Raw genomic sequence first — 59,246 nt, forward strand, 5'->3', positions numbered from 1 at the left:
AGTTGGTTACACATAGTGTCCTTTTTAAAGTAAGTTTGGATGAAAGCAAATATTTCAAAATCTGAATCTGTTTTCTCAATGATGATGCCCAGCATGGTTAGATTGCATAATTACACTACTGGTCAAAGGTTTTAGAATACCTACCCAGTCAAGGGTTTTTCTTTTTTTAAACTGTTTTCTACATTGTACAATTAGAGTGAAGACATCAAAACTATTAAATAACACATACGGAATCATATAGTACCGCAAAAATGTTAAACATGAAAATATATTTTATATTTGAGATTCTTCAAATAGCCACCCTTTGCCTTGATGACAGCTTTGCACACTCTTGGCATGGTCTCGACCAGCTTCACCTGAAATGCTTTTCCAACAGCCTTGAAGGTGTTCCCACATATGCTGAGCAGTTGTTGGCTGATTTTCCTTCACTCTGTGGTCCGACTCATCCCAAACCATCTCAATTTGGTTGAGGTCGGGTGATTGGGGAGGCCAGGTCAACTGATGCAGCACTCCATCACTCTCCTTCTAGGTCAAATAGTCCTTACACAGCCTGGAGGTGTGTTGAGTCATTGTCCTGTTTATAAAACAAATTATAGTGCCACTAAGCCCAAACCAGATGGGATGGCGTATCGCTGCAGAATGCTGTGGTAGCCATGCTGGTTAAGTGTGCCTTGAATTCTAAATAAATCACAGACAGCATCAGCAGCAAAGCACCCCCACAGCATAACTCCACCTCCTCCATGCTTTACGGTGGGAAATCATCCGTTCACCTACACCGCGTCTCACAAAGACACGGTGGTTGGAACCAAAAATCTCCAATTTGGACTCCAGACCAAAGGGCAAATTTCCACCGGTCTATTGTCCATTGCTTGTGTTTCTTGGCCCAAGCAAGTCTCTTCATATTGGTGTCCTGTAGTAATGGTTTCTTTGCAGCAGTTTCCTTGAATAAGGCAATGAAGGCCTGATTCACACAGTCTCTTCTGAACAGTTGTTGTTAAGATGTGTCTGTTACTTGAACTATGTGAAGCATTTATTTTGGCTAGAATGTCTGAGGCTGGTAACTCTAATGAACTTATCCTCTGCAACAGAGGTAATTCTGGGTCTTCCATTCCTGTGGCGGTCCTCATGAGAGCCAGTTTCATCATAGCGCTTGATGATTTTTGCGACTGCATTTGAAGAAATTTTAACATTTCTTGAAATGTTCTGTATTGTCTGACCTTCATGTCTTAAAGTAATGATGGACTGTATTTTCTATTCGCTTATTTGAGCTGATCTTGCCCTAATATGGACTTGGTCTTTTACCAAATAGGGCTATCTTCTGTATACCCCCCCCCCCCCCCCCCCCCACCCCACCTTACAACTCAACCGATTGCCTCAAACGCATTAAGAAGGAAAGAAATTCCACAAATGAGCTCAACAAGGCACACGTGTTAATTGAAATGCATTCCAGGTGACTACCTCATGAATCTGGTTGCGAGAATGACAAAAGTGTGCAAAATTGTCATCAAGGCAAGGGGTGGCTATTTGAAGAATCTCAAATATAAAATATATTCGATTTTTTTTGTTTGTTACTACATGATTCCATATGTGTTATTTCATAGTTTCAATGTCTTCACTATCATTCTACAATGTAAAAGAAAAACCCTTGAATGAATAGGTGTTTTGAGCGGTAGTGTATATTGGTCAGGAGACCCCCTGGAGTGTGTAAGAATTAGCTGGAATTGGTGGTGTTTGAACAATAGGGTGAACTCTTCAGACTGCATCAAGTAGATCACTAAACTAAGAAACTCTTACAGTTGGCTGAAGCCAGGAATGGATTGGCCATCTGGCATTTCGTGAGAATGCCAGATGGACTTGTCCATCTTTAGCCCAATCGGCTTGTCTAACTTGGGTTTTTTACATAAAATCTGGCTAATAATGAAATTCATGAAATTGACTTGTTACTAACATCAGAAAACATTCATATTGCTGATAAACACGTAGATAATTCCTTTGATGATGCAGTAGTAGATATACATGGTTATAGCATATAGAGGAAAGATAGGAATGCAAATGGAGAAGGTGTTGCTTTATATGGCCAGAGTCATATTCCTGTTAGGCTGAGAAAGGATCTGATGTCAGATGATGTGGAAGTAATATGACTACAGGTTCATCGGCCTCACCTAAAGCCTATTTTTGTAGGAAGTTTCTATAGATCACCAGGGTGCTAAAAGTCCATATTTGGACTATATGTGTGAAATGTTCATTGGTGTATGTGATATCAACAGAAAGGTATATTTTCTAAGGGAACTAAATATTGACTGGTGGTCATCAAGCTGTCCACTCAAAAATAAGCTTCAAGCTGTAACCAATGCCTGCAATGTGGTTCAGATTTTCCTTCAACCTAACAGGGTACTTACTAATCCCTCAGAGGTCTGCTCTAAAGCAGTATCCACACCCATCAGATGTAGTTATCATAATAATAGCCATATGTAGAAAAAACAACATTACAAAGAGTGGGACAAAAATTGCATATAATAGATCATACAAGAGGTTTTGAAATTATTCTGATGTCGAAGATGTGAAAAATATTTGCTGGTCTGATGTGTGTAATGAGGATGTGTGTAATGAGGATCAACATGATGACGCACTGGAAGCATTTATAAAATTGCTTCTTCCGGTTACTGATATGCATGCACACATCTTGAAACTGACTGTTAGAACTGCCAAAACCCCATCGATAGATGATTAATTGATGACTAACACAAAAAATTGTGTTAGACCGAATACAGTGTTATTTTACACAAACTAACAATGGACTTTCAGCATACTTATAGGGAAGGGCACTCAACATGCTTGGCACTGACACAAATTGCAAAAATTATTGACTGAAATAAATTTACAATAAGAAGCCTGTGGAAGCTGTGTTCTTTAACTTCAGTGTGGCTTTTGACGTCATTGATCATAACCGATTTGTCAGGATTTGGCCAGGGTTGTTCCGGTTTTGGTCACTAGATGCCCCCATTGTGCTTTTTGACCCTTTTGTTTTCCCTTGTTCCCAGTTATTATTTGCACCTGTGCCTCGTTTCCCTTGATTGTATTTAAACCCTTAGTCTTCCTCAGTTCTTTGCTCTGTGTTTGAACGTTAGCACCCAGCCCCAGTGATGCTGTGAACATGTGTTGCACCAGTTGGACTCTCTTGTGGTACTCTGTTTTTGTTCTTGTTTATTTATTTTTGATTATCTTTTGAGGCTTTTTTCTGCTGTACCTACCACCTTGTGGATTTACCTTTTTGACTTGGAGGATTACCTTTGTTCTCTTGGGATTACTTTTGAGGTTATGGATTTATATTTTTGCCTGAAGAACTTTCCTTTTTACTTTATTAAAACACCGTCTCAAGTACTGCTGTGTCTGCCTCATCTTCTGGGTTCTGCCAACTATTCGTGGCTCAGTTTGCTAAGTGACTGATTCTCACACCGGAGACCCGGGTTCGTAACCGGGTCCTGACACTATTGCTGAAAAAAACGTAGGTGTTATGGATTTACAGTGGGGCAAAAAAGTATTTAGTCAGCCACCAATTGTGCAAGTTCTCCCACTTAAAAAGATGAGAGGCCTGTAATTTTCATCATAGGTACACTTCAACTATGACAGACAAAATGAGAAAAAAAATCCAGAAAATCATATTGTATGATTTTTAATGAATTTATTTGCAAATTATGGTGGAAAATAAGTATTTGGTCAATAACAAAAGTTCATCTCAATACTTTGTTATATACCCTTTGTTGGCAATGACAGAGGTCAAACATTTTCTGTAAGTCTTCACAAGGTTTTCACACACTGTTGCTGGTATTTTGGCCCATTCCTCCATGCAGATCTCCTCTAGAGCAGTGATGTTTTGGGGCTGTTGCTGGGCAACACGGACTTTCAACTCCCTCCAAAGATTTTCTATGGGGTGGAGATCTGGAGACTGGCTAGGCCACTCCAGGACCTTGAAATGCTTCTTATGAAGCCACTCCTTCGTTGCCCGGGCTGTGTGTTTGGGATCCAGCCTTGTTTCATCTTCAATGCCCTTGCTGATGGAAGGAGGTTTTCACTCAAAATCTCACAAACATGGCCCCATTCATTCTTTCCTTTACACGGATCAGTCGTCCTGGTCCCTTTGCAGAAAAACAGCCCCAAAGCATGTTTCCACCCCCTTGCTTCACAGCAGGTATGATGTTCTTTGGACGCAACTCAGCATTCTTTGTCCTCCAAACACGACGAGTTGAGTTTTTACCAAAAAGTTATATTTTGGTTTCATCTGACCATATGACATTCTCCCAATCTTTTTCTGGATCATCCAAATGCTTTCTAACAAACTTCAGACGGGCCTGGACATGTACTGGCTTAAGCAGGGGGACACGTCTGGCACTGCAGGATTTGAGTCCCTGGCGGCGTAGTGTGTTACTGATGGTAGGCTTTGTTATTTTGGTCCCAGCTCTCTGCAGGTCATTCACTAGGTCCCCCCGTGTGGTTCTGGGATTTTTGCTCACCGTTCTTGTGATAATTTTGACCCCACGGGGTGAGATCTTGCGTGGGAGCCCCAGATCGAGGGAGATTATCAGTGGTCTTGTATGTCTTCCATTTCCTAATAATTGCTCCTACAGTTGATTTCTTCAAACCAAGCTTCTTACCTATTGCAGATTCAATCTTCCCAGCCTGGTGCAGGTCTACAATTTTGTTTCTGGTGTCCTTTGACAGCTCTTTGGTCTTGGCCATAGTGGAGTTTGGAGTGTGACTGTTTGAGGTTGTGGACAGGTGTCTTTTATACTGATAACAAGTTCAAACAGGTGCCATTAATACAGGTGGAGGACAGAGGATCCTCTTAAAGAAGTTGTTACAGGTCTGTGAGAGCCAGAAATCTTGCTTGTTTGTAGGTGACCAAATACTTATTTTCCACCATGATTTGCAAATAAATTAAAAATCCTACAATGTGATTTTCTGGATTTGTTTTCTCATTTTGTCTGTCATAGTTGAAGTGTACCTATGAGGAAAATTACAGGCCTCTCATATTTTTAAGTGGGAGACCTTGCACAATTGGTGGCTGACTAAATACTTTTTTGCCCCACTGCATGTTATTAACATTCACAGACAAGTTGAGGCAATCCCACCTTGTATTTTAATCTATTGCACCTAAATCAACCATTTATCGGATCATCAAGAACTTCAAGGAGAGCGGTTCAATTGTTGTGAAGAAGGCTTCAGGGCGCCCAAGAAAGTCCAGCAAGCGCCAGGACCATCTCCTAAAGAGCATTCATCTGTGGGATCGGGGCACCACCAGTACAGAGCTTGCTCAGGAATGGCAGCAGGCAGGTGTGAGTGCATCTGCACGCACAGTGAGGCTAAGACTTTTGGAGGATGGCCTGGTGTCAAGAAGGGCAGCAAAGAAGCCACTTCTCTTCAGGAAAAACATCAGGGACAGACTGATATTCTGCAAAAGGTATAGGTATTGGACTGCTGAGGACTGGGGTAAAGTCATTTTCTCTGATGAATCCCCTTTTCGATTGTTTGGGGCATCCGGAACAAAGATTCTCCAGAGAAGACAAGGTGAGCGCTACCATCAGTCCTGTGTCATGCCAACAGCAAAGCATCCTGAGACCATTCATGTTTGGGGTTGCTTCTCAGCCAAGGGAGTCCGCTCGCTCACAGTTTTGCCTAAGAACACAGTCATGAATAAAAAATGGTACCAACACATCCTCCGAGAGAATCTCCTCCTAACCATCCAGGAACAGTTTGGTGACAAACAATGTATTTTCTAGCATGATGGAGCACCTTGCCATAAGGCAAAAGTGATAACTAAGTAGCTCGGGGAACAAAACACCGATATTTTGAGTCCATGGCCAGGAAACCCCCCAGACCTTAATCCCATTGAGAACTTGTGGTCAATCCTCAAGAGGCAGGTGGAAAAACAAAAACCCACAAATTCTGACAAACTCCAAGCATTGATTATGCAAGAATGGGCTGCCAGCTAAACTGAGTATTTATGGATATAAAGAAGGACATTATCGAACAAAAGAACCATTTGTGATGTATCTGGGACCTTTTGGAGTGCCATTTTGGGATGGTTTGTCCTCTTGGTTTTGCCTGCCATATCAGTTCTGTTATACTTTAGAGTGTTTTATATCCAAATCTACCAATTATATGCATATCCTAGCTTCTGGGCCTGAGTAACAGGCAGTTTATTTTGGGCACGCTTTTCATCTGGAAGTGAAAATACTGCCCCCTACCCAAGAGAGGTTAATAAAATGTAATCTAATAGGACATTGTAATGGAACTATCAGTAGGACAAGACGATGATGGAACCATGTACCTCCTTCCCCTGGTTGTGATCCTCGGTGTTGTGACTGCTGTTCTAATGATAGTCATCCTGGTCCTCAAGATCAGACGAGACACAAAAACACACAAACACATGTACATGGAGTACATGGAGTGTCACGTTGGTAACAATGAATTGGGAGACAGGCGCAGGAATGCGTAATAGGTTTTTGTATTCAGCCCAAATGACCTGATCTCTGTATTCCACCCATACAAATATATGTAGGGTCCCTCAGTCGAGCAGTGAATTTCAAACACAGATTCAACCATAGAGGCAAGGGATGTTTTCCCATGCCTCACAAAGAAGGGCACCGATGGGTAAAAAAAAAAAGCTGTACTTTAATATCCCTTTGGCCATGGTGAAGTTATTAATTACACTTTAGATGGTGTATCAAAACACCCAGTCACGGCAAAGATAAAGGCATCCTTCCTATCTCAGTTGCTTGAGAGGATAGGAAACTGCCGAGGGATTTCACCATGAGTTACGGATTTGAATGGCTGGGATAGGAGAAAACTGAGGATGGATCAACAACATAGTTACTCCACAATACTAACCTAAATGACAGAAGGAAATAATATATTCTAAAACATGCATCCTCTTTGCAATAAGGCACTAAAATAAAACTTCAAAACATGTGGCAAAGAAATTCACTTTGGGACTAATCCGAAACAAAACATTGAGTACCACTATTCCAACCTGGTAGGTTGGGATGGATGGGTTGGAGCATAATGAAAATGTTTAGCAACCCAAAGGTTGCGAGTTTGAATCTCAACACAGACAACTTTTAGCAGCATATTAGCAGCTTTTCAACTACTTACAACTTTTTTGCTACATTGCAACTACTTAGCTTGTTAGCTAACCTTTCCCCCAACCCTAACCCTGACTTTAAGCCTTTAACCTAACTCCTAAACTTTACTCTGACTTTACTCTCTCTTTACTCACATGCGAAAGATAGAGAAACTCACTTTCTTTAGATGACTCTGGTATTTCCTCAACATCGAGATTTGTGAGAATAAATAATTATAATGATAAAACATATGTCCAGCAATGGTTTGCCTTTGTTTCATGATAACTCCTGATTAGCCATATAAATAGTTGAAAAAGTACCTTGAATTTTTTGGAACGATCAGGTGTTGAAGCCACACTGTACATAGACGAGATACACACAGGCTCTGATCCGTTGACTTGCTTGAACCATGCTGTGTGTCCCACAGCCGTTGTAACATTGGAACACTGCAAGATGATGGTATCCCCAGTACGGACCATCATAGTCTGAGACTGAAAAACCAAAACAGAGACCAAACCTGAAACGCAAAGTACAAAGTCCAACATTAATGGTTATAATCATTGATATCAATCTTACTATGTCTCCATGTTACATTTAACAGTAGTTTACTTACTCAATCCATAGAGCAGTAGAGCTGGTAAGAAGGTTCTGGACATTCTGTGTGTAGATAAATTCTTCTCTGTCTGGTTGTGAATCAGAGAACAGCTTTTCCTTCACTCCGAGATCACAGTGAGATCAAAGGTGATTTCATTGGTAGAGGGAGTGGTAGTTGATATTGGACCACAATTTCTATTTACTGAAAGCAGAATTGACAGACATTTCATGTGTAATGTGAAATCAGAAGTGTAGCACATTTATGTTGAATCAAAATGGAGATAGGTGCTTGGGATTGGTTGGGTTCATAGGGTGAAGTCTTGTTGTCACCTATCAAGGTTAGTGCTCATAAGGCTTTATAAATTCTGTTCAAAATAACTATCCACTAGCCTTAACCCCTAACCCCAGTCCTAACCGTAACCCTAGCCTGACTGAAACTACAGCTACAAAGGTAGACGGGTCTTTTCAGAGACAGCTATTTTTTGTGAGAGGGGGAAGCTGCAGTCCAGTATGACGTCTGGAGTATGGGCGAGTGGGTGTGTCGAAGGGAAAAAAGATGGCATGTGGAAAGGAGTGGGTGTGTCGAAGGGAAAAAAGATGGCACGTGGAAAGGAGTTGGTGTGTCAAAAGCTAGTTTAATTTAAAACAAATAATAGAGTATTTTCATTCAGAAAACTGACAATTGTTTATTTTTATTAAAAGCACGTGTTTGCTTACTGTGACTGGCACCCTGGTATTGGCTACAAGGTAGCTCCTTCCCACGACATTGCCGGACAATAGTGCTTGGCAAGAGGGAGCAAAGGGCACTGTGTCCTGGTGTTATTGATGTTGAGTAGTAGACTATTTGTATGTATCAATGTGACATCTAGATGCTTATCAATATTAGTTATTTCTATCCTACTTGAAAAAAAAATATGTGATGGTAAAAAATGGCCATGTTAGCTACCGCCGGCGGCACGACCTTGATATAGCTACCCAGTAAGAAACACCCCCAGTCTGATTTAGTGCCTGGTCTTGCTCACTATGTTCTGCCATCTGGACATTGTAGAGGGAAGCTGAGAGCATTATCTTTCCAAAGATTGGATCATAATATTTTGTAGCTTAAGCCATTCAAACGATATTTGTAGGAAGAAAACAGAAAACTCTCTGTTTATTACAACCACATCTTTCGGTTTACTAGTGTAACCCCGGTAGTATGAACCAAGCTCAAATTGTTTTATTTTATTTCAGAGTTTTTCTCGCAACCCTGTGTTCAAATCGAGCAACCCAAAACAGGTGTCCCTTAGTTTGGGAAACGTCGTACTAACCAATGATTTCAGGTCATCACTGGCTCCAGCCTTGTAGTTCCAGTGACCTCACACTGTGGTTGATGCACTTGTCATCTTTCTAATGTCAGTTAGACCATGAAGAACAAACTGCAGTAAATGGGCATTACCTGACTATAGCAGTGGAGGATGCTGTGGGGAGGACAAATGATAATAATGGCTGGAATGGAGCGAATGGAATGGCGTTAAACCATGTGTTTGGTGTATTTTCTACCATTCCACTTATTCCACTTTAGATATTATCACAAGCCCATCCTCCCCAATTATGGTGCCACCAACCTCCTGTGATCTATCGAGAACTCTTTTCACACATTTGAGTCAATCTCTAATGCCGCAATATACTGTGGTTGAAGTGATCGATCACATATAGGCATGTTGTTCGTGATGAACTTTGGAGAAAAGGTACAGTAATTATTACTGTTCGATTTCATTTAACATGAACATATAGTTAATTCATGTACATATTATTTTAGATACCGTGTAAAATCGATCAATTTGATGTCATTTTAATGAACAGAAAAATGTGTTTTTCTTTAAAAAAATCAAGGATATTTCTAAGTGACCCCAAACTTTGGAATGGCAGTGTATATCTGAAACATATACGAATGTTAATCATCTGATCATCTGACAGACAGAACGACTAGTATTTCTGAAATTCACTGAGGGTTATGGTCCTCCTCTTCCTCCTCTGAAGAGCCTCCACTGTTATACACACAATGGGTATCTATCTATCTACAGAGGAGGACAATGACAAAACACTGTCTGGCCACCCCTCAGTTATTTGCGGTATGTAGAGCCAGCTGTAATGATGCAAACTTACTATTGAAATAGAGATTGAGGTCTTTGATTAATCAAAACATGTATATTTTTTTGGTTTGTTTCTTGCTTTTGCTAGGTCGGATGTTTGAAAGACCTTTATCGCTGGAGACACAGATCATTTGGAATGCTTCATCATTGGGAAACTTGGCAACTACTTCACTTCAAAGTGACAATGGGGCAAGTTCCAGTGTTGATCTAATCTCTGTATGCTCACTCCAAATCCAACTCCAACTCCTCACTCCAACACTGGAACATTCTTTGGAGATTTGAACAATTTTGCTTTGCTACAAGGAAGAGTGGAACCAGTTTTGGGCTGACCAGTTCAGATGCCAGGCCATTAAACATGGTGATATAGTGCTGTGCTGTACGTGAATATGGAATGTACCAGGCTGAATATTCATGGTAAATACAATATGGTTGTTTATTAACAATATACAAACATGAACCTTAGTTATTACACTGTATTAGCCAAGACTGTATTATTTACAATTAGAAAAATGTGGAAATATAAAAGGTTAAATTCTTTCAGGTGCGGACATTCAAGTGGCAACTGAAGCAGATGTGAGGATCCTTGTCCTCCTCTCCATCATACGAACGGAAATTCTCCTTTGCTGTTTACTTTGCAGTCATCATCTTCATCATCTACCTTGTCAGGAAAAAGATCAAGTCAATGATTCAGTTTCTCAATCCTTCAGCTGTTACCAACATAAATGTGGTTTACTGCCTTGTCAAATGTTTCAGTGCTCGTCAGCTTAGTTGACAATGTCAAGGTAAAATGCCCATATGTTGATGATGCAGATTTGCATATAATATTTGATCAAACTTTCAATAAATAATTTAATCGTTACAGTATGATACGGTAACATACTCAAACAAGACTGGAAGTACGGCAATTGCATTATGGGAGCATACACAAAGTGTCTCAGAAATGTCTCCATCCTGCCCTCTCCCTCATCCACGCTCTGATCTGTTCATTGAGAAGCTCCGTGCAGCGTCATTTTCTGAGTCCATGTTCATATTTGAAAAAAGGAGAAGAGATAAACGAGAGAGATACATGCTGTCGTGGAAATTCAACACCAGGGACACCTGAAGTCAAACTTAAATGAATCTGGAGAGCTGGAGAGATTCCAAGAATAGTATTTCACCAAGTAGTACACATCTGTCAGAAACTCTTACATCCACATTCACTTAATACTATTCCCAAACACACTCAGTAGTCCCAGACTACAGTGGTCCCAGACCATAGTGGTGCCAGACCACATAGACAATTCCCAGAATTGCCTAAAAACAGCTGCCGGTGGGGCTTCTCTACCCTTTCCACGACAGTACTTCATCCACAATTAGTAAATTACCCCAGAAACATGTGAAGCAGTATAACGTCAGGCAAGATTTAATGCCAAATTCCTCACTTGGTTTGTGAGTGAAGTGTCCATGCTCACCCCTAATAAATAACAAAACATATATTTTTTGGTGTATTCTTGTTTGGTGTAATATTAATGAACCTTTCTAGGGCAGGCGTTCCGCTAGCGGAACCCCTCGACAACGGACAACGGACATAAATCTTCCTAGAAAATATTCCTATTCATGAAAATCACAAGTGAAATATATTGGAACAAAGCTTAGCCTTTTGTTAATCACCCTGTCATTTCAGATTTTCAAAATATGCTTTACAGCAAACACTAGGCATTTGTGTAAGTTTATTATAGCCTAGCATAGCATTATGCCTTGCTAGCAGCAGGCAAACTTGTCACGGAAATCAGTTTACCTTTGATGAACTTCGGATGTTTTCACTCACGAGACTCCCAGGTAGACAGCCAAAGTTCATTTTTTCCCAAAATATTATTTTTGTAGGCGAAATAGCTCTGTTTGTTCTTCACGTTTGGCTGAGAAATCGCCCGGAAATTGCGGTCACCTCAACCCCCGAAAAATATTCCAAATTAGCTCCATAATATCGACAGAAACATGGCAAACATTGTTTAGAATCCATCCTCAAGGTGTTTTTCTAATATCTATTCGTTTTTCACTCTGACCGATTGGAGTAATGGCTACCTCTGTATTTTACGCGAGAATCTCTCTCGGAGCCACCATGTGACCACTTACGCAATGTGGCTGCCTACAGCTATTCTTCAACAGAAATGAGTAAAACTACGTCACAATGCTGTAGACACCTTGGGGAATACGTAGAAAGCATAAGCTCGTTGATGGTACATTCACAGCTGAATAGGGAGTCATTGGAACGCAGCGCTTTCAAAACCTGGGGCACTTCCGGATTGGATTTTTCTCAGGCTTTCGCCTGCAACATCAGTTCTGTTATACTCACAGACAATATCTTTACAGTTTTGGAAACGTTAGAGTGTTTTCTATCCAAAGCTGTCAATTATTCTAGCATCTTTTCCTGACAAAATATCCCGTTTAAAACGGGAACGTTTTTTTCCCAAAATGAAAATACTGCCCCCTAACACCAAGAGGTTTTAATGCAACCGCTGTGTCAGCAAAAAGCATAATCTGAGTACGGCACTCAGAGCCCAATCCAGCCAAAGAAATGTCCGCCATGTTGGAGTCAACAAAAGTTAGAAATAACAATATAAATGTTAACTTACCTTTGATGATCTTCATCAGAAGGCACTCCCAGGAATCCCAGTTCAACAATAAATGACTGGTTTGTTCCATAAAGTCCATAATTTATGTCCAAATAGCCACTTGTTGTTAGCGTGTTCAGCCCAGTAATCCATCTTCATGAGGCGTGAGCACTTCGTCCAGACAAAACTCAAAAAGTTCCGTTACAGGTCGTAGAAACAAGTCAAAGGATGTATGGAATCAATCTTTAGGATGTTTTTAACATAAAATCCCCCCTCCTTTATAGCAGAAGCCTGAAACAAGTTTCTAAAAATGGTGGAAGCCGTTTTTAGAAGCCTTAGGAAGTGCCTTAGGAAGTGCAACTTGACCCCATAGACACTGTGTATTCGGTAGGCCAAGCTTTGAAAAACTACAAACCTACAAATTTACAAGTGTTTTCTATCCAATACTAATAATAATATGCATATATTAGCATCTGGGATAGAGTAGGAGGCAGTTCACTCTGGGCACGCTATTCATCCAAAAAAAAAGAAAGTCAAACGTTAGCACACATTTATCGAGAGCTCTTCTTCACAAGAAAGTGTGTGTTACCACCAGGATAATAATGTTATGTTGTTCATAAATCCCTGTTGATTCTCTTGAGAATAATTATAATAACTGTAGCTACATTTGGTGCCCCTGTTGTGGAATATTCTAATCAAGTGAGAGAGCAATTTCTTCAAACAATGATCTTTTTCCAATATTGATGAATTATTGCAATAATGAGACTAGTCAACCCAACAGTCTTGACTTTTAGGCCCAGAGCGTAACCGCTAATAAAAAAACAGATATTATATATGACCTAAAATGCTGAGTCAGGGCTGGTTCCACCCCTCCCATAAGCCACTTTGGTCCATCTCCTGGTTATCTGCACGGGATGTTTTACCCCAAAACCGTCTTAGTTTCCCAGATGCCAGTGTAGTAGGCGGGGTGCACGCTAATAGCGTTTCAATCGGTGACGTCACTCGCTCTGAGACCTTGAAGTAGTCGCTTTTCTGGAGCAATGGGTAACGATGCTTCGTGGGAGGCAGTTGTTGATGTGTGCAGAGGGTCCCTGGTTCAAGCCCAGGTAGGGGCGATGGGAGGGACAGAAGCTCAACTGTTACACCAGGAAGATGCGCAACGAGAGATCGTTCTAAATTCTTCCAGGCTATCTCTATCTAGGGTCACACACACCACATCTTGTCTATGGAATGCCAGCTTTAGGTTTTTATCGCCAAGTCAATGTCAGCTCAAGCTATCTCTAGCAAAACCCATTAACATGACCATACGCCCAGACTAACTGCAGGAAGCTAGAGTGGAAACCACCATCTCTTTACAGAAACACAGAATTAAACAGAACAGAAATGTCCTACTATTTGTTAAGTATATAATCCTTAACTATTAATATCAAACAAATCAGGTGAATATTCATTTTTTCTATCAGACCCCGTGTGAGGACAATATATCATTTTCAGAATTGCATAAAATGTGTGCATCTTTTTTTATCAGCTCTTACACAGTCTTACCCTCAATGCCCAGCTTGGTTCCGTTCACTTGAGTTCCTTCATTGGCTAAAGAGAACCACACAACATTTAGACATTCTGATGGAAGAAAATCTGAAACACAGTTTTCTACGAAACGTTCTGTTTCTTCACTGATCTTGAATCACGAGATACACACCATCTCCAAAATAGTATTAATTACACAAGAATATTCTACAATGATATGATCCAACATCAGTATGGGCAACATTCCATAGGGTCAAATTAAAACTCAAATTATCCTAATGTAGCTCAAAACAAGATGTATTTATTTGCAAAATCTCTCTGGAATTGCACCATGTCCCGGTGTGTTTCAGCCATATCCAGGATAGCACTGAGTCTACCGTGGAGAAGCACTCTAGAGTCGCAGATCGCCATATATGCACCGAATCTGTCCGCACATGCTGTAATATAATGGGATGCATGGTACAATCTGGAACACACAGGAGAGAGGACATAGTTGGAGAGGAAAATATTTCCACGGGTGAGGACTGGCCATCTGGCATTTCGGCCAAATGCCAGATGTGCTGGTACATTTATTGCCTAGTGTGCCTGTCTAACTTGTTGTTTTTTTTGCAAAATGATAATTATCTGGCTAATAATGGGGTCATCGAGGAAGAAAAATCTGGATTGTCAGAAATGCCAAAGCCCATTTCTGGTCCCAGTCCACCTGTATTTGCCCAAGGTGTAAATCATTCATAGAGAAAGGACTCATGTTTGGCTAATTGATGTAGATGTACAATTAATTAATTCACATCCTAATTTGCATTAAGAGTTACAGTAAAGCCATGTCAATAAGTTAGAGGACAATGTCATTATCTTACAGTAAATACCTACTGAAACAGAGGAGAAATGGACTAGACAGTCTAGATATTCACGCACTGTACTTACTGTACAAGTGAGATGCAGAATCACCATACAGGTGAGTAGTGGGGTCATCTTGCAGTCCATCCTGAGTGGTTACTCTCGCCTGCCCTGAACCAAATGGACTGGTGCAGTACTGTGATCAGTAGGAACCTTTTTTCTCTGATTTGTGGGAAAATACAACAAATCACACCCTTCCTGGTAGGTGTGTGAACTGACACTGCACTTCTTACAAAGAGAGCATTTATTGTAAATAATATATATATATATATTATTATTTACAATAAATATATATATATGCAGTATGTGTAGTCAGAGATATTCTCATGGTGTGCAAGTACCAGGTCTCTCCTAAATATTTGTGTATGTGGTCGCAGAGATGTTCTGTAGACAGCGTGTATAAAGAGATGTACAGTGTGTATAAATTAATGGTTTATTAGGTTAAAAACAGACAGCCATACAACAAAAACAGGATTCTCTATTAGAGGATTTCTTACAAGCTGTCAAAAGTGATGGCTATTTAAGGCATTACAGGATCATTATATAAATCTAACATATAGACAATGTTCAAATTACAGTTTCTTTGTTGTGTGTAAAATGCCATACTAATGTCAGTTACCAAAAGCAGTTTTATTAGGCTACCAATAGTACTTGGAGTCTTTGTGACAGTGGTGATATCTTTCACTGCTGCTGAAGGTATCTGACATCAGAGTACACTGCATCCTCTCTGCTGGTCTTCTTTCTCGCTGTTCTAGAGGAGGACTTCTTCTTGGGGGTGAAACTGACAGCTGCGTAGTTCAACACGTCACTGTCTTGATTCTGAGGGGGGTGGAGCCATGAGGAAATACATTATGATGACAGCATGATCTACTATATAATGTTTATATTCTCCTGTGGAAGAAAACACTCTACAAAAGACATGACTGTTCAGACTGTACACCCACTACAATGACCTGACAGTCAGTGGAACAGAGACTGAAGTTCCATGGAAAAATCAACAACGATCACAAAGATCAGTAGGCTACATCTAGTACAGTGACGTATTACTTCCAAAAAAACTTAATAACATAAAAAGCATACATAAACTGAATACTAGCTGTAAGGAAAGTTAAATAGCAGTTGTAAAGAAACACTTTACAAAATTACCTGATTGCCAAACGACTTTGGGACATCTGTCTTCCCTTGAAAGATTGAAATAGAGGAATGCCAGCAATTAATTTGAAGGCAATACATGTTTCTGTTCAACCTCGTATAGTTAGTTAACTATTCTTATAAGTTGGACATTGAAATGATGTTTGCAGAATGTACATTTTATTGACATGAAACATTAGACTTGATGTAAAGTAATACCTCTGCTATCTCTGTTCAGAGTCTTGCACAGCGCCCAGACAAGTAGAAGGGTCACTATCCCCAGAACGATGTTGGAGACGACCAAGGCCACAACAGTAGGACTCAGATCAAATGGAGAATCATGCTCTGGAACTGTGGAGAATGTACAGGTATTTAGTATTAATTAACCCTTAGTAGTAAGACCATCAAACAATAAAATAATGCACCAATAATCTAATGGTGGTACAGCTCTATCTTGTTGTGACAAAAGTATGTACTTTTTTTAGGTTAATTTTTATGAATATATCATTGTGCTGATTTACAGATGAAATGGGAATTACCTTCAATATCCATCTTGGTCCCATTCCCAAACAGTATGTCCCCACATGAGGCCACAGCACAGTAGTAAGTCCCTGCATCAGAGAGGCTGAGGTTCCTCTTGGAGAGGTTGTAGACACAGCTCTGTGTAGGAGACCCATTCTCAGAGCTCTTCTCACACTGATCACTCCTGTCTCCATGGGTGTAAATGATTCCTGGAAGGGATTCTCCTGAGCCATGTCTGAACCAATAGACACTGTGTTCTCCTGCACAGGTCTTAGTGTGTACTGTACAGTTCAGAGTCACAGAGTCTCCTAGCTGGACTGACTCAGAAGCAGGCTGCTGTACAACAGTATCACTGTTCAACTGAGCACCTTTGAAATTAATAAATCATTATTTAATATTACATCCACAAATAAATGTGTTTTAATTAACCAGCATTTGTTTTCCTCTTACATTAATGTGATTGTTGTGGATTGTCAGAGTAATATAGTAGTTAGATTAAAATGTTTATATGCTTTGCAAGAACAACAATTTTCCTAATAATCCTGTTTACATTGGCAATCAAAATAAAATGTATACCAGAAGGAACATGTTAATTTTGGAGAGCATATTTCATTCTGTGTTAAGACATAGAAAGTTTGTAGCTACGTGAAAACAACTTTTAAGACACATAAATTGTTGTTCCGAACTGACTTTCCTCGTGCTAAAGGGCTAGATGTGCTCGACTGGTGCTAGCACAATGCACAGATCAAATACACCACCGGAACGCCAATGAAGGTGATGACATGTCCTAATAACTCTACGGACTTCTCAGATAACCAGGTGTTTTAATCGGCGTGTGCGTACTACGATCACGACCTTACGCCGAGTAAGGTGTCTACATGACTAACACCGTACTCAGCCTTCTGCCATAATCAGTTTAATAACAAATTATTAGTGTGCATGTAAACGTACTTGTTGTAAATACTGTGTTATCATTACCTTTAACCATCAAGGCGGTTCCAGGTCCAAACTCTACAAAGTTTAAGTGCAAAACTCCACAGTAGTATATTCCAATGTCCTCTGGCTTCGTAGCAGATATAGTTAGGTGACATTTTCTTTTTTCTATCAATACATGAAAACGCCCATTTCTAAAGTTACCAAAATATTGTACATGTTTGTAAAAGATCTCTGCCTTTGCCACACACTGGAGTTTCTTGCCAGTGGTCATCTTGTACCACACCATGTGATCAACATTACTGGTTACATGGCATTCAACTGTCACGTTATCCCCCAACTTTGCAGCTAGGAATGGAGCAGGCTGAGAAATCTCAGATGATTTAGTCACATCTGAAACAAAATCAGGTATTTCCATTGAGAAAAAGACAATATACCAAACACTTATTATTGAACCCAGATTAAAACTAGACTTTCTTAGGAATGTGTCACTTACAAGAGTTGCAGAGAAGAAGAAAGACCAAGAGCTCAACCATCTTGTCCTCACCCCTAGCTTTTCTGGTGCAGGGGTGATTTGTTAAGTGCATCCTGTACAAAGTCAGACTCACATATCTTATGTCTGATTGGTCAGATCTAGGGGGCATCTGATTGGTCTGTCAGATGTATGTTCGGCTCATCATCTGATTGGCTGCCGAGTAGGTCATATGTGGAAACAGGAACAGTCTTTCTATGAAGTTTGAATCAGTGTCACTTTGCAAGAAAGGATACAAGACAATACAACCTGAAAATATGATGTTTGGATCAAAGGGTCACCCATGTTGTGAGTAAGGAAACTCAAACCTACTTAGGGACTTCCCTGTCTTTACTTTGACTTCACAGTTCACCTAGAGGTTTTTTTTTTTTTTTTACAGTTTAATATATCTAAACGTTAACATATAACATATACATATATACATAACATATAATGATGAAAATATACTAGGGTGTAATAACAAACTCATGAAGGAAGCAGTGATTTCTGATCAGAAACCTTTATTCAATTAGCATATTTAAGACATTAGAGATACAATGAAAGCCTACTCATCAAATATTCTAAAGAAATTGCTTCTCCAGGTTACAAGTAGAGCTATTTCCTATTTTATTTAGCTATTATTTACATCCAAAAAGCAGTTGTTTTACCAGTCATCACAAGGCCTTCAAAGTTATCTCTATTGTATATGGATGTGGTTTCCGTTCAATGTGGTGAGGTTCTTCCCATATCTCACTCCTGCTGAAGGTACCTGACCTCAGAGTACTCTGCATCCTCTCTGCTGGTCTGGGCTCTCTCTCTTCTGGAGGAGGGGCTTTTCTTGGTGGTGAAACTCGCAGCTGCATAGTTTACCACGTCACTGTCTTGGTTCTGTGTGAGAGAGGTGGAGCCATAACAAGACATTATACTGGTCACATCTCCTAGATAAACCCTTTTGAGATGGAGGAAAAAGTGATACAACAAAGAGTTTACCTGATTGACTGATGGGGTTGGTGATCTATCAGTTGCATCTTCAAATTAAAAACAAGAAGATAAAAACTGGTTACATATACAAGCTATCTCGCTGAAACCATCAATATGGTTTGGACATCGTAAAAAAGGAGTCAATGAAAAATCCCACAGCAGTATATTACTGTAACTAGTCATATGCAGGACACATGCAAAACAACAGTAAGCCTGACTCTACCTTCAGGCCCTCTGGTCCTTTCCTTGCATATCCAACATGTCAGTAGAATGACGACAATCACAAACACAATGGTTGGTGTGACCAGTGCAAGAGCAGTGGGAGTCAGGGGGAAATCATACTCTGAAACCAAAGAATTACATGATTTATTATGCTCAGCATCTAGCAATACAATATTAAATGAATATAGTAATAATCATTTCTTCAGGTAAAACCCCTTACTAAGGATCCGACCCTTTTCTCAATTTTAGCCTAAAATTACATTCCCAAATCTCAACACGTTTTCTGTTAAAAACAAAGTGAAAGAAATTACCTTCAACGTCCAGCTTGGTCCAGTTCCCAAACAGTATCTCCCAACATGAGGCCACAGCACAGTAGTAAGTCCCAGCATCAGAGAGGCTGAGGTTCCTCTTGGGGAGCTTGTAGACACATCTCTGTGTAGGAGACCCAGCCTCAGAGCTCTTCTCACACTGATCACTCCTGTCTCCATGGGTGTAAATGATTCCTGGAAGGGATTCTCCTGAGCCATGTCTGATCCAATAGACACAGTGTGTATTGTACAGTTCAGAGTCACAGAGTCTCCTGGCTGGACTGACTCCGACACAGGTTGCTGTATAACAGTCTTTCTCCTTAAAGTTGTGTCTGATAACAAAGTTAAATAACAGATAAAATGTGATGAAATAACGAATTACAAATATTCGGAGAACATACTGTATGTGAAGTAGTTCCCAATGTCCTCTTGTTTTGTGTCAGAAACATTGAGGTGAAATGTGTTTTTGTCAGCCAGGACAGAGAATCACCCATCATCAAATTCAGTGTAGAATTGCACATCACTCTGGTACTTGGAATATTTAGTAATGTATTGAAGCACCATGCCAGTGGTGAGTTTGTACCATACCATGTAGTTGATGTTATCACTGGTCATGTGGCAATCAATAGTCACATTGCCTCCTTCTGGAAAGAAGCAGGCTGAGCAATGATTTGTGTTTTAGATACTCCTGAATTTAAATAATACATGTACCATGTTGAAAGCACATGTACCAAATATAGTAAGAACCTGTGAGGTATGTTTAACAGGTATAAGATTAGTAAATTGAGATAGATGTTACTTACAAGCTTTCCAGATGAAAAACAAAGATGAAATTGAGAGTTTGTTCATCTGGCTTGTTCCTTCAAGTGATGATATTGACCTGTGTGAAATGCAGTCTCTCTACAGAAGAGAAAGGAAACTTGTGTTTGCTTTCATTGGTTGATCTCCGGTACCGTCTGATCTGCATGTTCAGATTTGATTGGTTTGCCCGGTAGGTCATAAATGCAACAAACACTGTGTATTCATGTTGTTGTACAGCTTGAACATGTGTTACAACTTTATCATATTGTAAGTTTGAATATGTCAATTTTTTCTTGTATTTTTAAGCTGAATGTGACTAGTGTGGATTTATCCTTTATTAGACCTAAATACAGCTCATACTGTCTACAATACTATGTACTACAGCCATCCACCTGAGGGCTTGTCCACCAGAACGTATAAGACATAACCACAAGCATCAATGGATCACTTCACTTCATGAGTTGTTCTTGCCGTTGTTGTCCATGGGAGTCATACAGTAGTTTTGACCTTGTTGGCCACATTTTATGACCCTGTCATCCTCGAGGGCTTCTATGACCACCACACATCACTTCATTACACAGAGAAACATCTACAGAAACAATGATAATAGTCTTTGCTTAACCAGCAATATCTCATATACATTTATTCTCCAATGTATGGACAGATAAAAGCACTCCCATGATATAAATATGAGGAGGCTCATTCTTCTTGTCCGAGATGATGATGATGCTTTACATCACACTTAAAACAGTCATGTGCATGGGGAAAAGTACTTCAGAAGTCTAGATCAAATGACCCAATAGAAAGTTCATTGTGGTTTTTCACAGATTTCAGCTGAATATATATATATATATATAGATATCAAGCTGGCTCATGAAAATAGTGGTATACTGTTGCTAACATGGGCAACTTGAAGAGAGATTATGGAGTATGTGAAACAACTGACTGACACCACTGAGACATCCTGCTGGAAACCACAGAGAGAAAGAGAGCCAGAGAGAGAAAGAAAGAAAGAAAGACAGAGAAAGAGCGAAAGACAAAAAGAGAAGCGAAAGAGAGAAAAACAGAGAAAGAGAGAAAAACAGAGAAAGAGAGAGAGACAGACAGAGAGAAAGAAAGAGAGAGAAAATTAAAGAGAGAGAAAAATAAAGAGTGAGAGACATATTTCCCTCAGATTACACAGATCCACAATGAAGAGGTGTACTTTTTCTGTAAAGATTTAAAGTTCCATGTATAACACTTGTATCTTTTATCAATGTTTATTATGAGTATTTCTGTAAATTGATGTGGCTCTCTGGAAAATCACTGGATGTTTTGGAGGCAAAACATTACTGAACATAACGCACCAATATAAACTAAGATTTTTGGATATAAATATGAACTGTATTGAACAAAACATACATGTGTTGTGTAACATGAAGTCCTATGAGTGTCATCTGATGAAGATCATCAAAGGTTAGTGATTAATTTTATCTCAATTTCTGCTTTTTGTGACTTCTCTCTTTGGCTGGAAAAATGGCTGTGTTTTTCTGTGACTTGGTACTGACCTAACATAATCAGATGGTGTGCTTTCTTTCGTCGGACACTGTGGTGGGATTAACAACAAGTTTATCTTTAAAATGGTGTAAAATACTTACATGTTTGAGGAATTTTAATTATGAGATTTCTGTTGTTTGAATTTGGCGCCCTGCACTTTCACTGGCTGTTGTCAAGTCGATCCCGTTAACGAGATCTCAGCCGTAAGAAGTTAACTAACCTCCAGACGAGCTTCAATGCCATACAACTCTCCTTCCGTGGCCTCCAACTGCTCTTAAATGCAAGTAAAACTAAATGCATGCTCTTCAACCGATCTCTACCCACACCTGCCTGCCCGCCCAGCATCACTACTCTGGACGGCTCTGACTTAGAATATGTGGACTACAAATACCTAGGTGTCTGGTTAGACTGTAAACTCTCCTTCCAGACTCACATTAAGCATCTCCAATACAAAATTTAATCTAGAATTGGCTTCCTATTTCGCATCAAAGCATCCTTTACTCATGCTGCCAAACATACCCTTGTAAAACTGACCACCAAAGCCCCATATACTACCCACCACTGCGACCTGTACGCTCTGTGAGTGTAATGTTACCTTTCATTTTTATTGTTTATTTCACTTTTGTATATTATTTACTTCACTTGCTTTGGCAATGTTAACATATGTTTCCCATGCCAATAAAGCTCCTTGATTTGAGAGAGAAATGTTTATTGTTTATTTCACTTTTGTTTACTACCTATTTCACTTGCTTTTGCAATGTTAACATATGTTACCCATGCAAATAAAGCCCTTGATTTGAATTGAGACAGACAGACAGACAGACAGACAGACAGACAGACAGACAGACAGACAGACAGACAGACAGACAGGGTGCTGTGCAGAAGATCTGCAGGCCTCACGAAAGTGTAGCTAGTTACAACATCGTGATTTGTTGACAGCAGACCACAGCCTACCTGTAAATAGGTTGCTGTGTATGTGAGGGGGTGTGTAGGATGCAATAAGTAGACCTATGTCTTAAAAAGCATTTTTTTTAAACAAGATATGACAGAATAATGCCTGGCGATGGCCTGTCCTCCTCCTGTGGTGGTGGCTGTTGTGCAACTTTCACTATGAGTAGATCTGTTGCAAGCGGCCTAAATCATTTATCGTAACATGATGTGGTACTGCTAGACTTCACATAACTTAGTCAACTTTGACCTACACATTTGTGTTGATTGGTCTTTGCTGCACGAAGGGTCTGTTTCACACCCACTAACTGGTGTTAACAATACAGGGCCCTAAGGGACAAAGTGGAGAGTAGTGTGGGTGCAGGTCAGTCTTCCTGTGTTAAATGTCTATAAGAGGTTAGTTTCCATCAGTGGAAAGTTACTGCAACACTTCCACCTTCACCACAAGGCTTTGTAAACAGACCATAATGTCTGAGACAGTTAAGAGCATCCATCTGTACAACGCGTCACATCATCATAGTATGCAGTGGGTTCAATTTATTCAAATTCAAACAGTTGGAAACACGTTATTTTTCTTTACACAAGTAACTGGTTCACTGTTGATAAAATGGGCACAACAAATACAATAAAATAATAATAATCTGTCACTGTGCCCTTGGGCAAGGCACTTAACCCGAATTGCTCCAGGGTTGCTGTACAATGGTGACCCTGGCTGTGAACCCACTCCCTGCGGGTGTCTCAGGGGGAGTTGGGATTAGCAACAACAACACAAAGCATTTTCATTACAAACTTGTGTACCAAGACAAATATAAGCACCACCCCTGATTATTATTATTCAAATGTAAAAATTGGTTTGTCAGAGAAGCAATGCAATCAATTATTTCAACTTTGTATAACAAAAAAAGCTATGACCACTGTTTATCACATTTGACTGCTTATGCGTTCATAGATATTATTAAAGAGTTATCTAGAATAAAATTATCATTGTTTCATTCATCCAGTTCTACTGTCTGATCCCAGCATACACCACTGTCTCCATGTGACCTCTCTGTCTTCTAGACCTGTTCTTCTTGTTGCTCAGATTCAGAGCTACGTAATGGAGACTGTCGCCATCTTGGTCCTGTGAAGCACAAAATAGCATTGTCGACATTCAATTAGTGAAGTTGGTTAAGGACAAGCTTCACAATAGACTTCAGACAATATACAAGTATTTCTGCTTACCCCTGCATCTGACCTGGTAACTGCGGGACCTCTGGTCTGAGAGACGAGTCCTAAAAATAATTACAAAAAATATTTGGATACTTCCTCTTCTTCTACTACTGAAACAACAACAAATGGTGACATCAACCAATATCAAGAGATAGTAACTTACCTCTGCACTGCACACATGTTGTGTTGTTCATCTTGTACATGATGCAAACCAGGACAATGATCAAGGTGAACGTGACACCCAATACTACACCCAGGCAGGACACCAAGAGAAGAGGATCTGCTCTATGGTCTGTTGATATTCAAACAGTAATAGAAGAAACCCAGAATAGCAAGTAAATGTATGTTCTACATAGTAGACTATACAGTAGATATAAACAAAAATAGAAGCTGTATCACCTACCGTCAATGTCCAACTTGGTCCCGTTCCCAAACAGTATCTCCCCACATGAGGCCACAGCACAGTAGTAAGTCCCAGCATCAGAGAGGCTGAGGTTCCTCTTGGGGAGGTTGTAGATGCAGCTTTTCTCAGTCTCAGTGCTTTTCTCACACTGATCACTCCAGTTTCCATGCGTGTAAATGATTCCTGGACGGGATTCTCCTGAGCCATGTCTGAACCAATAGACACTGTGTTCTCCTGCACAGGTCTCAGTGTGTATTGTACAGTTCAGAGTCACAGAGTCTCCTGGCTGGACTGACTCAGACACAGGCTGCTGGAGCACAGACATGATGTTGGACTCTGAGTCTGAAGAGAGTGAGTAACTAATGTAAAACTAAGTGGGTGAAAACACGAAAAGCCATGTATTCATCACTAGCATTTGATGAAGCAGCTGTACAAACATACCAACATACAGGGCCACACAATTCAAAATTGAAGAAGCAAATGTTTAGTTACCTTTGACAATTAAAACAGTTCCCTCTCCAAATGTTTGCTCATAGATGGCTGCAGTGGAACAATAGTATGTAGCTGAGTCCCCTGGCTCTGTCTTGGATATGGTCAAGTTATAGCTGTAGTCTCCTCTCCTCATACCCAAACGTTCGGTCTCAGTAAAGTCCTTAATAAAGTTGATGGAATAATAACTATCTTGGCCAACATAAAGAGATGAAGTCATGTGGAGGGGTTCCTGTCCAAAACTCTGCTTGAACCAATTAAATCTGGTCACTGTCTCATCTGAACTAAGACAAGTGAGAGTCACAGTGCCTCCCAGCTCAGTAACCATCACAGGGGTTTGTTGGATTACGTTTGGTTTGGTAAAAGCACAAACTGTCAAAGCAAACAAACAAAATGGATCAAAGACAAAGGCATTTCTACACATTACAGACAGAACATCCACTTCACTTGTCATATTCAAACTGCATACTACAAATGATTAAAAAAAGGAACTAAATTAAAATGTCTTACACTTACCCAAGTTGATGTAAAACATAAATACTTCTCTATTCATCATTGTAACATTAGTCCCTTCTGCACTGTATAGTCTGTGGGTCTGACAGTGGGGCACTTTATATGCACCTAATATAGGACGGCACTTTACATGTACGTTTCATGCAGTAGGAGGGAACACTGAAACGAGAGATGTTATTGGCTGACTACAATCTAAATGTGTCCTCTGGCTTACCATAGTTATACTTACCATAGTTATACTTATTAAAAATACATTTTAAAGCAGGTCAGAGTAACTGGACCAAGGCAATCAAATATTTGCTTGATACGGCTGATTATTTTTTGAGAGAAATGAAACATTGACTGAAATAGGACGTCATTGTAAATAAGAATTTGTTCTTAAACTGACATGCCTAGTGAAAATGAAGGTTTAACTAGGAAATGGTGAATGATCTCTAGTGCTGCTAATACTTCCGACCCCAACCCAGCCCAGCCCAAGGGTTACACACTTTCTACTCTTGTTGAATCCTTTAGGGTTCTTAAATGTTTTCAACTCAAGACCCAAATGGGAAATTGACTGTCCTCCCTTGACCCAAATCGTCCTCCAATGACCCAAAGTGAAAAATAAATAGTCTGTGATTAAAGATGTATTCTAATACCTCAGGACCTATAGTTTAAGAAACCCTGCACAGTTTAGCATTTTGAAAATGCTTTTGCTTGTTATTTGTATTCTTGACATACTTTGCACATATAACTGAGCGGCAGGGGTCTGGTGTTTACTGTCCAGATGAACAGGTGAAGAGAGGTGTGTAAAGACCCCCCCCCCCCCCCCCCCCCCCCCTCAAATCAGAGAGAGAGAGAGAGAGAGAGAGAGAGAGAGAGCATAAAGGACATTTCATCCCACAGTGTTAGTCCATGAGAGACCCAATGATGTTCACCTCAGCAGGTCTCACTCTGCACTGAGCTGCTCCTTCCTGTCACTCACACCACAGGAAGTGATGCGTACCCTCACTGGCCCCTCCTCTACCTCAGACCCCAATCATATTCTCTTTATAAGGTGCTTCTCAGAATTGGGGGCTGTGATCAGTGCAAAGCCAAGACAGGAAATACTAAGGGGGGAATAACATCATGATAAAGGCAATTTTGGTTTAACTCTTTATTTGTCTTTAGAAGTGATCAGTATAATGCAATAGTCTACTGTTGGGTTCTTTGCCCCTCAAGGTCACCCTATTAAAAAATTACCAAATGTGACTGATTGCCTTGATTCGATCTTATGTCGCAAAATTGAAATTGTGTTTTTTACGTTGGATTAAAGCAGAGACACAGAGCTACAAAATGGTAACCTGGGCTGTTAGCAGAGCGGCCATTTCAGTTTCCCAAGAGCCCTGCTTACCTCCCCCGGAACACTTCGCTGGAGAATCGGGAACCTATCGGGCGTTTGTCATGTAGTGTTCTCTCATCATCGAGCTGTAGCCTTCCTACCCCTCGGACCTCTCGAAGATAGCGTACCTCATCACGATGAGGTCCGGGAGGGCTCTCGCCTGGGCTACGGCCGTGTGGGAGCAACATTCGGCCGTATGCTTCGGTCTGGAGGAGTTTGTGGCGGAGGTGAAGAAGGTTTTTGATTCCCAATAATCTAGGAGAGAGGCTGACCGGAAGTTACTCCAGCTTTGGTAAGACTCCCACAGTGTGGCAGACTATGCGATGGATTTCCGCACATTGACAGCTGAGAGTGCCTGGAACCCGGAATCGCTGTTCGACACATTCCTGTACAGAGTACCAGAGGAGTTTAAGGACGAATTAGCAGCCCGGGAACTACCGATGGATCTCAACTCGCTCATTGCCTTGACCATCCAGATCGATGGGCGGCTACGGGAACGTAAGAAGAAGAGGAGGTCCGATTCCACTCTCCCGCTCAAGAATTCCAACTCACCTCCGAGGCATCACGGAAGTCCCCGACGTCTTCGGCCAGTCAGAGCGAGCCAATCAAGACCTGGAGACAACTCTTCACTGCCTTGTCTCCGCCAACCCCACCACCTGGAGCCAGCAACTAGTGTGGGTTCAATTCGCCCGTAACACCCTCCTCTGCTCTGCCACTGGACTCTCGCCTTTCGAGTGTTCCCTGGGTTATCAGCCCCCGCTCTTCATGGAGGAAGAGGTCGGCATACCCTTGACCCAGATGTTTGTCCGCCGCTGTCGCCGTATCTGGAAGACAGCCCCTGTCGGCTCGTTTCAAGACCACCTCCAGGTATTGACGACAAGCGGTCCACCACCAGACCCTCGGCTCCCCGGTATTGTCTCGGGCAGAGGGTATGGCTGTCCACTCGAAACCTTCCCCTCCGGGTGGAGTCCCGCAACCTTTCCCCCCGCTTTATCAGCTCTTGCCCCATCTCCAAGACCCTCCTGTCTCATCGACGGCCAACCGGTGTACATTGTGAGGCGCCTCCTGAAGGTTTGACAGTGGGGCAGGGGATTCCAGTACCTGGTTGACTGGGAGGGTTTTGGCCTGGAGGAGAGGTGCTGGGTCCCCACCAGGAACATCCTGGAGTCAGGCCTCATGGCTGAGTTCCAACGCCGGCACCCCTGTCAACCAGGTATGCGCCCAGGTAGGATGCCAGGTGGCGCCCCTAGAGGGGTGTACTGTCACACGCTGATCTGGTTCACCTGTCTTTGTGCCTGTCTCCACCCCCCTCCAGGTGTTGCCCATCTTCCCCATTATCATCAGTGTACTTATGATTGTGTTCTCTGTGTATCTGTTGCCAGTTCATTTTTGTTTCGTCAAGCCTACCAGCGTTTTTCCTCGGGGTTCTGTATGTCTCTAGTTCCTGTTTTCTAGCTTTCCTGGTTACTGACCTCTGCCTGCCCTGACCCTGAGCTTGCCTGCCATTCTGTACCTTTCGGAATCTGCTCTGGACTAACGACAGGTTTGGTGTTTGCCCCCCTCCTTGTTTTATACTAAACTTGAGTTACTTCGAAACTGTCTGCATCTGGGTCTTCTCCTGAGCCTTGACACTTTGAATGTTTTGGTCCATACTGGAGAATTATTCTTTGTCTACACCCATTCAGCATAGTTCACACCCTATTAAGTTTTAGCCCCACCCATCTCTTTTAAGGGTTGATCCGAGTGTTCTGTCCTACACATAAAATATAGTAGGATTTAAAATTGTATTCAAAGATATGGGAAATCAATGTATTCAAAGATATGGACAACACATTTTCCTCCTCCACTTTATAATCTTGTAGCAGCATACAGTACATGGTGGTCCAGCTCCTTCTCCTCTCCATCTTCCTCTTCATGGAGGTGAATTTCAGGGTGGCATAATTCAATGGTTCTGTAGATCATGGTTCAATAGATTTACAAACATCACGACATAACCAACATATGTTATTTTCACGATTTCTGAATTGCTTATATTTCAGTATTTAATCATGCAGGATTTACATGATCATGTTGTGCTTGTCTTTGAGAATCATGTCCTGAATATGATATAAAAGAGAGACGAGAGAACGGAATAACAGATCATTCCATTCTAGTGAACACACTGACTCTTCTGAACGTCAGTGTACAGTATGTCATGGGAAAAACATCCACATTAAAGGTATAGTTCACAGGCCGCATGTTATCATGAAATGGAATCCTACCTGTATTGTGTCTGTTTGAGTCTCGTCTGATCTTGAGGACCAGGATGAGATTGACTATCAGTAGAACAGTAGCCACAACACCCAGGATCACAACCAGGGGATGGAGGTACATGGTTCCATCATCATCCTCTCCAGAGTGATCGCTCCATTACAATGTCCTTTTAAATGACTTCTTATTAAATCACTTGGTGGTCCTTTAATTTGTATCTCAAGTATTTATTTTTAAATAAACTCACTCTCTTTAGATGACTGTGGTATTTCCTCAACTCCTTTGTGCCCTAAATCAGTATTTATTCTCAAACGTATAAAGATTTTTTAAAAATGTTGTCAATGGTTTGCCTTTCTTTCATGTTAACTCCTGATTAGGTTGATGAACATTTTCAAATGTATCAAACATCAGATAAATAGTTGAAAACGTACGTTGAATTTTTAGAACTGTTGTATTGATAAAGAAGGTGTGGCTATTTGGATGCAATCCACAGAAACACAGGACACAGTCAGCTACAGTTGAAGTCGGAAGTTTACATACACCTTAGCCAAATACATTTAAACTCCGTTTTTGACAATTCCTGACATTTAATCCTCGTAAAAATCCCTGACATACACATAGGTCAGTTAGGATCACCACTTTATTTTAAGAATGCTAAATGTCAGAATAATATTAAAGATAATTATTTATTTCAGCTTTTAGTTCTTTCATCACATCCCCAGTGGGTCAGAAGTTTACATACACTTAATTAGTATTAATTGTTTAACTTTGGTCAAACGTTGCAGATAGCCTTCCACAAGCTTCCCACAATAAGTTGGGTGAATCTTGACCCATTCCTCCTGACAGAGCTGGTGTAACTGAGTCAGATTTGAAGGCCTCCTTGCTTGCACACTCTTTTTCAGTTCTGCCCACACATGTTCTATTGGATTGAGGTCAGAGCTTTGTGATGGCCACTCCAATACCTTAACTTTGTTTTCCTTAAGCCATTTTGCCACAACTTTGGATGTATTTTTATCATAGGTACACTTCAACTATGACAGACAAAACATTTTTCTCCCGCTTTTCAAGAGGGAGAAAGTCAACAATCTGGTCAACCCACATTTTAAATGTAGGAGAGGTATTAGAGGCCCACAATAGAAGAATACATTTCTTAGCAAAGTATGTAATAGTCATAAGCAAATGTTCTCTGTCAGGATCAAGAACAAAGTCCTGCTGGGCATTAAGAAGATAGGTACACGGGGTCATATCGAACTGTACATCTAGTATTTTCTGTGCAGCAGTATGTCTACAGTGGGGCAAAAAAGTATTTAGTCAACCACCAATTGTGCAAGTTTTCCAACTTAAAAAGATGAGAGAGGCCTGGTAAGCAGCTTGGTTTGAAGAAATCAACTGTGGGAGCAATTATTAGGAAATGGAAGACATACAAGACCACTGATAATCTCCCTCGATCTGGGGCTCCACGCAAGATCTCGTGTTGCCCAGCAAAAAGTCCGTGTTGCCCAGCAACAGCCCCAAAACATCACTGCTCTAGAGGCGATCTGCATGGAGGAATGGGCCAAAATACCAGCAACAGTGTGTGAAAACCTTGTGAAGACTTACAGAAAACGTTTGACCTCTGTCATTGCCAACAAAGGGTATATAACAAAGTATTGAGATAAACTTTTGTTATTGACCAAATACTTATTTCCCACCATAATTTGCAAATATATTCATTAAAAATCCTACAATGTGATCACATTGTAGGATTATTAATTAATTAATTTGCACATTATGGTGCATTTTTTGGTCTCATTTTGTCTGTCATAGTTGAAGTGTACCTATGATGAAAATTACAGGCCTCTCTCATCTTTTTAAGTGGGAGAACTTGCACAATTGGTGGCTGACTAAATACTTTTTTGCCCCACTGTAGATAGCCAGAATCTGGCCATCTCTCTACAGCTCCAAAATACATGCATATAGGTTCCACTTTCAGAGGTTCATCTTTTACAGTTAGTTACTGTTTTCATTCTATGGACTCTCAAAGGAGTGTAATGAAATTTGTACAAAAATGTGTAATTAGATTCATTCATTTTTACATTAGTAGAGGAACCATCCGCCCATAACTCCTCACTGATAGTCAGACCTAGGTCCTTTTCACAGAATATTTTCTCAGAAAGTTATTAATTAATACAATTGAGCTTAGGGGCAATGAACCACAGGATTGGGCTTCTATCTGAATCCACGTTGACTCTTGTCTGTTTGTGATCCATGTTAGTATGTTGCGGATTTGGGCAGACCAGTAGTACAATTGAAGGGAGGGCAAGATTCGGGTTTCGATAGAGTGGAGAACTTGATCCTAGGTTTTGTTCATAATGTTCATACGGATGACATTATTTCTTCCTACTAAGCTAATTGGGACGGAGATCCAGGTTTGGAGATCGTTCTTGATTCGATCCAGGAGTGGGAGATCATTTTCCTTGAAAAGGCTATTCAGATCTGGTGTTATGAAGATCCCAAGGTATTGAAATCCCTGTGTCTTCCATTGGAAAGGACATAGTGTCTTCATAGAGCTGGTGAGTGTAATATTGAGAGGGCAGACAGTGGATTTGTTAAAATTGATCTTATAACCTGAAAACTTGCCATACTGAGCAATTGTGTCTAAAATGGGAGGGAGTGATTTCTCAGGGTTGGATATGTAGAGCAAGACATCATCAGCGTGAAGCGAAATCTTGTGCTGCAGGCCACCTGCAGAAACGCCCACAATACTTGGATTGCTCCTTTTCAACTCTGCCAGAGGCTCCGCCCCAACAAGTAGAGCAGTGGGGACAGCGAGCACCCTTGTCTTGTGCCCCGTTCTTTTGGCGAGCAATTTGGTAATTATTTTGTAGTCGAAATCTAACAAGTTTATGGGCCGGAAGGACGAGCAGGATAGAGGGTCCTTGTCTTTTTTGAACAACACTGTAATGCGAGCTGTATGCATTGAGTCTGGGAGAACTCCGTTTTAGCAAAAATCCTGCAGCATTGGCATGAATATAGGGCTGAGCTGGGGCCAAAAAGCTTTGTAGAACTCTCTGGGGATTCCATCTGGGCCTGGGCACTTATTAGGTGGCATGGAGGTAATTGCCTCCAGGATCTCCTCAGGAGTGAAGGGAAGTTGAGATCTTCTTGGTCGGTCTATGATAGTTTAGTTAGTGGAGTTCTGCCTCCGTGTGTTTTCTCTCAGAGGTATATAATTTGCAGTAAAAATCATGAAAAGTTCAATTAATATTTTTGGGGTAATATGTGACCTCGTCCTCTGCTGTTCGGATAGCCATGATTGTACGCTCTGACTGCTCTCTTTTTTCTTTCAACATCTTTGTAGATATTGGATTTGTGGAGGGGACTTGAGATGATTTGTCTAGGGTAAGGTTAAGGGTACAATTAAAATCTCCAGCCACCACGCCAAAGGACACACAATGCTCATTGAACAGGGTTATCATATTTGACATGAAAGCAGGAATATCTGTGTTAGGGGCGTATAAATTTAAGATAGTAATTAGTTGACCATAAAGTGACACAGTTATCAAAATAAATCTCCCCTCCGGATCAGATATGTTTTTGTCAATTATGAATGGAACATTCTTATAGATAAGTATGGCTGTGCCTCTACTGTTTGATTTGAAAGATGAGAAATACACCTGTCCCACCCAAGCTCTGCGGAGTTTGGCATGTTCAGTATCACAGAGGTGTGTCTCTTGTACTTGCACGATGTCTGCTTTTTACTTTTTAAGATCACATAGTATCCTTTTCCGTTTTATTGCATGACCTAGACCATGGCAGTTCCATGTCAATAGATTTAAGGTGCTAGTCATCGTCATCGAACAGTAATCGCACTTTAGTGCAAGTCATCTCTGGGTAAAGGTGGATAATAGTTACAGCTGCGTTCACATAAAAGGAAAATAAATGGTGTACATAAAATAACAATCTCTGAACACCCCAGCCGCGTTCCCAAACAACTCGACACATCCCGTTGGATCTATTACCCCCACGCTCAGTCTCAATTCTGTGTTCCGAAAAAAAAGAAAAAAAAAAAGGGAACAGTTAACAACGCACAACGTCCCCCCCCCCCCAAAGAAATGCTTCATCCTCTACTCTCCACCCCGCATTGAGTAAATGACAACGTAGCCACCGTCCAGACCACATTAAAAGAGGGAGTAAATAAAATCAATAGCCCAGCCTACATATACCTCCCCCAAGGGACATAATAAGAGCAAGAAAAAAAGGGGAAGTCAAAGTAGGCTGAAACGTTAGTAGGCCTAGGTTAGGCTATAGAGCCTATCCCTCTCAGCTAAAGGAAAATAAATATAGATTGGGCGGCTATAATGACATTTAGCAGGGCGGGTGGGTCTTTGGATATCGGCTATATGTTGTCTTACCTCCTTTAGTAATAGCATTAATCACATTTAGTCATTGGTCTGTTTCTCATTGACCAGGATTGTCTTTCAAAAAACGTTTTGCCTCTTCGGGAGTTTTGAAGTGTCGCAGGGCTTCTTGGTGAAGAATCCTGAGCTCGTTTGGGTATTTGAATCCGGTGAAGATGCCTCGGTCAATGGAGTATTTCTTCACCTCGTCAAATTCTCGGGGCTTTCGGCGTATTCCAGCTGACAGGTCCTGGTGTAAAGTGAGTTTGGCGTTTCCCACTGTGATGGTGTTGGTTTTCGCCGCCTGTAGAACTCGTTCCTTGTCGGTGAATCTCAGGAAACGTGTGGTGATTGGGCGCGATTGTTGTCTGGCTGCTGGTGGGGGCCTCAGTGCTCGGTGAGCTCTCTCGAGTTCTATGGGCCTATCGGTGGACAGGTGGAGCCACTCGGGAAGTTTGTCTTGCAGGTAGCGGATCAGTGGCATGTTTCCCTCTTCTTTTTCGCCCAGATTTAATAGAACACAATTATTCCTTCGCCCCCCGTTTTCCAGGTCCTCTGTTTTCTCTTCCAGATGCTCTATTTTCTTTTTAGCATATGCTATTGTTTCCATGGCATCTGTCAATAAGTTTTCCATGGATAGGATTCGCCCCTCTGCCTCGTCCAGGCGCCCTACGTTTACGGTTATCTTGATGTTGATGTCAGGCAAAGCGTTTTCCAGGATTGTCACCTTGCCCCCTATCGCACTGAGATGAGAGTTAATGGCATCTAATTTAATTTTGAGTTCTGTACGTTGGGATCTCAACTCAGAAAGGATGTCTTCGACAGAGTGCAAGGTTGGCATTCGTTGGGCCTCGGGGGGGAACAGGTCCTCTTGCTCCTGGCTAATGGCGCTAGCTTTTTCATAAAGGTGTGATCCTAACTGACCTAAGAAAGGACTTTTTACTGGGATTAAATGTCAGAAATTGTAAAAAAAAACGGAGTATAAATGTACTTGACTAAGGTGTATGTAAACTTCCGACTTCAACTGCACATGTATATCTATGCGGTATGTGGAGTCAGAGAGATTCTCACGGTCTGCGAGAACCAGGTTTGTACATCAACAAGACAAAACAGCGGTTAAATAAAAAGGCTCTGCTATTCCTTTTAATGACATTGTATATGTGGTCGCAGAGATTTACTGTAGACAGAGAATAGAGAAGTAAAGAACGTAAAAATGTACAGTTTATTATGTTAAAAACACATAGTAATAGAGCAAAAATGGGATTCTCTATCATATGATTTCTTACAATAAAAAGCTGTAAAAAGTTATGGCTTTTTCAGGCATTGCAGGATCTTTATATACATCAGGCATACAGACAATGTTAAAACAACAGTTTATTTGTTACATTGAAAATTCCATAGTAATTTTTGGTACTAAAAGCAGTTTTATTTTGCTACAAATTGTAAAACTTGTTTTTGTAGTCTGTGACAGTGGGGATATCTCTCACTGCTGCTGAAGGTATCTGACATCAGAGTACACTGCATCCTCTCTGCTGGTCTTCTTTCTCGCTGTTCTAGAGGAGGACTTCTTCTTGGGGGTGAAACTGACAGCTGCGTAGTTCAACACGTCACTGTCTTGATTCTGAGGGGGGTGGAGCCATGAGGAAATACATTATGATGACAGCATGATCTACTATATAATGTTTCTATTCTCCTGTGGAAGAAAACACTCGACAAAAGACATGACTGTTCAGACTGTACACCCACTACAATGACCTGACAGTCAGTGGAACAGAGACAGAAGTTCCATGGAAAAATGAACAACAATCACAAAGATCATAAGGCTTCATCTAGTACAGTGACTTGTTACTTCCAAGAAAGCTTAATAACACAACATGCATAAATAAGCTGAACACTAGCTGTAAGGAAAGTTAAATGGCAGTTTCTTGTAAAAACTAAAAAACATACTATATTTATAAATGTTGACAAATTTACCTGATTGCCCTGGGACGTTGGGACATCAGTCCTCCCTTCATAGAGATTGAAATAGAGGAAGGCCAGCTATTATTTTTTATGACAATCTATCTATTTTTAACCTCATGCAGTTAATTAACAGTGCTTATATGTTGGACATTGAACTGATATTTACAGAATGTACATTGCATAGAGATGCATGAAACATTAGATACATCACCTATAACATCACATACATTAGATATAAAGTAATACCTCTGCTATCTCTGTTCAGAGTCTTGCACAGCGCCCAGACAAGAAGAAGGGTCACTATCCCCAGAAAGATGTTGGAGATGACCAATGACAGAACAGTAGGACTCAGATCAAATGGAGAATGATGTTCTGGAACTGTGGAAAGGGTATCAGTGAATTCATATTGTATTCATGAGCACTTAGGAAGATCATCAAACAGTAAAATATAGAATCAAAAGCTGATGGTGATATTGTATAGCTTGTTGAGACAAGATAATGAGATAATTTGGAGGTAGGCTGTTTGCATGAATATACAGTGTTGTTGGGGATATTTACAGATTAAATGGGATTTACCTTGAATGTCCAGCTTGGTCCCGTTCCCAAACAGAATCTCCCCACATGAGGCCACAGCACAGTAGTAAGTCCCAGCATCAGAGAGGCTGAGGTTCCTCTTGGGGAGGTTGTAGACACAGCTCTGTGTAGGAGACCAAGCCTCAGGGCTCTTCTCACACTGATCACTCCTGTTTCCATGGGTGTAAATGACTCCTGGAAGGGATTCTCCTGAGGCATGTCTGAACCAATAGACACTGTGTTCTCCTGCACAGGTCTCAGTGTGTATTGTACAGTTCAGAGTCACAGAGTCTCCTGGCTGGACTGACTCAGACACAGGGTGCTGGAGTACAGATATGTTTCTGGACCCTGATCCTGACAAGAAGATCAATAAACCCATTGAATCTCTAGAATATTACTGTAGACTGTGTTCAAACTCAACATTTTCTAAATAAAAATCTAATCTGATTAAGATATTAACCATATATCTGTATATTTTCACCATATATCTATAAAAGTACCTTTTACTAAGAGAATGGCTCCTTCTCCCAACTCCACCTTGTTGCCATAAGAGCTTCCACAGTAGTATGTACCTGAATCAGAGAGCTGCATGTCTGAGATCTTTAGGTGATTCTTTTCTTGGCCGTTTTCCACTGAGAATCGAGGGTTATCCCTAAACTCATGGTAAAAGGTTGCGTTCCTGTCAAACTTATAGACAGTTGAGCAGAGTTGAAGCTTATCTCCAAAGGGTTGCTTGTACCAGGAGAAATGCATGGCTATGTGGCCTTTATAGAAGCAGTGCACAATCATTGCGTCGCCAACGTTGGCTGATGTGAAACCACTGTCCTGAAGTATAGATGAGGACCCAGTACCAGTTACCACATCTATTAAAGAACATGAACAATACAGTATATTTTCTGTAACTTACCCGAAACACAACTTAGAATATTCAAAGTGTCTGTAAAGTATTACATGTGATATCTCAAGCATCCAAATCAAGGGCGGACATCTCAAAAGCAGAGAAATATAAAAGTTGGACTTACCCATCTCTACAAGAAGTGGAAATATCAGACAAAGTGTGATCCTCTTTGAAGTTGTCATCCTCCCTTCAACTTGTCTTGAGTGGAAAAAGTCCACCTATGTAGACAACACTTCAACAATGGAGTTACAGGTGATTGGTCGAACTGGACGCATCATTTTTGTTGACGCCTTATTCAGGAAGGACAATCTTCTTCACATTGTACAGAGTCACAGGCTGGACTGAATCAGACATACAAAGAGTGTATTATATTCTTATCATTGTATATTTAGTAAAAATGCTGTATTAATCATTCAAATTTGCCAGCCCTCATTCTTAATCACCACATCTACTGTTGTCTACGTCAAGAGACCCATAGTTGTGAATTTGTTGGGAGCACGCATAGATGACACTGTCATCCACTAGGGCTTCTGTCACCACACAGTCACTTCACCTCACTAAAAAACATAAATGGAAAAAAGTCTCTCATTCAGAATTTACACTCATTTGGATTGGATGGATTGAATCCATTCCCATGATGTTGTTATTGAGGAGAAAGATTCCTCTAGGCCTATAGGTGATGATAATACTTCACTAAACTGGGTTTTTTGGCTACAGATCTAGAACTACAGATCTAGTTGAAATAACCAAAAAAGTAGCTTATTGTCTTTTTTCACAGATTTCAGTCGACTATGTATAGAACAGCTGCCTCATCAAAAGAGTTGGTTTACTGTTGTTAAAATGGTCAACTTGAAGAGCAAGTAGTATAGTATACAGAATGAGAGAGCTAAGAGTTCTGAGACATCCGGCTGAAAACCACAGAAAGAAAGAAACAGAGAAAGAGAGAGAGAGAGGGACAGAGAGAGAAAGAGAGAGCAAGAGAGAGAGAGAGAAAAAGAAAGAAGAGAGAGGGAGACAGAGGAGAGACAGAGAGAGATTGGAGGGAGAAGTAGAGAGAGAGAGATCAGAGAGAGAGAGGAGAGAAAGAGAAGAGCAGAGAAAAAGAGGGGGAGCAGAGGGTCCTGTGTACAAAGCCAACAGGCCCTAACAAAGCTCAGATACATCCTCATCTCGTGTTCATCACAAACCACAGAGTAACTGTAAATATGTTGCTGTGTGTTTGAGGGTGTGTTAGTGGCATGAGAACGGTTTAACACTACAAATTAAAGCTGTAATACGTCACTTTATTTGGCAACCTGACCAAATTCACATAGACATGTGAGTTATAGATATGTCATTCTCATTGCAAGCAAGTCTATGAAGCAGTAGTTCTGTTCTATGTGCGCTATTTCTATGCTTTCCGTTCTTAACGCAACAATGTGTAACTTTCGTGCGACCCAACCAAATTCACATCGAAATTTGAGTTATAGATCTTTCTTTACTGACATTTTCAACCTGTCCCTGGCCAAGTCTGTAATACCTACATGTTTCAAGCAGAACACCATAGTCCCTGTGCCCAATAACTCCATGTTAACCTGCCTAAATGACTACCAACCCGTAGCACTCACGTCTGTGGCCATGAAGTGCTTTGAAAGGCTGGTCATGGCTCACATCAACACCATCTTCCCAGAAATCCTAGAACCACTCGAATTTGCATACCGCTCCAAGAGATCCACAGATGACACAATCTCTATTGCACTCAGCATTGCCCTTTCCCACCTGGACAAAAGGAAGACCTACGTGAGAATGCTGTTCATTGACAACAGCTCAGCGTTCAACACCATAGTGCCCTCAAATCTCATCACTAAGCTAAGGAACCTGGGACTAAACACCTACCTCTGCAACTGGATCCTGGACTTCCTGATGGGCCGCCCCCAGGTGGTAAAGGTAGGCAACAACACATCTGCCTCGCTGATCCTAAACATGGGGGCCACTCAGGGGTGCGTGCTTAGTCCCCTCCTGTACTCCCTGTTCACCCATGACTGCATGGCCAACCATGACTCCAACACCATCATTAAGTTTGCCGACGACACAACAGTGGTAGGCCTGATCACAGACAATGATGAGATAACCTACAGGGAGGAGGTCATAGACCAGGAAGTGTGGTGCCACGACAACAACCTCTCCCTCAACGTGATCATGACAAAGGAGATGATCGTGGACTACAGGTAAAGGAGGGCCAAGCATGCCCCCATTCTCATCGACAGGGCTGTAGTGGAGCAGGTTGAGAGCTTCAAGTTCCTTGTTGGTGAAGGGCTTGTGAGTAAGCATTTCACGGTTGTATTTGGCGCATGTGACAAATAAAAATGTATTTGATTTGATTAGTTCTCAATTAACGCAAGTCTAAGAAATGGTAGACCTGTTCTATGGTCTCTATTTCTAAGCTTCCCGTTCTTAAGTCTAGTTTTTGCGTATTTTTCTTTGGTTTTGTACACCAGCTTTAAACAGCTGAAAATACAATATTTGGGGTTATTGAAAATATATTTCAAAGGAGTTTAGATGGTACAATGATTCTCTACACATGCATTGATGGCTTTGTCACATAAACTGAAACTAGGTGAACTATTATAATTTTTGCAACCAGGAAATGGCGTAGTGATTTCTGCATATTGCACCTTTTAAAGATTCCTGAGTTTGGTCTAAACAAATACATTCAACTTCCTTTGTCTTGACTGTTGTAAAATGCTTTATTCATCTTGTCACAAGCAAGTCCATTTAAAATGAGTTTGGCAGAGAAGCAATGCACTTAATTCAAGTAGCTACAGTAATTATATGTTACAGTAATACAGATAATAATGTTAATAAAGGGAGAGTTGATACAAAGATAATTCATTGGACTGTTTCATTCATCCAGTTCTAATGTCTGATCCCAGCATACACCACTGTCTCCATGTGACCTCTTTGTCTTCCAGACCTGTTCTTCTTGTTGCTCAGATTCAGAGCTACGTAATGGAGACTGTCTCCATCTTGGTTCTGTGAGAAACAATTATAAAAGTGGGAGGGGGAAATAATTCCATATGTTATTATTTAACATAAACATTTCCATACATATTTCTATGGTAATACAAAATGTAAGGAATTCTACTTACCCCTGCATCTGTAGAAGAGACTGCTGGACATGGTGTCAGAGAGACGGATCCTGAAAAGAAACACCTCAAAGATAAAGATGCAACTCCTTCTTCCCATGCAGATACATCTGTAGACGGTAATGTTAAAGAATAGCAACTTCTAAAAGGTTGTCACTTACCTCTGCACTGCAGACACTTTCTCTGGTTCATCTTGTACATGATGCAAGCAAGGACAATGATCAGGATTAACAAGAAAGTCATTCCTACACCCAGGCAGTACGCCAAGAGAAGAAGATCTGCCCTATTGCCTGTGGACATTCAAATATTGATAGAGGACACTCAGAATAGCAAGTAAATTAATATTCTACACTGTAGATTAGTAAAACATATCAAAAGTTGCAAGCCGTATCACCTACCTTGAATGTCCAGCTTGGTCCCGTTCCCAAACAGTATCTCCCCACATGAGGCCACAGCACAGTAGTAAGTCCCAGCATCAGAGAGGCTGAGGTTCCTCTTGGGGAGGTTGTAGACACATCTCTGTGTAGGAGACCCAGCCTCAGTGCTCTTCACACACTGATCACTCTTGTCTCCATGGGTGTAAATGATTCCTGGATGGGATTCTCCTGAGCCATGTCTGAACCAATAGACACTGTGTCCTCCTGCACAGGTCTGAGTGTGAATTGTACAGTTCAGAGCCACAGAGTCTCCTGGCTGGACTGACTCAGACACAGGCTGCTGGAACACAGTCATGTCTCTTGACCATGAACCTGACAAGAGGATTTATAAGTCAGTAAATCTGTTCCCAATGTTATGTCCCAAGTTAACATTGTTGAAATCATACACAGTAATTTCTGATTATGGGAATACAGCATAATTAAGCCATTGTATCCAAAACATAAAGTGGTAAAAAACAAAAGATTGTAGTTGCAGAACATAAGATACTATTTCCTTTGTTTGTAGAATGTTTATAAGTCAGTACAACTGTCCCCAATGTTGTGTCCCAAGTTAACATTGTTGAAATCATACACAGTCATATCTGATTATGCAAATACAGCATAATTAAGCCATTGTATCCAAAACATAATGTGGAAAAATCCCTTAACATTATAAGTTCAGAAAATGAGTTACTATTTCCTTTGTTTGTAAATTCAGATGTTGTACCTTTCACAGTGAGAATGACTCCTGCTCCAAACTCCACCTGGTTGGCATACGAGTTCCCACAGTAATATGTGGCTGAATCAGAGAGTTGCATGTCTGAGATCTTTAGGTGATTCATTCCTTCACCGCTTTGCACTGAGAAGCGAGTGTTACCCTTAAATTCATGGTAAAATGTTGCATTCTTGTTATACTTGTAAAAGACTGATAAGAGTTGAGGATTGTCACCCATTGTTTGCTTGTACCACATCAAGTACAGTGCCAGGTTGCCTTTATAGAAGCAGTGCAAAGTCACAGTCTCTCCAACATTGGCCATAATAAGATGCATTTCCAAGGATTGTGCAGCAGCTAAAATACACACAGAGACATGATCCATTACTTACACAAGTCCTTAATATACCCAAAAAATACCTATATGAATTGCATCAATTAAGCACCTGAGTCTACATCCCTTAAGCAGAGAAATATCAAAGTTGGACTTACCCATCTCTACAAGAAGTGCCAGTATCAGACACAGTGCAATCATCTTTGACGATGTCCTCTTCACAACCTGTGTCTTGAGTGGAAAAAGTCCACCTACTGTATGTAGACAATACTTCAACTATGGGGTTATTGGTGATTGGTCGAACTGGACGCGTCATTTTTGTTAACACCTTTTTCAGCCAACCATGGTCTTCGTAAGTGAAAATCACTCATATAATCCATGCAAAGTGAACCAATGCTTACTGTGTAGGATATTGTGTAGAGGGTGGGTGAAGCATACACACTTTGTGATGTCTAGATGATAATTATATATATTTTTTCAACTTTGTATAGTTTGCTATTTAGGCACCAGTTGAATCAAATATGTCCAATACTGAGGCAGTGTTTAAAGAGAATATATGAATATCCTTAATTTAATTGGATGAAAAGTATAATGTTATCTGGTAAGTATGCAGTACATTTTCAAACATACATTACACATACATATATATACCTGTATCCTCTTGTTATTAAACTCAGTTGTGTGCCTAAGATAGATTTAGCCCCTCCCCATGTAACAGTTACAGGCAGTACTCCTGATGACCTATAGGGATAGAACATATCCTGACATGAAGGGTGAACAGGGGTGGAGCATTACTGTGAGGGTGTGTGGAGGAAACGCCTACAGAATGAAAGTCAGTCTCATCCCTGTCATTCAGGTACTAACTCAAGTGTAGGCTACTAGTTGAGTGTTTGGTAGGGGTGTACCTCATGGGTAGGCCTCTTCACTGTAGCCTAGTATACATTATAAAACAAAAAATAACTCAGTAAACAAAATTGTAGTTTGAATGAATTTGAATGAATTAAACCTATGATCTTGTAAGTGACAAGATATAGGCTACATGACATACAGTATACAGTATATCTAAGTGGACTGTGTTGCTTATTGTCATGGTTGTGAACAACATTGAAAGAATGAGAGAAAACAGAGTGACACCACATAGACATCCTGCTGAAAACCACATAGAGGCCCTGGACTGTGTAAAAGGCCAGCAGGCCTGTCCAAAGCGTAGAGATGGCCTTGTTTTGTGCTCACAGCAGACCGCAGTGTGCAGGTACCTGTGAACATCTCGCTGTGTGGGTGCATGCATGGGTGGGTTTAGCATTTATCAGTAGGTTGAGTCTGCAGAAGCCCTCTGCACACATTCATACAGACATACTTTATGTACAGAACACAAGAGAAGAAACAAGTCTATTTCAGTCAGTATCAGTTGTTTAAATGGATATTTATTAATGCTATAAGAAGCAGCATATACAGGGGATTTCAGAAGAGTATTTAACCAACTGACATCCAACTTTTTAAACAAGGTCACAGGCCATTAATAAAAAAAATGCAACATGAAACAACTCAGCAATCTCAACAAATACAAATGTTCAATACATAGTGATGATATTTCCGACTTTTACTGCAAAAGTCCATCGACATTTGTCTTAGATTGATCTATTTCCTGGTGGTGTAGATGATGATGAAGATGGTCAGACAGCGGATGAGAACTCCAGTTCTTATGACAGAGAGAAGGACCAGGATTCTCATCTGTGGATCATCAGAGTGACCACACTCAACATCCAGCTTGATCCCATTCCCAAACAGTATCTCCCCACGAGTCCACAGCACAGAAGTATGTCCCAGCATCAGAGAGGCTTACCCATCTCTACAAGAAATGCCAGTATCAGACACAGTTCCATCATCTTTGAAGATGTCCTCTTCACAACTTGTGTGTTGAATGGAAAAAGTCCACCCATGTAGACAATACTTCTACTATGGGGTTATTGGTGATTGGTCGAACTGGATGCGTCATTTTTGTTAACACCTTATTCAGCCAACCATGGTCTTCGTAAGTGAAAATCACTCATATAATCCATGCAAAGTGAACCAATGCTTACTGTGTAGGATATTGTGTAGAGGGTGGGTGAAGCATACACACTTTGTGGTGTCTTGAGGATGTTTTTTTTGTTTTTATACATTGTATAGTTTGCTATTTAGGCATCAACTGAATCAAAGATGTCCAATACTGAGGCAGTGTTTAAAGAGAATATATGAATATCCTTAATTTAATTGGGTGAAAAGTATAATGTTATCTGGTAAGTATGCAGTACATTTTCAAACATACATTACACATACATATACCTGTATCCTCTTGTTATTAAACTATTGTACCTTAGATAGATTTAGCCCCTCCCCATGTACCAGTTACAGGCAGTACTCCTGATGACCTATAGGGATAGAACATATCCTGACATGAAGGGTGAACAGGGGTGGAGCATTACTGTGAGGGTATGTGGAGGAAACACCTCCAGAATGAAAGTCAGTCTTATCTCTGTCATGCATGTACTAACTCATGTGTAGGCTACTAGTTGAGAGTTTAGTAGGTGTGTAAGCTTCTTCGCTGTAGCCTAGTATACATTGATACAATTTCTACTTTAATCTCTGTAAACAAATGATTGTGGTTTGAATGAATTAAACCTATGATCTTGTAAGTGGCAATACATAGGCTACATGACATACAGTACATATGTGGAATGTGTTGCTTATTGTCATGGTTGTGAACAACATTGAAAGAATGAGAGAAAACAGAGTGACACCACATAGACATCCTGCTGAAAACAACGTAGAGACACAGAGTGTGTAAAAGGCCAGCAGGCCTGTCCAAAGCTTAGAGACGGTCTTGTTTTGTGCTCACAGCAGACCGCAGTGTATTATAGATGTATTCTCATAACTCAGGACCCATAGTTGAATAAACCCTGCACAGTTTAGGGTTTAAAAAATGGTTTGTATTCTTTACATACTTTGCACATATAAATGAGCAGCAGGGGTCTGGTGTTTACGGGTCGAGAGAGAGAGAGAGAGAGAGAGAGAGAGAGAGAGAGATTTCATCCCCCAGTGTCATTTCACCTCAGCAGGTCTCACTTTACACTGAGCTGCTCCTTCCTGTCACTCACACCACAGGAAATGATGCGTACCTTCACTGGCCCCTCCTCTACCTCAGACCTCAATCAGATTCTCCTTATAAGGTGCTTCACGGAATAGGGGGCTGTGATCAGTGCAATGCCAAGACAGGAAATACTAAGTGGGGAATAACATCATGATAAAGGCAATTTTGGTTTAACTCTTTATTTGTCTTTAGAAGTGATCAGTATAATGCAATTGTCTACGCCTGGGTACTTTGCCCCTCGGGGTCACCCAATAAAAAATGACCAAATCACTAACAGACACAACAGAGATCTAAGTTAAGAGAGGCCAAAAGAGGCAACTACTCCTCTGCAGCCATTAAACAGTTGTTACTTCACTGGGTCTCAACCCCGCCCTGTGCAATTGGGTCCTGGACTTCCTGACAGGCCGCTCCCAGGTGGTGAAGGTAGGAAACAACATCTCCACTTTGCTGATCCTCAAAACTGGTCCCCACAAATGTATGTGCTCAGCCCCCTCCTGTACTCCATGTTCATCCAAGACTGCGTGGCCATGCACGCCTCCATCTCAATCATGAAGTTTGCAGATGACACAACAGTAGTGGGCTTAATTACCAACAACGACGAGATATCCTATAGGGAGGAGGTGGGGGCACTCGGAGTGTGGTGTCAGGAAAACAACCTCTCACTCAACATCAACAAAACAAAGGAGATTATCGTGGACTACATGAAACAGCAGAGGGAGCACCCCCCTATCCACAATGACGGGACAGCAGTGGAGAAGGTGAAAAGTTCCTCTGCATACACATCACGGACAAACTGAAATGGTCCACCCACACAGACAGTGTGGTGAAGAATGCGCAACAGTGCCTCTTCAACCTCAGGAAGCTGAATAAATTTGGCTTGTCACCTAAAACCCTCACAAACTTTTACAGATGCACAACTGAGAGTATCATGTCGGTCTGTATCATCGCCTGGTACGGCAACTGCACCCCAACAACCGCAGGGCAGTCCAAAGGGTGGTGCAGTCTGCACATCGCATCACCGGGGGCAAACTACCCGCCCTCCAGGACACCTACAGCACCCGATGTCACAGGAAGGCCAAAAAGATCATCAAGGACAACAACCACCCGTGCCACTGCCTGTTTACCCCGTTACCATCCAGAGGCCGAGGTCAGTCCAGGTACATCAAAGCTGGGACTGAGAGACTGAAAAACAGCTTCTATCAGACTGTTAAACAGCCATCACTAACACAGCGAGGCTGCTGCCTACATACAGACTTGAAATCATTGACCTCTTTAATAAATGGATCACTAGTCACTTGCATTACTCATCTCATTGTATTTAATACAATCTATTGCATTTTCTCTATGCCGCTCGGTCATCACTCATCCGTATATTTATATGTACAGTATATATTCTTATTCCATCCCTTTACTTAGATGTGTGTGTATTAGGTACAGTAGTTGTTGTGAAAGTGTTAGATTACTTGTTAGATATTGCTGCACTGTCAAAGCTAGAAGCACAAGCATTTCGCTACACTTGCAATAACATCAGCTGACCATATGTATGTGGCCAATGAAATTGGATTTGATTTGATGTGATTTGATTTATAACTCCTCATCTCTAACCACACCCTGTACCACTGAGCTGTGTGGCCTAACTACTTTGCAGAAGGCTACAGTAGGCCTAAGGTACAACTAACAAAGTAACACTACAGAGATTAATTGATTTACATTTCAATAGATTTAACTTAACTACACAGATACAATACAGCAAGATTTAAACATGTATTCTAAGATATGGCAAATCAATGTATTCAAAGATATGGACAACTTATTGTCCTCCTCTTCCATCCTCTTCCACTTTATCATCTTGTAGCAGCATACACTACATGGGGGTCCAGCTCCTTCTCTCTTCTCTTCTCCATCATCCTCTTCTTGGATGTGAAATTCAGGGCGGCATAATTCAATGCATCTGGATCGTGGTTTTGTAGATTTGCAAACACCATGACATAACCAACATATGTTATTTCCACGATTTTTGAACTGCTAATATTTCAGTATTTAATCATGCAGTATTTACCTGATCATTGTGTGATTGCCTTTGAGAATCAGGTCCTAAATATGATATAAAAGAGAGACGAGAGAACGGTCCAATGGATCATTCCATTCTAGTGTACACACTGACTCTGATCATCAGTGTACAGTTTGTCATGGGAAAAACATCCACATTTGAAGTGTAGTTCACAGGTCCCATATTATCATGAAATGGGTTCCTACCTGTATTGTGTCTGTTTGCGTCTCGTCTGATCTTGAGGACCAGGATGAGATTGACTATCAGTAGAACAGCAGTCACAACACCCAGGATCACAACCAGGGGAAGGAGGTACATGGTTCCATCATCTTCCTCTCCTACTAGACAGATAGTTCCATTACAGTGTCCTATTAGATGACATTTTATTAAATCACTTGGTGATCCTTTAATGACAGACTAAAAAAATGTTGCGTTATTGTTTCTTAATTATTCTTTTTTTTTTTAAATCTACATGAGAAAGAAAGATAAACTCACTCTCTTTAGATGACTCTGGTATTTCCTCACCTCCATTGTGCCCTATAACATTGAGATGAGTAAAAAATAAATAAATATTTTTTTCTCAAAAATATATTTAAAAAAGATGTCCACCAACGGTTTGCCTTTGTTTCATGATAACTCCTGACAAGGCTCTATAAACATGTTCAAATGTAACAAAAGACAGATAAAAAGCTGAACACTTAACCTGAATTCTTTAGAACTGTTGCATTGACAAAGAGCACGTGACTATGTGGATACAATCCACAGAAACACAGGCCACAATCAGTTATTTCAAATTCAGTAATTTTGAGAAAGAAAGTGGTCTTGTTGGTACTGTTGCTGAACATTTCAAAATGGCTCCTTTGAAACCATTGTGGAGATCAGGTGTTGAATTAATGCCATACATAGACGAGATACACACAGGCTCTGATCCGTTGACTTGCTTGAACCATGCTGTGTGTCCCACAACCGTTGTAACATTGGAACACTGCAAGGTGATGGTATCCCCAGTACGGACCTCCATAGTCTGATACTGAGAAACCAAAACAGAGACCAAACCTGAAACACAAAGCACAAAGTCCTACATTAATGATTAGAATCATTGATATCACATTTACATGTTAGAAATCAGGAAGAAGTGATGCACTGAACATTCTGGTTATACTTGATGGATGCAGTCAATCTTACTCTGTCTAAATTATAGATTTAACAGTAGCTTGCTTACTCATTCAGGGTGCAGTAGAGCTGGTAGGAAGGTTCTCACCATTCTGTTTGTAAATCTATTCTGCTCTGTCTGGTTGTGAGTCAGAGAACACCTCGTTATTCACGCTGAGATCACAGTGAGATCAAAAGGGATTTCATTGGTAGAGGGCGTGGTAGTTAGTATTGGACCATGATGTCTATTTGCAGAAAGCAAAATTGACACGGATGTTTTCTGTGGATTGTAAAAACAGAAATGTATCATATTTTTGTTGAATCAAAATGGAAATAGGTGTTTGGGTTCGGTGGGGTTCATATAGGTCAGTGTTTCAGAAAAAAACTGAAATAAAATGTACTAAATCGCTCTTGGCTCATAGAACTGGGGTTACGACAGTAACCTTCTGTAGCCACGAGTTGCTGTTGTAATAAACAGAGTGGTTTCTGTTTTCTTCTTACAAATGTGTGATAAACTATTATGACCCTATCCCTGAAAGATCTTCTGTTTCCCTCTACAATGCCCACAAGCACCAATGACTCATTAGAACAGAGTGGACAAGACCAGGCACGAAATAAGATTGGGGGGAAAAAACATCATCAACGCCGACATTCTTTTCTTTATTTCCCGATGATCTTCTGAACTTCCCAATACATTTCTGATGCATTTCAGTCACTTCAAACCTTACTTCCTTCAGATTGAAATACTGTCAAAAATACTGTCAACAATTAAAAAATAAACATTGCCAGTTGATTGCATCACTTTTTTTTACATGATGGGTCTCGTAAGATGTTGGATATCAAAATGAGGTCGTAGGCCAAAAAGGTTTGGGAACAGCTGACATAGGTGTTTCAGTTGGGTGGGGTTCCTAGAGGACCGCAAGGCTTCACCCTACAGATGGATTATACATGTTCAAATGAACTATTCACCAGCCTTAACCTTTAACCCCAGGCCTAGCCTAACTCTAACCTAGCTGTAACCCTAGCCTAATCCTAACCTTAAATTTTTTTTATTTTTCCTTTATTTAACCAGGCAAGTCAGTTAAGAACAAATTCTTATTTTCAATGACGGCCTGGGAACAGTGGGTTAACTGCCTGTTCAGGGGCAGAACGACAGATTTGTACCTTGTCAGCTCGGGGGTTTGAACTCGCAACCTTCCGGTTACTAGTCCAACGCTCTAACCACTAGGCTACCCTGCCATGACTGAAGCTACAGCTACAAAGGTAGACAGGTCTCTTCAGGTGTTTTTGCGAGAAGGTAGCTGTAGTCCAGTATGATGACTGGAGAATGGCTGTTTGGGTGTGTGGAAAGGAAAGTAGTGGGCATGTGGAAAGGAGTTGGTGTGTTGAAAGTTATCTGCTATAGATTAGACTGTTTTGATTGAGCTATGGGTTTTTTTTCTTCAGTTTCTTACCACGTAACTACAATACATTGAGCTACCGTGAGAGTTTGGAAGTCTGTTTTGAAACCAGAACATGACTCTGAGTCATATTTCACTGTTAGTTTTACACATATCCATTTTCATCATCATTGATGATGTTCCTTTTACCCCAGTCTGAGTTAGTGCCTGGTCTTGTCCAGTCTGTTCTGACATCTGGGAATTTTAGAGGGAAACAGAAGATGCATATGTGTTCCTGAGAGTATTATCCTTCAGTGATGGGGTCATAATATTTTGTACTTTAAAGCATTCCAAATATAGAGCAACATTTGTAGGAAGAAAACTGAAACCACTCTATTTATTACATCCGCATCTAGCATTTGAGTTTGTAAAAGATCCGCCCCTGTTTACATTTTAGCCTAAAATGACATACCCAAATCTAACTGCCTGCAGAGTCAAGGTAGAAGACATTATCAGTTATCTTCCAGTAAATATCTACTAAAACACAGGAGAAATGGACTAGGCAGTCTAGATATGCACATACAGTACAGTACTTAGTGAGATGCAGAATCACACAGAAATCAGAACCATGGACAGCCACATCATATTTAGCTTACGTTGATTGGACTAAATCGTTTTTGGTATATTTGAGTTGTCACGGTATTAGACTAAGCAGAGGTGATCAAATCTACTCAAATCAAAGTTTATTTGTCACGTGCGCCGAATGCTTACTTACAGGCTCTAACCAATAGTGCAATAAATGTATTAGGTGAACAATAGGTTAGTCAAGAAATAAAACAACAGTAAAAAGACAGGCTATATACAGTAGCGAGGCCATAAAAGTAGCGAGGCTACATACAGACACCGGTTAGTTAGGCTGATTGAGGTAGTATGTACATATAGATATGGTTAAAGTGACTATGCATATATGATGAACAGAGGGTAGCAGTAGCATAAAAGAGGGGTTAGCGGGTGGTGTGTGGCGGGACACAATGCAGATATCCCAGTTAGCCAATGTGCGGGAGCACTGGTTGCTCGGCCCAATTGAAGTAGTATGTACATGAATGTATAGTTAAAGTGACTAGGCATATATGATAAACAGAGAGTAGCATCAGCGTAAAAGAGGGGTGGGGTGGGGGGTGGGGGGGGGCACAATGCAAATAGTCCGGGTAGCCATTTGATTACCTGTTCAGGAGTCTTATGGCTTGGGGGTGAAATGTTGAAGTTGAAATGGTGCTGGAATAGTGGAGGCAGTTCCTGTTTTCATTGCGACTTGCGGTAACTCTCCGTGGTTCTAAATCAATAGTTGTTTAGTGGTCCGAAAATGTGAATTTATACTGCCAATGTGTCCCCCTATTGTCTCGGCCGTTAGGCTTGTGTATCACGGTCTCAAGGCATATGAATTTACAGGTTATAGAGAAAACAATGCAATTATCACAACACATAGGTTGTAATATGGCTTGGCTTCCCCAGTGTTTTTACCCATGCACCACTACTGCCTATTAGGTGTGTAAACCGACACTTCACTTCTTATAAAGCAAAGTGTATCTATGTGCGGTATGTGGAGTCAGAGAGATTCTCATGTTCTCTCCTGAAAAAAATGTATTTGTATCTCAACGAGACTAGACATAATTAAATGAAGGTTAAATAAAAAATGCACCTCTTCTGTGATAAGAAATAGATGTGTGTTGGTGTTCCTCCATTTCTAATGTTGTGATGGAGCCTGACACATATTCAGCTAAACTGCTATTCCTTTAATAATTTTGTATATTTGTATATGTGGTGGCAGAGATGTTCAGTAGACAGAGAATAGAGATGAACGGAGTGTATAAATGAATGATTTATTATGTTAAAAACCCACAGTCGTACAGCAAAAATGGGATTCTCTATCAGATGATTTCGTGCAAACTGTCAAAAGTTATGGCTATTTAAGGCTGGACAGGATCATTATGGAAATCTAACAAAGACAGTGTTAAAGTTTTCTTTGTTGACTTGTAAATAACTAAGTCATTTATGTTACTAAATAATAAAATGTTGCTTCTTGTAGTCTTTGTGACAGTGGTGATATTTCACTGCTGCTGAAGGTATCTGACATCTGAGTACACTGCATCCTCTCTGCTGGTCTTCTCTCTTGCTCTTCTAGAAGAGGACTTCTTCATGGGGGTGAAACTGACAGCTGCATAGTTCAACATGTCACTGTCTTGATTCTGAGGGGGGTGGAGCCATGAGAAAATACATTATGATGACAGCATGTTCTACTATATAGTGTTTCTATTCTCCTGTGGAAGAAAACACTCTACAAAATACATGACTGTTCAGACTGTACACCCACTACAATGACCTGACAGTCAGTGGAACAGTGACAGACAGAAGTTTAATGATCGCGAACATAAGTAGGCTATATCTAGTACAGTGACCTATTACTTCCAAGAAAGCTTATGTTACGCGGAGTGGAACAGGGGAAACCAAGAGCAGACTCAGATGAGGAGACCGGGATGAAGTAACCAAGGCATTTATTGAAACACAGGGGGAGATGGAGTGCAGGTCAGGGGAAACTCAGTCAGGTTCTGAAACCAGGTGCGGCGGCTGAGGCTGGAGTGAGAGGGGTTGAGACAGGGTAAGCAGGTCTGGGGTGGAATTCAAGGGAGTAGTAGAGTGGGAAATCCAGGACAAAGAAGCAGGATAACGAGATGTGGGACAGGAGAAAGGGACCAGAGTCAGAGCGGGCAGAATGAGCAGAGATTACAATCTGGCAGAGTGGAAGTGGCAGGGCTGCGTATTTGTAGAGGTCTTGATTATGGAACAGGTTGCAGCTGGTGGGGATCTGTTCTGACTCCAGCATACCTGTCTACGCCAACACAATCACACACACACACACACACAGAGAGAGAGAGAGAGAGAGAGAGAGAGAGAGAGAGAGAGAGAGAGAGTACTGGGGGAGTGGCGGTAGGTCAAGGAGACACAGGATGAGCAGTAGAGGGCGTTGCAGGAGCAGATGTGACAGCTTAGTAACATAAAAAGCACAAATAAGCTGAAGACTAGCTGTAAAGAAAGTTAAATGGCAGTTTCTTGAAAATACATAAAATATACTATATTTATAAATGTTGTAAAATTTACCTGATTGCCCTGGGACATTGGGACACCTGCCCTCCCTTCAAAGAGATTGAAATAGAGGAAGCTTTTATAAGCTATTATTTTATATGACAATCTATCTCTTTTAAACTCATGTAGTTAATTAACAGTGCTTATACGTTGGCATTTAACTAATATTTACAGAATGTACATTGCATAGATATGCATGAAACTTTAGATACATCACCTATAACATTATATACATTGGATACATTAGATATAACGTAATACCTCTGCTATCTCTATTCAGAGTCTTGCACAGCGCCCAGACAAGTAGAAGGGTCACTATCCCCAGAACGATGTTGGAGACGACCAAGGCCAGAACAGTAGGAGTCAGATGAAATGGAGGATGATGCTCTGGAACTGTGGAAAGGGTATCAGTGAATTCATATTGTATTAATGAGCGCTTAGGAAGATCATCAAACTGTAAAGTATGGCATCAAAAGCTGATGGTGATATTGTATAGCTTGTTGAGACAAATGTATGGGATCATTTGGAGGTAGGCTGTTTGCACGAATGTACTGTATTGTTGGGGATATTTACAGATTAAATTAGATTTACCTTGAATGTCCAGCTTGGTCCCGTTCCCAAACAGTATCTCCCCACATGAGGCCACAGCACAGTAGTAAGTTCCAGCATCAGAGAGGCTGAGGTTCCTCTTGGGGAGGTTGTAGACACAGCTCTGTGTAGGAGACCCAGTCTCAGGGCTCTTCCCACACTGATCATTCCTGTCTACATGCGAGTAAAGGATACCTGGAAGGGATTCTCCTGAGCCATGTCTGAACCAATAGACCCTGTGGTCTCCTACATAGGTCTCAGTGTGTATTGTACAGTTCAGTGTCACAGAGTCTCCTGGCTGGACTGACTCAGACACAGGCTGCTGGAGCACAGTCATGTTTCTGGACCCTGATCCTGACAAGAAGTTCAATAAACCCATTGAATCTCTAGAATATTACTGTAGACATTTTCCAATTCAACATCTCATCTGAATAAGATAATACCTCATATTTATACTGCATATATGTCAATTAAGTTATACAAAAATGTACCTTTTACTATGAGAATGGCTCCTTCTCCGAACTCCATCTTGCTTCCATAAGCGCTTCCACAGTAGTATGTGCCTGAATCAGAGAGCTGCATGTCTGAGATCTTTAGGTGATTCTTTTCTTGGCCGTTTTCCACTGAGAATCGAGGGTTATCCTTAAACTCATGGTAAAAGGTTGCGTTCCTGTCAAACTTATAGACAGTTGAGAAGAGTTGAAGTTTATCTCCCAAGGGTTGCTTGTACCAGGAGAAATACATGTCCATGTGGTCTTTATAGAAGCAGTGCACAATCACTGTGTCTCCAACGTTGGCTGATGTGAAACCACTGTCCTGAAGTATAGATGAGGACCCAGTACCAGTTACCACATCTATTAAGGAACATGAACAATATAGTATATTTGCTGTTACATACCCCAAACACAACGTAGAATATTATAATTGTCTGTAAAGTATTACATGCGATATCTCATCCAAATCAAGGGCGGACATCTCAAATGCAGAGAAATATAAAAGTTGGACTTACCCATCTCTACAAGAAGTGGAAATATCAGACACAGTGTGAACCTTTTTGCAGTTGTCATCCTCCTCACAACTTGTCTTGAGTGGAAAAAGTCCACCAATGTAGACAGCACTTGAACAATGGAGTTACAGGTGATTGGTCGAACTGGACCCATCATTTTTGTTGACGCCTTATTCCGTTACGACAATCTTCTTCACATTGTACAGAGTCACAGAGTCTCCTGGCTGGACTGAATCAGACACAGAAAGATTTTATTATAGGTATATTCTTATCCTTATATATACAGGACAAATTTAGGTATAATCATTCAAGTTTGGAATCCCTTATTCTTTATCACTACAGATACTGTTGTCTACGTCAAGAGTCTGATAGTTGTGAACTTCACCTCACTTAAAAATATCTATGGAAAACAATCTCTAATTCAGGACATTCAGTTGGACTGAAATCTGTGAAAAAACACTAAGGTATTTATTTGGTAATTTCACCTAGAGCTGTAGTTCTTAGTCAAACACAACACAGTTTTAACAATGAAGAAAACAATCATGGGAAGGGATTCTATCCCTCCTCAATAAGGGATTCTATTCCTTCCCATGATTTTGTTATTGAGGAGGCAGATTCCTCTAGGCCTATAGGTGATGATAATACTTCACAGTTAAAACGGTGTTGTGTTTGACTAAGAACTACAGATCTAGGTGAAATTATTGAATAAATACCTTATTGTGTTTTTTCACAGATTTCAGTCAGCTATGTTTAGGTTAGCTACCTCATCAAAAGAGTTGGTTTATTGTTGTTAAATGGTCAAATTGAAGAGCAAGTAGTATAGCCTACAGTATCGGAGAGCTAAGAGTTCTGAGACATCCGGCTGAAAACCACAGAGAGAGAGAGAGAGAGAGAGAGAGAGAGAGAGCGAGAGAGAGAGAGTAGAGGGTCCTGTGTACAAAACTAGTAGGCTCTAACAAAGCGCAGATACATCCTCATCTTGTGTTCATCACAGACTGAAGACAATGTAAATAGGTTGCTGTGTGTTCGAGGGCATGTTAGTGGCACGAGAAGAGATTAAAAAACGGTTTAACACTACAAATTAAAGCAGCAATATGTAACTTTTTGGGCGACCTGACCAAATTCCCATAGAAATGTGAGTTATAGATCTTTCCTTCTCATTGAAAGCAAGTCTAAGAAGCAGTAGATCTATTCTAGGCGCTCTAGTTCTAAGCTTCCTGTTCTTAAGTTTAGTTTTTGCATCTTTTACTTTCAGTTTTGTACACTAGTTTATAACAGCTGAAAATACAATATTATTGCTTATTGAAAAGATATTTCACAGCGGTTTAGATGGTACAATGATTCTTTACACATTGGTTGTTTTGTCACATAAACTGAAATTAGGTGTACTATTGGAATTCTAGCAACCAGGAAATGGCATAGCGATTTCTGCATATTGCACCTTTAAAGATCCTGAGTTTGGCCTAAATCAATACATTCAACTTCCTTTGTCTTGACTGCTGTTAAATGCTTTATTCATCTTACCACAAGCAAGTCCATTTAAAATGAGTTTGGCAGAGAAGCAATGCACTTAATTCAAGTAGCTACAGTAATTATATGTTACAGTAATACAGATAATAATGTTAATAGAGTGGGAGTTGATAAAAAGAGAATTCATTGGACTGTTTCATTTATCCAGTTCTACTGTCTGATCCCAGCATACACCACTGTCTCCATGTGACCTCTCTGTCTTCTAGACCTGTTCTTCTTGTTGCTCAGATTCAGAGCTACGTAATGGAGACTGTCTCCATCTGGGTCCTGTGAGAAACAATTATAAAAGTGGGAGGGGGAAATAATAACATGTGTTATTATTTAACATAAACATTTCCATACATATTTCTATGGTAATACAAAATGTAAGGAATTCTACTTACCCCTGCATCTGTAGAAGAGACTGCTGGACATGGTGTCAGAGAGACGGATCCTGAAAAGAAACACCTCAAAGATAAAGATGCAACTCCTTCTTCCCATGCAGATACATCTGTAGACGGTAATGTTAAAGAAGAGCAACTTCTAAAAGGTTGTCACTTACCTCTGCACTGCAGACACTTTCTCTGATTCATCTTGTACATGATGCAAGCAAGGACAATGATCAGGATTAACAAGAAAGTCAATCCTACACCCAGGCAGTATACCAAGATAAGAGCGTCTGCCCTTTGGCCTGTGGGCATTCAAACATTGATAAAGGACCTTCAGAACAGCAAGGCAATGTATATTCCACACAGTAGAGCAGTAAAATATAATTAAGATACAAGCCGTATCATCTACCTTGAATGTCCAGCTTGGTCCCATTCCCAAACAGTATCTCCCCACATGAGGCCACAGCACAGTAGTAAGTCCCAGCATCAGAGAGGCTGAGGTTCCTCTTGGGGAGGTTGTAGACACATCTCTGTGTAGGAGCCTCAGGGCTCTTCTCACACTGATCACTCCTGTCTCCATGGGTGTAAATGATTCCTGGAAGGGATTCTCCTGAGCCATGTCTGAATAGACACTGTGTTCTCCTACACAGGTCTGAGTGGGTATTGTACAGTTCAGAGTCACAGAATCTCCTGGCTGGACTGTCTCAAACACAGGCTGCTGGAGCACAGACATTTTTCTGTACCCTGAACCTGACAAGAATGTTAATAAGTCAGTACAACTGTCCCCAATGTTGTGTCCCAAGTTAACATTGTTTAAATCATACACAGTCATATCTGATCATGCAAATACAGCATAATTAAGCCATTGTATCCAAAACATAATGTGGAAAAATCCCTTAACATTATAAGTTCAGAAAATTAGTTACTATTTATTTTGTTTGTAAATTCAGATGTTGTACCTTTCACAGTGAGAATGACTCCTGCTCCAAACTCCACCTGGTTGGCATACGAGTTCCCACAGTAATATGTGGCTGAATCAGAGAGTTGCATGTCTGAGATCTTTAGGTGATTCATTCCTTCACCGCTTTGCACTGAGAAGCGAGTGTTACCCTTAAATTCATGGTAAAATGTTGCATTCTTGTTATACTTGTAAAAGGTTGATAAGAGTTGTGGATTGTCACCCATTTTTTGCTTGTACCACATAAAGTACAGTGCCAGGTTGCCTTTATAGAAGCAGTGCAAAGTCACAGTCTCTCCAACATTGGCTGTAACAAGATGAATATCCGAGGATTGTCCAGCAGCTAAAATACACACAGAAACATGATCCATTACTTACACAAGTCCTTTATATACCAAAAAAAATAATTGATGAATTGCATCAATTAAGTACCTGAGTCTACATCCCTTAAGCAGAGAAATATCAAAGTTGGACTTACCCATCTCTACAAGAAGTGCCAGTATCAGACACAGTGCATGCAGATTCACTCACACCTGCCTGCTGCCATTCCTGAGCAAGCTCTGTACTGGTGGTGCCCCGATCCCGCAGCTGAATCAACTTTAGGAGACGGTCCTGGCGCTTGCTGGACTTTCTTGGGCGCCTTCTTCACAACAATTGAACCGCTCTCCTTGAAGTTCTTGATGATCCGATAAATGGTTTGATTTAGGTGCAATCTTACTGGTAGCAAGATCCTTGCCTGTGAAGCCCTTTTGTGCAAAGCAATTGATTCCAAGCTTCCAGTCTGTTATTCGATCTCAATCAGCATGACAGAGTGGTCTCCAGCCTCGTCTTCGTCAACATCTGTGTTAACGAGAGAATCACTGAAATGATGTAAGCTGGTCCTTTTGTGTCAGGGCTGAAATGCAGTGGAAATGTTTTTGGGGATTCAGTTCATTTGCATGGCAAAGAGGGACTTTGCAATTAATTGCAATTCATCTGATCACTCTTCATAACATTCTGGAGTATATGCAAATTGCCATCATACAAACTGAGGCAGCAGACTTGGTGAAAATTAATATTTGTGTCATTCTCAAAACTTTTGGCCACAACTGTACAGTGAACAGGGGTGAAGCATTACTGTGAGAGTATGTGGAGGAAACACCTACAGAATTAAAGTCAGTGTTATCCCTGTCATTCATGTGCTAACTCAAATGTAGGCTACTAGTTGAGTGTTTCGTAGGGGTGTACCTCATGGGTAGGCCTCTTCACTGTAGCCTAGTATACATTGATACAATTTCTACTTTAAACTCTGTAAACAAATTATTGTAGTTTGAATGAATTAAACCTATGCTCTTGTAAGTGACAAGATATAGGCTACATGACATACAGTATACAGTATATCTAAGTGGACTGTGTTGCTTATTGTCATGGTTGTGAACAACACTGAAAGAATGAGAGAAAACAGAGTGACACCACATAGACATCCTGCTGAAAACCACATAGAGGCCCTGGACTGTGTAAAAGGCCAGCAGGCCTGTCCAAAGCGTAGAGACCGACTTGTTTTGTGTTCACAGCAGACCACAGAGTGCAGGTACCTGTGAACATCTCGCTGTGTGGGTGCATGCATGGGGGGGTTTAGCATTTATCAGTAGGTTGGGTAAGCAGAAGCCCTCTGCACACGTTCATACAGACATACTTTATGTACAGAACACAAGAGAAGGAACAAGTCTATTTCAGTCAGTATCAGTTGTTTAATGGACATTTATTGATGCTAAAAGTAGCAACATATGCAGGGATTTCAGAAGAGCAATTTAGTCTACTGACATACACTACCAGTCAAAGGTTTGCACACACGCACTCATTCAAGGGTTTTTCTTTATTTTACTATTTTCTACATTGTAGAATAATAGTGAACACATAAAACATTGGAATAACACATATGGAATCATATAGTAACCAAAATAGTTTAGATTCTTCAAAGTAGCCACCCTTTGCCTTGATGACAGCTTTGCACACTATTGGCATACTCTCAACCAGCTTCACCTGGAATGATATTCCAATTGTCTTGAAGGAGTTCCCACATATGTTGAGCACTTGTTGGCTGCTTTTCCTTCGCTCTGCAGTTCTTATGAATGTCCAGCTTGGTCCTGTTCCCAAACAGTATCTCCCCACAGCACAGTAGTAAGTCCCAGCATCAGATCCTCTTGGGGAAGTTGTAGACACAGCTCTGTGTAGGAGACCCAGCCTCAGAGATCTTCTCACACTGATTACTCCTGTCTCCATGGGTGTAAATGATTCCTGAGCAGGATTCTCCTGAGCCATGTCTGAACCAATAGACACTGTGTTCTCCTACACCGGTCTCAGTGTGTATTGTACAGTTCAGAGTCACAGAGTCTCCTGGCTGCTGTACAATAGACATACTCTTGGACTCTAAATCTGAAAAGAGTGACATATTAATATCATGGTCTATAAATTGTATTGTCCTGCTAGATTTATTACAATTACCATACACAATTTATAATGTGTATTTAGAATATCATGGATGAAAAATTAATATCCAAAATATAGAACTAAGTTAGGTTACCTT

General features: G+C 40.7%; 5 protein-coding genes and 2 pseudogenes across 5 annotated transcripts; all 7 read right to left on the reverse strand.

Moving 5' to 3' along the window:
• Positions 1-15,283: 15,283 nt before the first annotated feature.
• LOC110500544 (uncharacterized) lies at positions 15,284-18,013 on the reverse strand. Its single transcript, XM_090214632.1, has 6 exons — positions 17,945-18,013; positions 17,494-17,841; positions 16,533-16,883; positions 16,213-16,338; positions 16,009-16,043; positions 15,284-15,681 (listed from the first exon to the last, which is right to left on the reverse strand). Exons 1-6 carry the CDS (start codon positions 17,982-17,984, stop codon positions 15,544-15,546), a joined length of 1,038 nt encoding a protein of 345 aa, XP_090070758.1. The 5' UTR covers positions 17,985-18,013; the 3' UTR covers positions 15,284-15,543.
• Positions 18,014-19,275: 1,262 nt separating this feature from the next.
• Positions 19,276-20,168, reverse strand: LOC149973238 (uncharacterized; annotated as a pseudogene).
• Positions 20,169-23,272: 3,104 nt separating this feature from the next.
• LOC110500542 (uncharacterized) lies at positions 23,273-25,454 on the reverse strand. The gene is made up of 6 exons (XM_021577949.3): positions 25,373-25,454; positions 24,860-25,228; positions 24,368-24,709; positions 24,128-24,256; positions 23,977-24,026; positions 23,273-23,875 (listed from the first exon to the last, which is right to left on the reverse strand). The coding sequence occupies exons 1-6, from the start codon at positions 25,410-25,412 to the stop codon at positions 23,759-23,761; spliced, it is 1,047 nt and encodes a 348-aa protein (XP_021433624.2). The 5' UTR covers positions 25,413-25,454; the 3' UTR covers positions 23,273-23,758.
• A 9,265-nt stretch (positions 25,455-34,719) lies between these two features.
• On the reverse strand, positions 34,720-36,982 carry nitr1 (novel immune-type receptor 1). The gene is given in 6 exon segments (NM_001124298.1): positions 34,720-34,979; positions 35,333-35,367; positions 35,567-35,698; positions 35,897-36,247; positions 36,394-36,756; positions 36,916-36,982. Coding segments are annotated over 6 exon segments (1,077 nt in total). The 5' UTR covers positions 36,974-36,982; the 3' UTR covers positions 34,720-34,841.
• A 2,529-nt stretch (positions 36,983-39,511) lies between these two features.
• On the reverse strand, positions 39,512-41,429 carry LOC149973239 (uncharacterized). The gene is made up of 5 exons (XM_090213282.1): positions 41,060-41,429; positions 40,315-40,665; positions 40,078-40,206; positions 39,920-39,969; positions 39,512-39,803 (listed from the first exon to the last, which is right to left on the reverse strand). The coding sequence occupies exons 1-5, from the start codon at positions 41,427-41,429 to the stop codon at positions 39,687-39,689; spliced, it is 1,017 nt and encodes a 338-aa protein (XP_090069408.1). The 3' UTR covers positions 39,512-39,686.
• Positions 41,430-50,950: 9,521 nt separating this feature from the next.
• Positions 50,951-54,044, reverse strand: LOC149973240 (uncharacterized). Its single transcript, XM_090213281.1, has 6 exons — positions 53,828-54,044; positions 53,310-53,672; positions 52,822-53,172; positions 52,492-52,623; positions 52,246-52,280; positions 50,951-51,335 (listed from the first exon to the last, which is right to left on the reverse strand). The coding sequence occupies exons 1-6, from the start codon at positions 53,979-53,981 to the stop codon at positions 51,198-51,200; spliced, it is 1,173 nt and encodes a 390-aa protein (XP_090069407.1). The 5' UTR covers positions 53,982-54,044; the 3' UTR covers positions 50,951-51,197.
• A 1,340-nt stretch (positions 54,045-55,384) lies between these two features.
• On the reverse strand, positions 55,385-57,189 carry LOC110500865 (uncharacterized; annotated as a pseudogene).
• Between the last annotated feature and the right edge of the window lie 2,057 nt (positions 57,190-59,246).

This window comes from Oncorhynchus mykiss, chromosome 21, assembly GCF_057628025.1.
Source record: "Oncorhynchus mykiss isolate SJ-2025 chromosome 21, ASM5762802v1, whole genome shotgun sequence".
Lineage (NCBI taxonomy): Eukaryota > Metazoa > Chordata > Actinopteri > Salmoniformes > Salmonidae > Oncorhynchus > Oncorhynchus mykiss.

What these genes read in the sequence shown, in the direction of transcription:
- LOC110500544 (XM_090214632.1), bottom strand. Translation starts at nt 17,984, where the DNA reads ATGGTTGAGCTCTTGGTCTTTCTTCTTCTCTGCAACTCTT. An exon ending in TCTTCTTCTCTGCAACTCTT is followed by an intron (nt 17,842 to 17,944) that starts GTAAGTGACACA and finishes ATTTTGTTTCAG; the next exon opens with ATGTGACTAAATCATCTGAG. An exon ending in TCTGAACAGAGATAGCAGAG is followed by an intron (nt 16,044 to 16,212) that starts GTATTACTTTAC and finishes CAATCTTTCAAG; the next exon opens with GGAAGACAGATGTCCCAAAG.
- LOC149973239 (XM_090213282.1), bottom strand. Translation starts at nt 41,429, where the DNA reads ATGGATCATGTCTCTGTGTGTATTTTAGCTGCTGCACAATCCTTGGAA. An exon ending in AGTCATTCTCACTGTGAAAG is followed by an intron (nt 40,666 to 41,059) that starts GTACAACATCTG and finishes TCCTCTTGTCAG; the next exon opens with GTTCATGGTCAAGAGACATG. An exon ending in TCTCTTCTACAGATGCAGGG is followed by an intron (nt 39,804 to 39,919) that starts GTAAGTAGAATT and finishes TGTTTCTCACAG; the next exon opens with AACCAAGATGGAGACAGTCT.
- LOC110500542 (XM_021577949.3), bottom strand. Translation starts at nt 25,412, where the DNA reads ATGATGAATAGAGAAGTATTTATGTTTTACATCAACTTGG. An exon ending in AACTGTTTTAATTGTCAAAG is followed by an intron (nt 24,710 to 24,859) that starts GTAACTAAACAT and finishes CACTCTCTTCAG; the next exon opens with ACTCAGAGTCCAACATCATG. An exon ending in TTACCAGGTCAGATGCAGGG is followed by an intron (nt 23,876 to 23,976) that starts GTAAGCAGAAAT and finishes TGTGCTTCACAG; the next exon opens with GACCAAGATGGCGACAGTCT.
- LOC149973240 (XM_090213281.1), bottom strand. Translation starts at nt 53,981, where the DNA reads ATGATGGGTCCAGTTCGACCAATCACCTGTAACTCCATTGTTCAAGTG. An exon ending in TCCACTTCTTGTAGAGATGG is followed by an intron (nt 53,673 to 53,827) that starts GTAAGTCCAACT and finishes GTTCCTTAATAG; the next exon opens with ATGTGGTAACTGGTACTGGG. An exon ending in AGCCATTCTCATAGTAAAAG is followed by an intron (nt 53,173 to 53,309) that starts GTACATTTTTGT and finishes ACTTCTTGTCAG; the next exon opens with GATCAGGGTCCAGAAACATG.